At 42.3% G+C, this 71,855-nt stretch overlaps 2 protein-coding genes and 1 pseudogene across 2 annotated transcripts; all 3 read left to right on the plus strand.

The window, feature by feature from the left end:
• Positions 1 to 12,804: 12,804 nt before the first annotated feature.
• Positions 12,805 to 22,224, plus strand: LOC131906495 (C-type lectin domain family 4 member A-like). The gene is made up of 7 exons (XM_059257115.1): positions 12,805 to 12,869; positions 13,358 to 13,458; positions 16,946 to 17,062; positions 18,197 to 18,298; positions 19,719 to 19,870; positions 20,776 to 20,888; positions 22,083 to 22,224. The coding sequence occupies exons 1-7, from the start codon at positions 12,805 to 12,807 to the stop codon at positions 22,222 to 22,224; spliced, it is 792 nt and encodes a 263-aa protein (XP_059113098.1).
• A 7,655-nt stretch (positions 22,225 to 29,879) lies between these two features.
• LOC131906496 (C-type lectin domain family 4 member A-like) lies at positions 29,880 to 42,617 on the plus strand (annotated as a pseudogene).
• Positions 42,618 to 54,242: 11,625 nt separating this feature from the next.
• On the plus strand, positions 54,243 to 67,013 carry LOC131906497 (C-type lectin domain family 4 member A-like). The gene is made up of 7 exons (XM_059257116.1): positions 54,243 to 54,344; positions 57,180 to 57,231; positions 58,306 to 58,422; positions 61,766 to 61,864; positions 64,182 to 64,333; positions 65,238 to 65,350; positions 66,545 to 67,013. The coding sequence occupies exons 1-7, from the start codon at positions 54,243 to 54,245 to the stop codon at positions 66,690 to 66,692; spliced, it is 783 nt and encodes a 260-aa protein (XP_059113099.1). The 3' UTR covers positions 66,693 to 67,013.
• The last annotated feature ends 4,842 nt before the right edge of the window (positions 67,014 to 71,855 follow it).

The following is a 71,855-nucleotide window of genomic DNA, read 5'->3' on the forward strand; positions in this document are numbered from 1 at the left end:
TTTTAAATAGGGTCGCAGCCAATTGATATCCCCTAAAAGCTTTTTGAAAATCATTGAGACAACGAAGTGTATCTTTTCTAATCTGGATTTTTTGTGTATAGAGGAGGTCCAGGTGTAACTTGAACCCTAAAAACAGGAAGGGGTATTGGGTTTGTATCTTCTCTGGAGCTATATGAAATCCTCGGTCCTGAAGTGCGGTAATTATCTTTTGAGCTACATTTTGTGTTTTTTTTTTTCAGATTTCCCTGCTATTAACAAATCATCCGTATAATGTATAATATATACTTCGGGGTATTGGACCCTCACTGGATCGATAGACTGAGCTACATACTTTTGACATAGTGTAGGGGAATTAGCCATTCCTTGGGGCAATACTCTCCATTGAAATCGAGGGTTAGGCCCAACATGATTCACAACAGGTATAGAAAAGGCAAAGCATTTGCAATCCAGAGGATGCAGGGGGATAGAGAAAAAACAGTCTTTGATATCTATGACTATCTTAAAATATTTTTTGGGAATGGCCACAGAAGATGGCAACCCAGGCTGTAATGCTCCCATGGGGACCATGGTTTTGTTTACTTCCCTGAGATCCTGCAATAGCCTCCATTTTCCAGTCTTTTTCTTTATCACAAAAATAGGAGTGTTCCATGGAGATGTGGAAGGTTCAAGATGCCCTTGTTGTAATTGTTCCTGCACCAACTGAAGGGCAGCCGGTACCTTTTCCTGAGGCATGGACCACTGGTTTATCCAAACCGGATCGTCTGACTTCCAAGTTATTTTATTGGCTTGGTGTGCAGGAGGAACAGTGGTCCTTAGGAAAAAAGGTCTGTCCCCAATCCCCTTTTATCCAGCTTAGGGGTGGGCATGATGGGCTGAGTTCGTCCTTGTTCAAACTTCCCCAACCCTTTGCCAGGCAGAAAGCCTGTCTTTAGCATCATTTGGGTCACTTTATCATTGGGACTCATCATAATGACCCCCATCTGTGTCAAAATGTCTCTTCCCCACAGGTTGGTCGGCAACCCCTCAACTATAAAGGGCCTTACTGTTCCAGTATTTCCCTCGGGGTCTTTCCATTTTAAGAATTTAGAGCTTTGTAGCGTATTTTGGATTTGGCCTATTCCCTTTAAATGTGTGGCAGTGGGTTCCAGTGGCCATGAATCAGGCCAGTATTTTTTTGCTATAATGGTGGCATCAGCGCCCGTATCAAGGATACCCGAAAATTGTTTCCCCTCCAGGGAGAGGTTGAGTATAGGCTGGCCCTCCATTAATTGTTGTATCCAAAATATATCTGAAGATCCTGGTGTTGAGTGACCATGAGTTGGACCCTTATGGGAAAATTGTCCAACCATCGGGAGAGGAAGGACCTGTGTGATGCGGTGGCCTGCAGGGATGGTGATAGGACCCTGAGAGGCCATGGCTAGGCATTTTATTTCTCCTTGATAATCAGCATCTACTATGGAGGGAACAATGGAGAGCCCTTGTAGTGAGCTGGAGGCTTGGCCTATAATTAGGAAGAACATACCAGGCGGGGGAGGGCCAAGGACCCTGGTTTCTATAATCACCATGCCCTCTTCCGGGGTTACAACCCAGGTGGTGGAGGAACAGAGGTCCAATCCTGTGCTTCCTAGTGTGGCTCGGGATAGGCCTGAGGAAGCTGGGCCAAGGCTGTCTGGGACAGCGGGGTCCCATGTTCCCAATTGTTGTTGAAGGGGTTGTTGGGGGTTACACGGGGTTGTAATGGATGGGTCCCGAGACCGCAGACAATGGTTAGTCATTGATATCAGTTTTAGAGCGGCAGTCTTTGGCCCAATGTCACCCCCTTTTGCATCGAGGGCAGAGCCCTGAGGGTGGATTGTTTAGGTTATTATTATTATTAAAAGAGGATCCTTCACCTTGGGTGCCAGGGCACTCTCTAGCAAAATGTCCTGGGCGCCCACATTTGAAACAGTTTTTGACCCCATAATTTGGTCCTCTAACGGGCGCCTGAAGCACGGCACCTATAGCCATACTAATGGATTTAGAGATCTTGTGGTCAAAGGGATCTACATCATTACAGAGTTTGATCATGTCATTGAGATCCATGGCCTTGGTTTTGCCTCTTAAGGCTGCTCTGTAGGCTGCATTGGCATTTTCTATGGCCAATTGTTTAACCATAATATTTTCCAACCCATCCTCTCCCAGGATTCGTTTGGCCGCTTCTAGAAACCTGGCAATGAACTGGGCATAAGGTTCGCTGTTGCCTTGGACTATCTTACACAGGGAAGTAGTGGCAGCCCCTGTCGCGGGCACAGCCCGCCATGCGGCCATCGCTGCCTGGGCTGTTTGTACCAAAAGCCCTGCTGGGAGTTTTTGTTGCTTTTTCTCCATGGCATATTTGCCCTTCCCCATAATTTTATCCAAAGACCATGAGGCCATCTGGGGGCTTTTTTAAAAAAATTTATGACGGCTTGTGTTTCAGCTCTATCTATAAATTCAACCTTCCAGGTCAAAAATTGACTTCAAGTTAATACTGACTGTACCACTTTGTTCCATTCATGAGGCAATAAACTGCCCCCCTGAGCCAGCCCTTCAAGGATTGAAATTGTGAAGGGGGTGTTGATACCATATTTCTTCACTGCCAAATGGAAGTCTTTTAAATGCCTGATTTTTAGCTTTCTATATATGACCTGGCCATTAGTGTCACTCCCTGTTCCTCTGTTGGTTCTTCCTCTTCCCCTTTGGAGGCTGAGGTGCCTTGTTCTGCATCCTCAGCATCCTCATCATCATCCTGAGTGGTGTCAACTTGTCCCCCCCCCCCCACGTCCTGGGACTGAGTACCAGAGCAGGTCATTACTGGGAAGGAGAGGGAAACGGTGGGCAGGGTCTTTTTGATTTTTTCTACTTTTGGTTTGATTTGTGCCTTCGACTGGGAGTCTGGGTGACGGGGATTACCGGAGGTGGTGGGAAGGGTGGTGTTGGCCTCTCCTGTAAGGTCAGCCTGTAACTCCTGTATCTGTTGGGCAAGATCCCTCAATTCTCTTTTCATAGAAAGAACATCTTTTAAATTGGTGATCTGGTTTAGAAGAGATTCCTTGGCCTCTAAGAGACCCTGCATTCTTGGTATAGCACAGCCCATTTGTCCCAGCACTGTTTCTCTATGAGTAGGGGCCTTCAGGGTGTTGGGAATAGGAGGGACATAGGGAGGCAGGGGGGGCCAACGAAGGCGCCTCTCACCAAATAGGATCTGGGACTGAGCAAAAGGAGGGGAGTCATATCTGTCTTTTTCATAGCATGCTGCCTCCTCTTCCAAGCTTGCTTCAGAAGAGGGGTCAAGCCATTCTTCGCCTGACGCATTTTTGTAAATGACAGGGTAGATCTTTTTACAAGATTGAGTGGCAATGGGTGGTTTTATTGGGGGGGGTGTTAACTCATTAGGGATAGGCTCATCGATAAGAGAGGGGGCACTCGAGACCGGGGCAGCCGCAGGGTCGCCTGTGATCTCGATGTTCTTTTGAGCCTCCATTAGGGGAGAAGCAGACATCTTTGTTTTACTTTCATTTTTTAATGGAGTGGCCGCCGTGGCTCCAGACTCATTATCGGGTGTCAGGCAGGGGGAGTTTGAGAGAAAATCCTCTGCAAGGGCTAGTAAATGTGAAACACGCCCGTCTCCCTCTGCTTCCTTTAGAACATCTCTAATCACACCATAAAAACTAAAAAAGGCGTCGGGGACATTTTCCCCATCTCTGAGTAATTTGTTAATATCTTTTCCAACCTTGTTCCAAGTCAGACGGTGAATTCCTGGGCCGTTAATCACTAACCAGGGGCATTTCTCCTCCACAAATTGGAAGAATTTTATCAAATCCTTTTTCTTAACTCTTATTCCTCTCTCCCTAAGGTTACCTTTCATCTCTTTGAGAAAAAGAGCCTCTTTAGATAAATTTTTGCCCATGATTGATGGGACGACACACTTACCTCAAGACTCTCCCGAGTTGCATGAGTGATGCGGTCCGGGCGTCTCTACCCTGTATAATTAGGAGCTCCGTTGTCCTTCGTCATCTGGTGGGTCACCGTGCCTCGGGCCCTCACGTTGGGTGCCACTTGACCTGTCCCACAGGCCACGTTATTGGATGAGACCCGAGGAGGCACCCCCTGAAAGATCAATGGGGGCGAGAGAGAAAGGAGACCAGGTGCATAAAGAAAGACAAAGTCAGTCTGAGTCGCGTCAAGGTCTCGTTTATTGGAAGGGGAGGCAGGCTTATATATGCTGGGAGCTAGGAGAAGTAGATAGGGGTATGGAAAATTACTAGGAGGAAGTTAGGGTGGGGTAGGGTTCAGGGTAAGGTCTCTTTGTTCCAGGGCTTGAGCAACAGACAATCATGTTCCAGGAAGTTAATCTAAAAGTACATTCTGCAGTTTTTTTTGAGAAATGGTTGCTATTAAAACTGTTACAGAAGATTAGTTAAACAGCTTTTTCCCATGAGAATCAGCTAGGCTACTTGGCTCCCGACACTTTCCTGGACAGTTCCCACAATCCCAGGGCAGAGAAATTTCTTTATGAACCAGAGAGGAGCTGTTTGTGTTCTTGGATGCAAAGGGCCAGGAGCCAAGAGGATTCTGATCACCTGAACCCATCCCAGGAGCCCAGTCTCCTGTCACATGGAGCCCATGCCTCTCCACAGTTGCTATTTCCAGGATGTATGTGTAGGAGCTGCTACATCTGGCTAAAATATTTTTTTTTTGGTTTTTTGAGACAGGGTTTTTCTGTGTAGTTTTGTGCCTCGAACTCACAGAGATCCACCTGCCTCTGCCTCCCTCCAGATGCTGGGATTAAAGGCGTGCCCCACCACTGCCCGGTTTGGCTAAAATATTTTAAGCTTGGTTTTAACTGCAGATTGTGAGACCAAAATGAGCCATCTTAGAAATAAGACCAAAATGCCTTCACCCAAAAACTAAGACCTAAGATTTCTCCTTCTAGGAATAGGCCTGAAATAGTTACTGAAACAAGTCAGTCCAGATTCCAGAAACCAGGAAGTGTAAAAGTACAGAGTCACAAGGTAGTCATGAGGTAATGCCTGCCAGACTATGGAATGTCCTCTCCCTGGTTTCCAGGGTAACTGACCATAAAAATGCCCCTACCTGAGGGCAGCAAATGAGAAGTGGTGGCAGGCAACCACTCCCTTAGAAGTAAGATTAAGCCATGATTTCTAGAAAGCCCCTAGAAGCGAGCCAATCAGAATTGTACCCATACTAGCACCCCTAAATGATGTAACCTTGTGATTTTTCCCTTTAAAAGCTGAGCTTGCAGATAGGTGGGCACTTCCTCCAGCCTCCACTGTGTTGGATGTGTTGGACGAAGTCCCTGCCTAGGCTTGTATTGCTTTTGGATATCCCAGAATTAAACCTCGCTTTTGCATTCCGGCATGCTCATCTTTGGTGGTCTCTCTGGGGGTCGCGATCTGGGCACAACACAGATGATGTCCTGTTTTAGCCCTGAAACTTGCTAGAACAAACCCAGGAGAAAGGACAAAGCCTCCAAGGGAAGGCTAGCACAGTGGCACTGTTGAGTGTCTTAGCTCCTAGACCTACTTCTCTGGAAAAAAATCTGTGGGAGGTGCTGAGCCAGGCTTTCCTTTTCTGTTACTGGAGTTCTAAGAAATGTTTGCTCAGACTTACTGTTAATACTTGTGCACTGATGTCCAAATAGTTGTACCTCTGTGAGTTGGGGAGGCTTCTGCAATGTAGGGCCTTTCTGAGCAACTCATTTGCACATTTTGCAGAATAGCCAGTATTTCTAAGCATCCCTGTGAGTGTCTGGGGTCAGATACTGAAACTTGGCTTTCTGTTTCCTGCATAGCCTCAGTTGGACTTGATGCCTGAAAAGGCACCCAGCAGCAAAAGCTGCTCAGACCACAGACGAGACGTGCAGCATGCACAGTGAGATGGGAAAGTGCTGGGCATCGGGCTGCGTCCTTTGTACCTGAGGTCAACACAGTGGAGAGGAGGGGAGACCCTAGTCTGCATCAGCCACTGGGCCTCCATTTGCATCTCTGTAGGCACCTCAGGAAAGGCACTGTGTGAAGATGAGGTGTGAGGCCTCCACCATATCAGAGCCTCTGTCCTGAAGAGCAATGCTGGGTGGGAGCAGGGAGAGTGGTGAACTCGGTGGAGAAGGGTGTGGTCACCCTCCTCCCCAACAGAACTCAGATCTTCTGGTCTGTGTAGCGCATGGTTTCTCAACCTGTGGGTCATGATACCTGTGATTTTCGAATGACCCTATCACCAGGGTCACCTAAGACCATTGGAAAATGCAGCTAGTTACATTACGATACATAAAAGTAGCAAAATTACAGTTATGGCTGGGCAACGAAAATAATTTTACAGTTGTTGGTCACCACAAGATGAGGAACTGTATTAAAGTGTCACAGCATTAGGAAGGTTGAGAACAGCTGGTGTAGCCCACTCAGGGAGATGTTGAGCAGAAGGAGGCAGAGGCGCCTGCAAGCCTGAAGTGCTTCCCTCTGTCCAGGCCAGGCTCCTGCCGCCATGTGCGACTGCTCTCATTTGCACCTGTTGCGGCCTCAGGGACTGTGTACACTGCCCCTCACCCTGCTGGCTCTCTGCACCCAGCTCAGGGTTCGATGGATCGGGTAGCTGCATGGACTGAGCAGTCTGTACTGGCATCCCAACAGCTCTTCCTGTGCAGGAAGGTTCAGCCTCTTCCTCCAAGAACCTCTGACTGGTTAGGTCTGAGCATGGAGTCTGGATCCAGTGCTTTCCACCTGCTGTTGCCATGCTCACAGGAAAGCACCACTCAGAACCCAGAGTCTGCAACACCTGTGTGCTCTGGCCTCTCCACACTTAGCAGATGTGTCCCAAGGATCTTATGATGACTACAGGTTGCATGACCCAGCCACTGAGTACTTAACAGCAGACACCGCATTCTTCAACCCTTAACTTTCACCATTGTTGTGGTAACACCCACACTACCGATAACTGTTCACCATGTGCGAGCGAGGGGCTGTGGATTAAAAACTAAGAGACAAAAGACAGTGAGTCATTCGCCACGGCTGAATGCTGAATGCCGTTTATTGAAAGAGGGAGGAAACCTTAAATACAGGCTTACAGCACAATGGAGGATCCCCAGAGGGCAGAAGTTCGCTACCGAATGTTCTACATTCTTGCATCTAAGCTGTTTACACCAAATGCAGGATACACGAACAAAGAACCTCCGGTGATCATTAGGTTAGAAGGAAACCAGCAGGGAATCTGCATAGGGAGGACATCTGGTCAAGGTCAGCAAGCAAGGTGGCAGCCACTCACAGTGGGGGGCCAGGGCCCACAGGTACCCCCTTTTTACTAAAAAATGAGCTTCTGACTTAGGTTACATGGGACATCAGCAGGTCACCTTACCTGTCATGGAGACACCTGCCCGGGCCACACAGGCGCTCTGTCTTAGGTTGGTGAGTGCCCCCAAGCATTACCCGTCTTTGAATACTCATTATCATACAGACTCAACCACATGAGCTGTAGAGTAACTGCTGCCAAAGATCTCAAAGTGGCGCTGGGCTTGCAATCTGTGCAACATAGAAAAGACCAACAGAAGTCCTAACCCACCCATAGCCAAGAGGCTAAAGGCAATTGAGTCATTCCCTTCCTAAACGAGCCTTACTGCAAATTGGAGTCCTTGTAAGGTGGTATCCCATAGGCAAATGGAACTTGAGTTTTAATAATTTTTACAACTTTCAAAGCCAATTTAAATGTATAATAGTAGAATTAAATTTATCATGCCCAATAAAATGAAAGATTAACTAACTGTGGTAGCTACTTTTGCTGCCAGGGTCTCCATTGTGCTAGCTGTACTAACCAATTATGAAATAGCCATCCCAGAAATAGTAGCAGCTGTGGCCACCACTGCTATAACAGCAACAATGGCAACAGCAATGTCAGATTCTCTTCTGGAGCATGTGAGCATCATCTGTGTCTAACTGCCACGGTCCACTGGCATGGACACAGCTCCAGGAACACGAACCGCCAATGCCCATTTTTCTTGATCCCAGCATGACTTAGGCTGGCAGGTCTGCAAAAGAACAACTAAGAACCATAAAGAAAACAAAAACAACAAACAAGGAGCAGAACTAATGGTCTCATTAATGGCTACATTCAGGCTCACAAATTTTAAGGTATCTACAAAAAGACTAGATGAATTTCAGGAGGCCAATAAATGTTGCACAGAGCCACTCCTGAAAAGTAGGTACTACACCAGCTTGAAGAAGATTGTGAAAATGAAAAAGGCTTAGCTGGCATGTTATTGTTAACAAATGAAGGTCAGTGACCTTCAGAGTTATCCTTAATATCCAAGGTGTCTGGGTGACACATTCTCAACATTTTTGAAAAAAGTTACCATACATTACCTTCTGAAGTATCCAATACATTAATCCAATACATTAATGTTTGCCAAGGCTGGCTGTATTGGGCTCTCAATCCCCATTGGCATCAGAAGGGGAGTTTTTCACGAAGGCCCAATAGGTCTCTGCCATGTTGGGATTCAGCAGCAGCCACAGGGTGCACACAGCATTCAGGAACCCAAAGAGGAACCTTATTGTCCTGTGGAAAGACACAAACAGATCCCCGGGCCCACATCAACACCAGATCAGGTCCCCTCCAAGTGCCAGTAGAAAGATCCTTCCATTGCACCAGAGGATGACTTGCAACAGGAGCCCTCCAGTGCTTATCTGCAGTGGATACTCCAGCAGAATCCACTGATAAAAAATTTAAAATATATAAAACAAGGGAAAGAATAGAATGTGGAGAGGAGGGATCAGCCCCTAGCTCCCCCCTTTTTACTTTAGCAATATATGTTTTTAAGGTATGATGGCAGCGTTCTACTATAGCCTGTCCTTGAGGATTATAAGGAATACCAGTCTTATTAACAATAGAAAAGTCTTGGCAGAATTTTGAAAATCCCGTACTGCTGTAGGCGGGACCATTATCAGTCTTTATGCATTTTGGCACTCCCATATAGGCAAAAGCATGAAGACAATGATTCTTTACATCCTTAGCCTTTTCTCCTGAATGGGCAGAAGCAAAAATTAGGGAAGAATATGTATCAATGGACACATGGACATATTATAATTTTCCAAAGGAAGGCATGTGTGTGACGTCCATCTGCCACACATGATTAGGTAAAAGTCCTCAGGGATTAAATCCCAAATGAGGAACAGGTAAAAATTCAACACAAATAGGACATGATTTAACTATCTGGATGGCTTGTTCCCGGGTTATGCCTGTGTGATGATGAAAAGATCCAGCATTAAGATGATAACGTTGATGCAACTGAGTAGCCTTTTCAAAGGCAGAACAAATTAATGTGACAGCCATATGAGTAATGGCATCAGCCCTCTGATTACCTTCGCTTAGAGGTCCAGGCAATTGGGTATGAGCTCTAATATGGCCCACATAAAGGTTATGTGAGCGGGACCATATAAGTCCTTGCACTTGCAATAAATATTCATGAATGTGAGAAATAGATGGTATATAGGCTGCTGTCTCTAAAGGCATAATGGCATGTGCCACATATTGACTATCAGTATAAATATTTACACTCTCATTAGAAAACATCTGTAAAGCAAGCAACAGTGCCTGTACCTCTGCCATTTGGGCAGAAGTGCCCTGGACTTTCATTCTCTTCACTATGTTACCAGAAACCACCACATCAAAACCACATGAAGTACCATCAGTAAATACCACACGGGCCTGAGGAATAGGAGTCATCTGTACTATCTTGGGAAATATAACAGGATGCAATTTAAAAAATTGACACACATCATTGGAGGGGTAGTGAGTATCAAACTGACTCTGCATGGAGCATGTCAGTATGGTCCAATCATTATCATTAGCTTGCAACCATGCTATTTGATACTGGGTGTATGGGGTCACCACAATATCTGGCTCATTACCAAAAGTTTGAACACTGATCTTGATTCCCTTAAATATAATCTGAGCAACAGCCTGTGGATAAGGAGTGATGGTTTTTGCTGGAGAAGCTGGGGAATGTACCCATAGAATAGGACCTGTTTTCCAAAACACTCCAGTGGGTGAATGAGTAAAACCAAATATCAAATACAATAAGGGAGAAGAAAGATCTATATACTGCACGTGAGCCTGTTCCAGGGCCTCTTGCACTCGTTGTAGGGCTATACGTCCTTCAGCTGTTAATTTACGGGGAGAGAAAGGGTCAGGGTTGCCCTTTAGGACATCATACAAAGGGCGAAGCTGACCTGTTGGAATTTTTAAAGTGGACCAAAGCCATTGAATATCTCCCAGAAAGGTTTGGAAATCATTAAGCGTGTGTAGCTGATCCGTACGCAGAGTAATCTTTTGTGGACGTATGCCTGTGCGTAACAATTCATGACCTAAATAATGATAGGGAAAAGATACCTGTACCTTTTCTGGGGCTATCTGTAAATTAGCCAGGCTAAGAACCTCTTGAAATTTAGAAAAGGCATCAAAACCAAGTTTTTTATCTTTAGCAGCTATTAATATATCATCTATATAGTGAATTATATAAACATCTGGAAAAGCTTTTTGAACTGGAGCTATGGCCAAAGACCCATAAATTTGACATATAGTAGGGCTATTGGCCATTCCTTGAGGAATACCACCCACTGATATCTCTGATAAGGTTCTTTAAGATTTTCTGAAGGAACACTCAAAGCAAAGCGAGGACTGTCCTTGGGATGCAAAGGAATGGTGAAGAAACAATCCCTCAAGTCAACCACAATTAAATGCCAATGTTTAGGAATTGCCACAGAGGCAGGCAAGCCAGGCTGTGTTGCTCCCATGAGAAGCATGATTTTATTTACAGCTCTAAGATCCTGTAATAGCCTCCATTTTCCTGACTTCTTTTTGATAACAAATATAGGTGAGTTCCAAGGTGAAGTGGAAGGAATGATATGTCCAGCATCTAACTGTTCCTTAACTAATGCGTTCGCAGCCTCCAATTTTTCTTTAGTAAGGGGCCATTGTTCCACCCATCCAGGGTCATCACTTTTCCAAGTGATTTTTATTGGTTGTATAATCAAAGGCTGCTGCACAGTGACCCCTGTGGAAAAGACCTTAATCCTCTAGTATCCCCAGGACCTCTAGTGACACAGTTTTTGTCTGCCACAGGGAGTGGGTCTCTTTGCAACATTTTCCCTAAGCCTCTGCCCGGGCAGTAGCCCTGAGCCTTCAGCATCTGTTGTATAGGCTGTGTAGTAAGCACTGCTCCCATACCATCTAACACATCTCGTCCCCACAAGTTCACTGGAATGTCAGGTAGCACAAAGGGTTGAAAAGTTCCTGCATGACCTTCCTCATCCTTCCAATTTAAAAGTAGCCTGCTCTGTAATGGCATCTGAGCTGTGCCGATACCTTGTAGGTTAGAGGTGGAAATTTTAAGGGGCCAATTGGGATCTCAGGATTCTTGTGAAATTATTGATATATCCAGCACCAGAATCCAATAATCTTCCAATCTCAATCCCATATAATTTTGTTTTTAATTTGGGCTGCTTATTATTGAAAACTGTTTGTCAAAACACCTTTTCCCCTGTACTTTCAAAGCCTCTAGTTCTACATATAGGTGCCATTTTGCATTTAAAATATGAAAGCAATAATAATTGAGCAATTATATCACCAGCTTCTGTTTCCATGGTCCTCTTTACATATGCCAATTATAAAAGCATTAAATACAATCTCTATAGGATTTGAAAAGGTAACTTTAGGTAATACTCTGGAGTATTTTTATAAAATCTTAAAAAGAGGATCCTTTTTTATAAATTCCAAGTAACACATTAGCACAAATAGCCAATTATTAACAATGTGGACCAAACAATTTTCCTGTATTTTATTTACTGGAAAAATAATTTTGTAACCTCTTTATCAGTAAGAGATTATTTTTATGGGTTTATCTTAGCAACAACATTATTTAATAAGCTAACAACCCAATCCATTTCAGGTGTTACATTTCTATAGAATTAAACCAAGAATTTCTAGAAAGCAACTTAAAGAACAGAGCCAAATTTTCAGTAATGATCAACCAGGAGAAGAAAAAGGCATAGATGTCCATCAACTGACTAATGAATAATGAAAATGTATATTTACACAATGGAATATATCAGCAGTTAAGAAAGATGAAATGAATTTAGCAGGAAACATTTATTCTGAATGAGGTAATCCAGACCCAGAAAGACAAATGTTGCATGTTTTTTCTAAGTTGTGGATGTAGCTTTGAATCTTCAGATACGTATGTTTTTTTTTGGTTTGTTTTTTCTTTTTTTTTTGCCACATCCATAGAGGTTATGAAATTTCTAAGGGGCCAGGAGGAGGGGCTTTCAAAGGAGGAGCAATAGAATGTAGTGTTATAAAGGGGTTAAATAGGAATATGTCTGAGAGTGGGCAGGTAGAGCCTTTGAGCTCAAGCAGGGTGAGAAGGCATCCATGCTTGAGGCCCCTTCTTGTGGGAAGTCAGAACCCTGAATGAGTGAGTGAGAAGAGGGTCCTCAAGGCCAGCCTGGTGTGACACCTCAGCACTTGAAGGAGGTGAGTGTGGGCTCCAGTGCAGTGTTAGCTCCAAGTCAGGTTGTGGTCTAGGGCCTCAGCAGACTGAGGGGAACTTCCTCACAGAGGGTAAACCAGGCGTGGTTTTCAGGAACTATGCAAGGTACAGAGTGTGGGAGTGGAAAGCACAAGGTAGAAACTCGGTAACTTTCAAGATAAAGAGGAAATCCTTGTTGGGGTGTGTAAGAACTGGGCTGTCAGAGTCCAGACACGTTAAGGGGAATATCCATGCTTCAGATAGAGCTGGCTTGGGTTCCAGAGATTGAGCAGTGTGAAGACACTGTCCCCATGAGGTGGGACAGTCTAGGGTGTAAACTAGGTACCTTTGGTTTGAGGAACTCCTCTGTCCATCGGGGCGACTTGAGTGTGGTGTTAAAGGCTCAGGGAGGTCAGGAGGTAGCTCTACAGGGACCAGGAAGGAGTAGGAATCACAGCACAAGACAGAAATGGAGGCTTTATTGTAGAGGTCAGCTCAGACCGAGTGTCAGAATCTCAACTCTGTGAGAAGTTTGACTTCTCTAATGGCCTGGTTCCTCTTTTCCATTCCTTCCTGTTTTCTTCTCTCCCCGGTTGAGTTCTTGGTATTTCTATGATTGTATAATGATCCTGGGTGCATTCTCCACCTGTGACTCTCCTTTTGCAGGTCAGGGGACTGCACCTCATGGTGTATGCTCAGGGCAGCTGTCTGTACCGCCTCTCATCTCTAGCTGGTATTGGGATAGTTTGTTTCTTTTTCAGGACCTGTTACAAAGAAAGGATGACACACATCCTCTGAGGGCAGGGGAAGATTTCTTCTCAACACGTTTTCAGAAAACATTTATATTAACAAGAACCTCATGAATAAACTTGATTTCTCAGACATGGATGCAGACTCTCCTCCAGGTAAGAAACCATTTTCTGCTGCTCATAGTGAGTGATGATGTAAAGGACAAAGATGATCTTAGTCACTGGCCATGCTCTGGGTCACTGGAGTGTCAACCAAGTGTGTTGCCTGTAAACAGATGTGAAAGGTTGTGGGAGTATACAATGGAGAAGAGAAGGTGTTGTTTTTTACCATCTAGAGAAAATCCCACCATACATGTTATTATATCTTTTCTACATATAAACACACATAAATATGTGTAACAAATTGTTTCAAAGTTAAACCATGACATACTGATTTCCCCTCTATCTGGTGACATGTCATAGTCTGTTGGCATCCAGGTCTTGAGTAGCTTCTTTCACTCTCTCCCTCCTGTGATGGGGACAGAACCCAGGACCTCACACATGGTTGGGAAGTATTATAACTCCTTTAGAAGTGATGACTAAAAACGTGGTGACTGTAGTATAAAATGTGATTTTTTGACTATTGCATATTTGAAGTTGGAGGCAAGCTGGAAGACTTTGAAAGTATATAATAAAATACTATGCAATCATAATAAAAATGATAAAGAAGACACAATGTAGCAGGAATCTTAAAGAGTCTTATTAATAAAAACAAACCTGAGGCCAGTTATTGGGTGAATGCTGGAAGATCAGAGAAGCAGAACAAGCCACAGCTACCTCGTCTCACCAGTTCCTCAGCTGATTCTGTTTCCTCAGACTGGAAGCCTCTGAGTCCTCATCCAAAATGGATCTCAGCTGAACTGCTTCTCGAAAGCCTGAATGCTTAACCAGTCTCTAGTTCCTGGTCCTCATGCCTTACATTTTCTGCTTTCTGCCCTCACTTCCTGGGATTAAAGGTGTGAGTCACCATGCCTGGCTGTTTCCTGTATGGCTTTAAACTCACAGAGATCCAGGTGGATCTTTGCCTCTGGAATGCTAGGATTAAAGGCGTTTGCTACCACTGCCTAACCTATATTTAATATTGTAGCTGTTCTGTTCTCTGACCCCAGATAAGTTTATTAGGGTGCACAATATATTGGGGGACATAATACCACCACACTTCCCCTTTTATGTCTGAAATTAAAAAAGCTTATAACTAATACAAGAAAAACTATATCCAATAAGTATATACAATATTTATAGTCAAGAATTACATTAATGATGTCTAGTCCATTAACATTTGACAGATTCAGATGAAAAACTCCATTATATATATTAACAATGTCCAGTCCAGTAACAGTTGACAAATTCAGACAAAAAATTTTCATTACTTATCCTATTTAAAACAAGTAGTTCCTTTTAAAAAGTAGATTCAATAATCTCACTTTTTATCTTATTATATCCATATTCTCTATTTTTTCTTTTCATAATAGATTTAATAGTCTACCTTTTGTCACTTTTATATCTTCCCCTTTTTCTTTTTAGAGTAGATTCAATGATCTACCTCATATCTATATTCTCTTTTTTCTTTTTTTTTCAAACAAAAACTCTGAATCTAATCTCCTTGTTCAGCTTTTTTCCTGACCATTAACAATTAACAACTTGTAACCAACCATCATAAACAATGACAATATCCATAACTCATTAAACGATGAAAAAGCACCTATCTCACCTCTTGGGAATGTGGGTGTCTTGTTTTTAATATTACTGCCTGCTTTCTGAGGGTGAAGACATCTTTAGGTAATCCTGAAAAGAAAATTTTTGGGTTAATTGTCAAGTCCTGTGTCATTTGTCCAGTCACTGCATAATGAGAAAGTGCAGGGCTTGTTTCAAGTCCTTGTTCAAGTAGTCTGTCAGGCTGGATCATCTCAGCTAACCATCTCAAAATTGTCCTGAGTAGTTTGTAGTCCAAAGCCAATCTTTTGGTGGTATTAATCAGCTTAATGGCTTTACTGTAGTCCATGTGGAATCATCATTGTGGGGTCCTGTCATCCTTTTGAAGATTTGAAAGTTGCTGTTTGGTGTGGTCATGGTTCTCTGAAGTTTTTTTTTGTGCCTCCTTTGTGGTTTGGAGCAATCACAGTTTGATAAATGTCTGTCTCTTGGAACCATGAACATTCTTCCCTAGATGAGAATATTTTCACAGTAATTTCTCCCATTTGTCTTGCCAAACTTTTCCAAACTGACCTTTGCCGATGCTTTCTTGTAACATAATGGTCCTGGCAATTCTTCTCTGAACAAGCAGCAGTAAACCCTTTGTCCCAGGTAGCAGCATCACCACAGGGACCAATACAATGAGAAGCAGTCGGCAACTCAGAGCAGTAGCTGCTGCCTTCATAGTCCCCCTGCCACCATTTGTAGCTCAGCTGAAGCTTCTCCTTAGCAAGCCTCCTTGGCCGGCCTCAAACTCAGGATCATCCTGCCTCTCTCTCCTTCAGCAAATCCTACCAGCGTGTTCTACCGCAACTGGCTGAGGGTAGCTCAGGTCTGACCTGGGGCCCACAAGGCTACAGGCAAGTAGCTTTTTCACGAATTTGAACCACGAACCTTGGGTGCCAAATATAGCATGAATCTTAAAGAGTCTTATTAATAAAAACAAACCTGAGGCTAGTTATTGGGTGAATGTGGAAGATCAGAGAAGCAGAACAAGCCACAGCTACGTCACCTCGCCAGTTCCTCAGCTGATCCTGTTTCCTCAGACTGGAAGCCTCTGAGTCCTCATCCAAAATGGATCTCAGCTGAACTGCTTCTCAAAAGCCTGATTGCTTAACCAGTCTCTAGTTCCTAGTCCTCATGCTTTATATACCTTTCTGCTTTCTGCCCTCACTTCCTGGGATTAAAGGCGTGAGTCACCATGCCTGGCTGTTTCCTGTATGGCTTTAAACTCACAGAGATCCAGGTAGATCTCTGCCTCTGGAATGCTAGAATTAAAGGCGTGTGCTACCACTGCCTAACATCTATGCTTAATATTGTGGCTGTTCTGTTCTCTGACCCCAGACAAGTTTATTAGGGTGCACAATATTTTGGGGAACACAATATCACCACAACACAATGATATAGAGAAATGTTCATCCAGATGTGTTGGCACAAGCCTGCAATCACAAAACTCAGGAGTTAGAGACAGGGGCGTTGCTGTGAGTTTGAGGCCCTCTTGGACTACATAATGCATTCAAAGTCTGCCTGGGGTACATACCATGGCCCTGTCTCAAAAATAAAACAAAAAACATAAAGGAAAAAAAATGATATAATGTCAAAGAAAATGACGGTCACAAATCAGTGTTTATGATGTTCCAACTGTGGAAAATATACATTTATATGTAAAAGCTTTAAATTTGTTGGAAAGATACATATGAAAATACTGACAACAATCATTCTCAGTGTCAAGAATGAATGATTTTGTACATATTGTAATGTTTCTGTAATTAACCTGATATTTCCTATTTGCATTTTCCTATTATTTTTAATATCATGTTATTAGTGTTTATCATTAACAAAAAGAGAAGAATAGGAAAAAGAAGAGGAAATAGGAACAGAGCTCAAGACATGAATTTGGTTTGTCTTTCAGCTCCTCTAAGGAAGACCATGAGTCATGAAAGTTGTCACAAATTCTCCAAGTTGTTCCTCACCTCAATCATAATATTTTTACTGATGTTGAAACTCTTACTCTCCATTGCTCTGATCAGTAAGTATGCCCCTGGGAGAAGTTAACAAGAGAAAGAAAGGGATCCAGTAGATGGTGACCCAAAAACCTAAGACAGACTCTCTGGAGGGATGGATGACATTGGGAATTTCTCTCTGTTTCAGAATAACTCTTCTGTAAAAGTCATTCATTCTCACTAGAGAAGCATGTGTGTGTTCATTGGTGTCACAGAGTGAAATCCTGGGGCATCTCTTTTAGGATCCAGTAACGAGGACAAACCTGTATTTTCTCATCAGAATACTTGGATGCAAAGACATCTATATTTTGGAATGAGTAGAGTGATGAGAAGACATGGACAGAACTATTCCAGGGACAGTGCTCCAGTGGAGTTCCTTCTAATCATTTATTTTTTGTTCGAGATTGTGTGAGACCTGAAAGCTAACTAAAAAACATACACTTTATTTTTATGTAGATGTTTTATTTATTCATTCAATAATTAGTAATATCCATTTACTATATATTGACAGCATGTCAGAGAGTCCAGAAATAGCTACAGCCCCCAGTCTCAAGATGTTTAGAGAATAGTCAAGTGAACCAGTGCTTTAAAAAAATTGCATGGGAAATGCTCTGCAAGCGAGAATTACTTTCTCCTGCTGCTTGGGATCAAAAGCCTCCCACAGGAATCCCCCCTCCCCCCCGTTCTGTCCTGTCCTTCCAGCTCTTCCTGAAAATATCTGTGGTCATAAATCACTAGGAGCAGGGAAATACTGGCTGTGAGGGATTGGAAAAATATCTCTCTTTGTGGTAAGGTCTCATGTAGCCCAGGCTAGCTACGAACTAACTAACTAACTAACTAACTAACTAACCAACTAAGTTAACCAACCAACCAGCCAACTAAACTAAACTAACTAGCTAGCAAAACCAACCAACCAGCTATACTAAATTGTATAGTTAAGGTACTTGAAACTTCCATTCTTCCTCATTCTAATTCCCAAGTGCTAGGGACACAGGCTCCACATTCTGTGGTGATGGAGAATCTGTCCCAGGCAGGCTCTAACGACTCAGGTAATTGGACACATATAGGTTTTGTTTCTACAAAGAATGTAGGAAGGTAAAAGTAAAGAGTCAAATGTTAGCACTATCAGAAAAATGAATTGTTTTTATTCTGTTTTACAGCTTTGTTTAAACAACATTCTCCACTTCTTGATGAAAAAGCAATTACAAAAGAACTGAATTACACTGAGTTGGGGTGTGCAAAACAGCATTCACTCTTGAAAGGTAAAACTTAATGTGCCTAAAATCAGCATTTCCAACACGATTCTCAGGTAGCTCCATTAGCAATGGGTACTATATGGACAGGACTTCATATCACACACTCAGTACCAGCTACCTGTGGAGTTATTTTTTGAGGTCTCCCATCAGGCATAATTGGGATGTGTGCCCACTAGTGTCAATAAAGCAGAGTTTCAGGGAGGGAGAGGCAATATCGGACTGAGTAGAATTTTATTAGAAACAGAAAGGAGCTCCAGAAAGAATAAAGCAAATCTAATGGCGTGAATGTGGGCATCTCCAGGGAGTCATGCTTAATGGTGTGTGTTTAAGATTTTATTTTTAATTAATACACGTATATATGCACATGCCTGTGTGTGGTTTCATGTATGTGAGTGCATTGCCTGCAGAGGCAGAAGAGGGGGTCAGATCCCTGGAGCTGGAGTTAGATGTGGTTGTGAGTCACTGATTGTGGGTGCTGGGAACTGAACTCGAGTCCCCTGTGAGAGCAGTACACACTCTTAACCACTGAGCGTTTTTTGTATTCCCTCAAGTGTTTTCATAAGTGTGTGTATGTGTGTGTGTGTGTGTGTGTGTGTGTGTGTGTGTGTGTGTGTGTGCTTTCTATATGATTTTTGAGATTGTTTTGTCTATTTATCTTATGAAGAATCTTGGAATTTCTGTGAGCATTGCATTCATCTGTAGACATTTAGGATCTTTACATGAGACATTATTTTTGTTTCATTTCAATCTAACACCCCCTGCAACTCTTTAGGGTTCACTGATATCTTTGTTGCCTCAGGAAGCAATTACACCCTGGAATACTTAAAATATATTTTTCAGATATAAAATTTCCATTCAGCTCTTTACATCTTTTTTTTGTTGATGATTTACATATTTTAAAAACTTGTTTCCAGAATGTTTTTATTTTCTTCTTGTAACATCTATCATGGGAATTTTAAAGTTTTTAGATAAACCTATACTTTTGTTATCTTGCTTGTTGTAATATATTGACTACCACTTTTATCATCACAAATTAAAAATATCTGTCTGCTAACTCTGAAATTTTGCTGCCTTGGTTAATGGCATTTATTGTTTTCATGTATCAATATGTATATATTTATGCAATGTGAGCACTTTCTGGTTCTTGGTATGATGAGTTCTATTCTTTGGAGAACAGACTGTTTGGCATTATGTCCTCAGTGTCTGAGTGTCCTTACATTCTGTTTTCTTGACAGCACCCCAGTAGACCAAGGGGTCCTGATGTTAGTGTAGATAGGGGTAGACCGGGGTTGCTTGGCATCTCATGGGGAGGGTTCATGTCTTATCTGGAGAAGTGGAGAGTCCCAGCTTCCATGTGGTCTCTACATTAGGCAGCTTTTAAAATGACTCTATGACATTGCACTTACGTTTCCTTCTTCTCCCAAAGACAAAGTCTGGAGATGTTGCCCAAAGAATTGGAAGCCATTTAGTTCCCACTGCTACTTCATTTCCACTGACTCAGCATCTTGGAGAGAGAGTGAGGAGAAGTGCTCCAGCATGGGTGCTCATCTGATGGTGATCCACAGCCAGGAAGAGAAGGTGGATTCTGGGAGAGAGTGGGGCCTGGGCCTGGCCTGCTTTCTGCCTCTTTTTACTAAGAGGGAGTTTTGTTGACATGGGTATTGCTGAAGTGGCAGAAACCTTTCCATCAGGAAGCCGGAAAGGTTGCTTCAGCCTTGGCATTCTACACCTTGTCCCTGCTTCAGTGAAGCTGAACAACCCACAAGGAACCATGGCAACAGAAATGCAACCTCTGAGGGTGGAGGGAAGGATGAAATGTTTCTGCTGGAAAGAGCAGTTTGTGATTTCAGCACTCTAATGCTTCCTGTAGTACCAACTGCCTAACAGAGGAGGACGCAGAGCTGACTAGGGAAAGGGGATCAAATCAGGAGAGTCACAGCCAACCATCAGAAATGAAATATCTGAGGTTATGAATGGAGAATGATTTAATGTACTAAATTCTCACATGTACAACTTTCAAGAATGGTGTTGGGGAAGAAAAGAGGGGAGTGAGTCTGAGATGAGAATTCATTATGATCACGGACAGAGATTGTTTCTAATGTCATGGAAATCAGGCCTCTGAGTGATCATTTTGTGTCCTGGTCAGCTGGAGAAGATGGCACTCCTGGGGGTGGGGATGACTCTTCTATTCCTTGATCCTTTCTTTGTCTTCTCATCTGTGTGTGACCAGAAATAAGTCAGTCAAAATATCATAGTATACCTCTAAAATGTATAATTAATGTGTATTAATCTAAAATTTGAAAACTATTTAAGGGCCTATGGAGATGAACAGAGATTTGATTATTATGTATTTCCATAGGTGCATCATATTGAACACTATAATTTTTATACTTAAATAATTTTTAAAAGATCTTATAAAAATTCTATAACAGAAAAAGAAGCACTCCATCCAGGCTGAATGCTGTATCTTTCTTTCCTCTTAGGATTTCATCACCAAGATCCTGGATTCACAAGCTGCTTATTATATTGGGCTTTCAGATCCAGGTCACCGACAGTGGCGATGGGTTGATCAGACACCATACAATGAAAGTGCCACGTGAGTCCGGAGTTACCTAGAAGAGTCCTGGGTCCTGTAGCATGAGAAGACTTTAGGGTGTTCCAGCTGTTGGTTATGAAACTAAAACAGCTCACTCCTGGTGTGAGTGCTGCGGATGGAGTTATTTTATTCCCATTTCCTTATCAAGGCGTCCTGTGAGACACATGTTACTGATACTCCAGGAGAGATGAGGAAATTGAGTTTGAAGAGTATAGGGTGATAAGAACCCAGAGCACCCAACCAAGGTGCTACACCATGGTGGGTTTTATTATGTTTTCAGTTTCTCTATATCTTTAAAAATACGATATATTTTTATTTTTATTTGTGTGTATACATATGTGTCTGTGTGTGCCATGTGTATGTAGGTGCCCATGGAGCCTGTAAGAGGGTGTTGGATTTCCTGGATCTAGGGTCACAGGTGGTATGAGTGCGCCAATCTGTGTGCTGGAAACAGAACTCTCACCTTTTCTGGAAAAGCACAAGCACACTTAACATCTGAGTCATCTATCATTAATGAGAGTCATCTTTCATTAATATCTTTATAATAATAATTAATAACAAGACCATAACTGATTATTTCTCATAAATCAAAAGCCCCCATTCTAATATTGTTATGTGTTGTATTTATATAATTATTTAAAAACTCCAATGTCATAGTATGTTCCCATATTCTATCCTGATTTCTATTGTGAGATATAGGTAGTAATGTTATTCTCATTCTCAGTATTCAGAGAAGAAAAGTAGGAATCGAAGATATTAAATTTCTTGTCCCAGATGATAGAAATATGTAGATTATCTAGATATTTTAAATAATTCTTCAGTTTCTAAAATAAGAGTGTTGTAAAATAGAAAAAAACTTTATTAAAACACGAGAATAGGGTGAGACCTTTTCATTATGTAAGTAAGCACACGGAATGACAATCCCTGTGTACCAAGACCTAGGGATGAGGTAGAATAAAGTAGACTCTGGGATATGTTCTGGGAGAACAGTTAAGTAACAAGCTAAGAGAATATTGAGTGCACCGGTCCTGTTTCCAGGGACATGTCAGACATGGGTGGTGGAAAATGGTTGATTTGTACACACCTGAATTTGGTTTCCACAAATTCCCACCGCATCCTCATCTTGCTTAGTCTTGTTTTCTCTTTCCCAGCATCACTGTGGGAAACACCCTGATGCTCTTTCCTCCCTTCCAGGTTCTGGCACCCAGGTGAGCCCAACTATGACCACGAACAATGTGTTATAGTAAATCATCGATATTCTGGTTGGGGCTGGGCTGACATCCCTTGCAGTGTTAAACAGAAGTCAGTTTGTCAGATGAAGAAAATATACTTATGAATCAAGCATTCTTCATGGACATGGGATTGCATTTTTATCCAGCATTACACAGACACCTGGAAAGACCTTCTTGTGGAAGAGATGTCTATAGAATTTTAGGTAGGCAGCCAACAGTTATCCATATGATAATACTGGTCCTCATATATACTTATTTATTCATCCTTTACTCTTGAAATGATGAGAAGTCCCCATATACTAGAGACTATACAGGATCCTTTTGTGCATGTATAGAAGCACTCTAGCCTCTATGTCTATTCTTAGATTCCTAAACTCTCATTTGATGATAGAATTGTATGGTGTGGACCCTCTACCAATTTCTCTCTCTATGTTCTTCTGTCTTTGGATGTATTGATGTATAAAAGACAAATAAATTATGTATATTTACATTACACTGTCTTTATCTGAAATGAAAATGCGTTGAGCAATGGCTACCACAATCATGTTAACAACACCCTCTATTACCTAACATAGTTGTCTGTTTTTTTGTGTGTGTGGTGTTAGAACATTTAAGATCTTCTTAAGCAAATTCAGACCTGTGGTGGCATTACATTAAAATGGGGTAATAGTGTGAACCCATGGATTTCAGTATGTTTGGATACAAAAGTAAAAGAAAACTTAGAAACATGAACTAAATGTATGTGTGTGTGTGTTTTGCATGAACGTGTGCCAGTGGCCATGTCAGAGGAACAGCAGGTGGCGGTTAAGGTTCAGAGAGCTAGCCCACCAGGAAACAAAACCCTGATGGGTTAGTCTTGGATAAGATTGGCTCCAAGAGCTTAAGCCCAGAACATCTTTTGCTACTGCTGTGCATTTCCATCTTTGCTGCTGCCATTTTTCTCTGGTATCTGGCATGGCGTGAATGGGCATAAGGAGATCCCCATGCCCTTAATGCAGTATGATCATCTCTTGGTAATATCCGGATCTACTGGACATTTTTACCTGAGGATTATTATGAAGATGATTTCCTTCTGAGCTGTACTGTTTAACTGAGACAATGATGTTATACACTAATAGTGTTACTGTAAATAGAAGTTTGATGACTGAGAGTTTTTAATCAACATAATAAGGGATTGTGATAGAAGTAAGTTTAGTGGGAAAATTAACATAGGTAAAAGTAGGATAAAATGTTGCTCCTGCCTCTGATAAAGCAGAGTCTGCAGAGGATAAAAAATAAAACCAGGAAATGTCACACAACTATTTCTCTTGAAGAGGCATATAGACTGTGGCTTAGGTTAACGATTAAGTCCCAGCAGCCTAGGTAGCTTAAATTCTTTTCATCTTAGTGTTGGAAAATGTGTTCATAGGTTTCAGAGTGCATCACAGCTGAAACAAAGCTTTGAAAAGTAACTTAAGGTTAGACTGTGAAATTTTTGTGAATAGCTTTGAGGGGGGAAAACCCAGGAAACAATCTAAAGTTTTAGAAAGACACATAGTTGAGTAAGGACTCGATAAGGGGACAAGAATAAATTATTACTAGCTGATGTGCCTTTCTTGCAAGATTCATTGATGACCAAAGGTGATGATTAATTCCTTGTACCCATTTCTGCTCTCAATTTCCTGTTGATGAATGGGTATGCATCCTAAAGATTTAAAGTAGAGATGACTGATTGTTTTTCATATATAAAAGTTTAGATTTGTGATTATTCTAAGATTTCTTATAAGTTAACTTTTAGAGATAAATAATAAAATGATTGGTCCTTTCTTTGTAACCACAGTAAACAGCCTGCCGGCAAAAGAACTGGCTGAGAAAAATACACTGCTTGCTCACACTCTGTTAATCTATAACAAGTTGCTTAGAGGTGAATGCACATGGGTTCTTGGGATGATTTTGTTTTAATCAAGTAAGGGAGATGAAAAACATGTTTTTATCTGTATTCATTGTAATCATTCACTTGAAAAATAGAATGTAACCACATTGTAATTTTTATATTGCTTGAAAGATTTTGCTGGGGTACATAAGCTGTAAGGGAAAAAATCAAGTTAGTCAGAATGAAGACATCAAGAGAGACAGAAGGGACATTTATGGATAGAGGTAAGGAGAGAAATGAAGAACTGAGAGAGACGATAGAAAGATCCTCTGTGTGTGTGTGTGTGTGTGTGTGTGTGTGTGTGTGTGTGTGTGTGTTTTCCCTCTATAGCAGATAAAATATCCATGTCCGCTGGAGCCATAGGCTTCCCCTCAAGCACTTTGCTGCTGGAAGCTGGTCCTCAAGGCAGCAACCAGGTGATGTTTGCTTGTTATGTGTATGAACATGGGAGTAGCCAGAGGAGATTTCAAGAAGGGAAGTGTTTGGAAGAGTTGGAGGCTGAGCATGTGGGTGTGAGCTGGAAGACATTTGCAGGAGGAACTCAAATGATCCCATTATTAGCAACTAGTTTAAGTACCCCTCTGGTATATTGTGATCCATTAATTCTCCCAACTGTTCCCAACAGTGCTGTGAACCCACAAGGCTCAAGGCTGGTTCTGAGCAGTGCAGGGATCAAGGGAAGAGAGGCATGAGGAGAGAGACAGCCTCCTCTCACAGCTGCTAACCAGAGCTGTGTCAGGATGTGGTCAGTGTCCCAGTGAGTGGAGAGTGCCCATGAGTGAGTTATGAAGACAGTGGGAAGCAGAGAGCTCAGAGGATCAGCTTCAGAAGGACCAGGATGTGAGGTTTGCCTTCCCCCTGCTGGAGGCAGCTGAGTGGGAAGTGGGAGCCCACACAATGGTGAGGAGTCAATGGTCCTCTAGAATGTGGTGTCAGAAATTGGCTGTTCAGTCAAAATGGATGTTGTCATGCCTTGAGTGTTTGCTCACGTTGTCTGGTTCATCTGAAACCACGTTTGCATACAGAAGTACAGGAATTTATGTTGGTTGCAGAGTGTCTTAGGACAGAGTTCTCTCACAGCATGGTTCCTCTTCACCCCTCCTCCCTATGTCTTCCCAGCCCCTTTGAGTTCCCACTTTATAGTATTTGCATATCATGCTGAGTAGGGTTGAATGCTACAATTCTTTTTTTTTTTTTTTTTTTTGGTTTTTCGAGACAGGGTTTTTCTGTTATAGCCTTTCCTAGATCTTGCTCTACAGAACAGGCCAGCCTCGAACTCACAAAGATCCGCCTGCCTCTGCCTCCTGAGTGCTGGGATTAAAGGCATGCACCACCACCACCCGGCCGAATGCAAAAATTCTTTTCCTCTTGTTTTAAGATGTTGCATCTCTGTATGTGGCCCAAGTGATTCCATGGTTTCTCATTCTCATGTGGTATATCCCATCGGGAAATTCCTCTTCACTTATACAATTGTGTGATATGACAACTTATTACCATGGTACTGTAGTCCCAAATTTTAAGATAGGGAACTGAGAATACCAAGAAATTAAATAACTTGCCCAAGGTATAATAAATAGAAGGTGTGTATACTTTAGTTAGTTCCTCAGGCTGTAAATCATTCCATTAAGAAGGGCACATGGACACACGAGCTCACAGAGACTGTGACAGCTACATTAGACCTGCACAAGCTCAAGTCAGACCAAATCCCAGCATGGAGGAGGGGATGTGCGCACAGAGTCCCACCCCTAACAGAGATGCTCTTCCCAATTGGTAGCTTCTGGAAGAGGGAAAACCAGCTTTCCCTAGTGTCGTGTCACTAGGTATATCAACCACACTCTAGGGCAGGCCCCATGCTCAGGAGTAGTCAACAAACACAAATGGACTCCATGGTTTTTGTTCTTTTAATGAGAGAAAATAAACATGAAGTTGAGTGGGTAGGGAGTTTGGGGAAGATCCAGAAGAAGTTGAGGACGGGAAAGAATATGATCAAAATATGTTGTATTAAGGTCTCAAAGAGTAAATAAAAATGTTATTTAGAAAAGGATGGAACTATTGGCCCGTAGTACTGATGTGAAATATTTTCATCCAATAAGAGAGCTTTAGAAAGGGTTTAGGAATGATCAAATAGAGGTGAGCCTTTGGGATACTTGCCTGCATATTACATAATACAATAAGGTGCTGTGGGCTCAGTTTTCAAGGGAAAGCCAGAGATTCAAGTGGAGGAGAAGCTCCATGCCTAGTGAAGGAGGGCTAATTTAGGCACACATGACCTTGATTTCCACAAAGTTCACTCTCTGCTTTCAGACCCCTATTGCCTCTGTCTCTTTTCAAAGTATTGTGAGAATTACCATCATCTTTTTCTCTTTCAGACTCTGGCAATCAGAGGAACGCAGTGGCAAGAAGGGATTTTGTGTTGTGCTAAATTATCACCCAAACGTTAAAGGATGGGGCTTGAGTGACATCTCTTATGATGGTTGTTATAGTCAAGTTTGTGAGATGATGCAGCTGTCTTATGAATCAAATATTCTCTATGGACACATGACATGGTTGGAGTGAAATCCATAATCATGGAGATAGCTAGAGAGGTCCTCATTCGGTCCTCTTAGGATCAAACATAAGTGCTTGGCATTGTATCAGTAAGCCAATGTCTTAATAATCTCTCTCTCTCTCTCTCTCTCTCTCTCTCTCTCTCTCTCTCTCTCTCTCTCTCTCTCTCTCTCTTCTCCTTGTCTCTCTCTCTCTCCCTTTATCTCTCTCTCTCTCAGGAGTCAGGGTCTCCACTATGTAGCTCTGGCTGTTCTAGAACTCACTATGTAGACCAGGCTGGTCTCATACTCCACAAAGATCCTCCTGCCTTTCCTTCCCGAGTGCTGGGATTAAAGGCATTTGATACTGCACCCAGACTCTAGTAATTCCTCCATGTCTGCAGAATTTTAGTCAGCTGGGTCACAGATTCTTCCATTTATGAGAACATTGGCCCATATTTGCTCTTATTCATCCATTTTCTCATTCATAAAAGAAGAATTTTCTCCCCACCAGCCACTATACTAGAGACCCTTTTGTGCACACACAGAATGCACATGTGTCTCTCTGCTAAGGTCTGTCTGATGCTAAAGTTTTACTCACTGATTGGATGCTGTGGTTCTGCCCCCATCTGCCGTTTGTCTTTCCTCTTTGGCTCTGTTGATGTATAACTGACAAATAAACTTCTGTATGCCTAAGATACCGATGTGCTGATCTGATGTACGTATATACTAGGAAATGATTACAGGTTAGCCAACACATGCATTACTGAAGGCAGTGGCCATTTATTTGTGTTTGTGCAGAAAGAACACTTAAGGTCTTCCTGAACAAATTCCTGTCACGCTGTAATACTATTGACTGTTGTCACCACGGTGCACACTGGTCTCCAGAACTTCTCTTGGATCTGAAATTTTCAGTTCACCATCACCATCCTATTTCTCCCAACACCCAGATCGTTGAAATTGCTGTTGACTTTCTTCCTGTGAGATTTCCTTGTGAAGATTCCACACAGAAATGGGATCTTATCTACACATGGCTATCCCAATGTGACCCCAGAGTTCCTGCAACTGTGCCTTTCATTAGCTGCTCATTTCCTGACCACAATCAAACTCAAGTTCTTTCTATGCAAGTTTCAGTTCCATGTGTTTTCAGATTTATAAGTTCACTTCCCAGAGAAGAAGGTGCAAAATAATTCTGGGGGGCTTTTCTTTTTGTTCCCTAGACAGAGTTTCTCTGTATAGCCCTGGCTGTCCTAGAACTTGTTCTGTATAGCAGTCTGGACTTGAAATCAGAGATCTGTCTCCCAAGTGCTGGGATTAAAGGTGTGGGAAATCACAGCCTGACATCTGGGGGACTTTTACTCTTTTTAAAGTGAGCTTTCCCCATTATTGTTTCTATAACAGGGTCAGGACAGAGGAAGTAGAAAGGTCCCCCTTCACTAAGCTCCTCTGACTGCACAGTAGAGTGAACTTGAACTGTAACATCGCCCCAGTACTCAGTGCTGGACGGCTTCATGCTACTCTGTATATAATGTGCTCTTTAATTTTCCTCAGAGCACTTTTAAATACACAGATATGTCACAAAATTAAATAGGGTCTGTGTTTGCAGGGTGATAGTAAACTATATATTACCCAGGTGAGCCCAGGTCAATGAATGGACCTGTAAGAAAAACTGAATTGGCAGTGTCTTTTAGGTCCAGGGTTTGGGTAATTCATCAGCTCCTCAACTGAAACAAGTTTTTAATTGTATTACACACTTCCAACTAAGATTCTACAAAGCACATCCAATCACCTTCTATTTCTACAAAGTTGAACAATTTCTAATGTACCAAACACCCCTTAATATCATGATCGTCCTGTTCTGGTCTTGAGTGCTGGGATCAGGTGCTGCCCAAGTAATGGGAAACAAGTGTCACTTTTGGTTCAGAAGTGGAGCAGAGGTGTCAGGAGAGGAGAGACCTGTGGTTTGTAATTTAAACCACACTGGGGCAACAGGGAACTGTTTTAATCCAGCCCTACCCAGAAAATTCCCACAATTCCAGGGCAGGGAAGTTTCTCCATGGACTAGAGAGGAGCTGTTAGTGTTCTTGGAGGGAAGGGGTCAGGAGCCAGGAGGATTCTGATCACCTGAGCCCATCCCAGGAGCCCAGTCTTCTGTCATGTGGAGCCCATGCTTTCCAACAGCAGCTGTTTCCGTGGTGTGTGTGTGGGAGCTGCTACATCTGGCTGAAATATTTGGATCTTGGGTTTAACTGCAGATGATGTCCTGTTTTAGCCCTGACTCTTGCTAGAACAAACCCAGGGGAAAGGACAAGTCTCCAAGGCAGGCTAGGACAGCGGCCCGGTTGAGTGTCTTAGCTCCTAGACCTACTTCTCTGGAAAAACATCTGTGGGAAGGGCTGGGCCAGGCTTTCCTTTTCTGTTACTGGAGTCTAAGAAATGTTTGCTCAGACTTACTGTTATTACTTGTGCACTGGTATCGGAATGGTTGAACTGCTATGCATTGGGGAGTCCTGTGCAATCTCTTGACTTTTCTGTGCAGCTCATTTGCACATTTTGCAGAATAGCCAGTATTTCCAAGCATCCCTGTGAGTGTCTGGGGTCAGATACTGAAACTTGGCTTTCTGTCTCTTGCATAGTCTCAGCTGGACTTGATGCCTGAAAAGGCGCCCAGCAGCAAAAGCTGCTCAGACCACAGACGAGATGTGCAGCATGTACAGTGAGATGGGAAAGTGCTGGGCACCGGGCTGTTCCCTTTGTACCTGAGGTCCACACAGTGGAGAGGAGGGGAGACCCTAGTCTGCATCAGCCGCTGAGACTCCCATTTCCAGCTCAGTAGGCACCTCAGGAAGCGCACTGTGTGAAGATGAGGTGTGAGGCCGCCACCACACCAGAGCCTCTGTCCTGGATGAGCACTGCTGGGTGGGAACAGGGAGAGTGGTGAACCAGGTGGAGAAGGGCGTGGTCACCCTCCTCCCCAGCAGAACTCAGATCTTCTGGTCTCTGTAGCACATGGCTTCTCAACTTGTGTGTCACAATCCCTGGGAGGTTCGAAGGACCCTTTCACCGGGGTTTCCTAAGACCATTGGAAAATGCAGCTATTTACATTACGATTCATAACAGTGTCAAAATTACAGTTATGAATCAGCAATGAAAATAATTTTATAGCTGGTGGTCACCACAAAACGAGGAACTGTATTAAAGTGTCACATCGTTAGGAAGGTTGAGAAAGGCTCCTGTAGTGCCTGACTCAGGGAGATGTTGAGCACAGGAGGGCACTGCCGTCTGAAGCGCTTCCCTCTGTCCAGGCCAGGCTCCTGCGGCCATGTGCGACTGCTCTCACTTGCACCTGTTGCGGCCTCGGGGACTGTGTACACTGCCCCTCACCCTGCTGGCCCTCTGCACACAGCTCAGGGTTCGCTGGATCGGGTGGCCGCACGGACTGCGCAGTCTGTACTGGCATCCCAACAGCTCTTCCTGTGCAGGAAGGTGCAGCCTCTTCCTCCATGAACCTCTGACTGGCTTAGGTCTAGCATGGAGTCTGAATCTAATGCTTTCCACTCACAGGAAAGCACCGCTCAGAACCGGGAGTCTGCAGAGCCTGTGTGCTCTGGCCTCTCCACCACTTAGCTAATGTGTCCCGAGGATCTCACGATGACTGCAGGTTGCATGACCCAGCCAGTCTTAATAGTAGACACTACATTCTTCAACCCTTAACTTTCACCATTTTCCAGTTCTTCATAGAAATTCTCAATATTGATTTTTTTCTTATGGCACATTAAACATACTTATTTTAAACTGTAAATCTGAAGAAAAAACACCTCATGTATTTGAGCTCCATAAACTTACTATTTCTTTGCATTTTTTTTTTTTTTGGTTTTGGTTCTTTTGAGACAAGGTTTCCTAGTATATTTTTGGGCCTATCCTGGAACTCGCTCAGTACACCAGGCTGGCCTTGAACTCTGGGAGATCCACCTGGCTCAGCCTCCCGAGTGCTGGGATTAAATGTGCCACCACTGTCCGGCTTGAACACATTTTTATGTATCTGTTGGTCATCTGTATCATCCTTTGAGAACTCTGTTCAGTTCATGAGTCCTGTTGAGAAAGATTCTCCCCCACCCCTGTACTGTAAGCTGTCTCTTCATCCCGATAAATGTTTCTTTTGCTGTTTACACCACATTTTTGAGGATGTTATTAGCAATCCTTTAGCTAGATAATGTAAAGTGATTGGAAGTAGTTTGCATAATTCTCTGTGGAGGGATTAAACTTCGATGGTCTTGACACATTTTCCTGTGGGACCTACAGTGTTGGTAGTCTGTCTTTCTACCTATTTATAGGTTTGTGCAAGTGACTGCCATTGACCAATGTTATATGAGTGACTTTTTAATGACCTCTATATTATTCATTTGTGTGTGTGTATATGTGTGTGTGTATGTGTGTGTGTGTGTAGATGGACATGGAAGTTAGGACAACCTGTAGGAGATGGTTCTCTCTTATGTTTAGGGATTGAAGTTGTATGATCAGGCTTGGTAGCAAACACCTATACCTGCTGAGCCATATTCCTAGCCCTGACCACAATATTAAAATAGTGGAGTACATTGCATGCTCAACTATGCTGTGGTCTTGGCTCGAGAATGAGGAAATGCATGAAAGCATCTAAGCAGAATTAGTTATCCTTAAACGGACCCTAAGCACAAGCAAAATGTGATCAAGAAATAAGTGTTTGACATTGTAAGCCAGTTAGGTACTGGGATGGTTGATGATAGTATAGTTCATGTACAATGTGATTTTTTTCCTAAGGAGATAGAGGTAAATTTAGAACTGAATTTTTTATAAGAAATTTGAATGATAGAGATTCTGGAATAAGTGGTTACAGTTGAGAGGATGTCTGTGCATGAATCACTGGTTCTCTGAACCACATATGGAGAACTAGTAATTCTCTCGTTCATCTTTTATCCTTTAAAAATACTATTTTCCCTTTCCTTATTAAATGATGCAATTTTGAGTAAAGTATTATACAGGAAAAGGCGGGGTAGGCATCCATGGTAGGGTGGGGTGTGGGGAAGCAATGATCTGTCTGTGCAGAGGGCTGGCTTGAGAGCAGAATTGGAGCCTGAGCAGTGAGAGGAAATGTGTCTTGAATGGGGAGAGAGTCCACGCGCAGCAGCCTGATGTGAGACTTCAGAGCCTGAGAGGTGACAAGGTCTGTGTCTGAGAGTGGGCAGGTGCAGAGCCTCTGAGCTGAAGCAGGGGGAGAAGACATCCATGCTTGAGGCCCCTTCTTATGGGATTAGAACCCTAAATGAGTGAGTGAGCAGAGGGTCCTCAAGGCCAGCCTGGTGTGACAGCTCAGCACTTGGAAGTCGTGAGGTTGGGTCCCAGTGTACAGTGTTAGCTCCAAGTCAGGTTGGGGTTCGGGGATTCAGCAGCCTGAGGGGAAGTTCCTCACAGAGGGTAAACCAGGTGTGGAATCAGGAATCAGACAAGGTACATGTGGGAGTGGAAAACACAAGGTGGGAACTCAGTGACTTTCAAGAGAACGAGGAAATCCTTGCTGGGTTGTGTAAGAACTGGGCTGTCAGAGTTCAGGCAGGTTTAGAGGAGTATCCAGGCCTCAGATAGAGCTGGTGTGGGTTCTACAGACTGAGCAGGGTGAAGTCCTTGTCTCCATGAGGTGGGACAGTCTAGGGTGTAAACTAGGTACCTTTGGTTTGAGGAACTCCTCTGTCCATCGGGGCGACTTGAGTGTGGTGTTAAAGGCTCAGGGAGGTCAGGAGGTAGCTCTACAGGGACCAGGAAGGAGTAGGAATCACAGCACAAGACAGAAATGGAGGCTTTATTGTAGAGGTCAGCTCAGACCGAGTGTCAGAATCTCAACTCTGTGAGAAGTTTGACTTCTCTAATGGCCTGGTTCCTCTTTTCCATTCCTTCCTGTTTTCTTCTCTCCCCCATTGAGTTCTTGGTATTTCTATGATTGTATAATGATACTGGGTGCATTCTCCACCTGTGACTCTCCTTTTGCAGGTCACGGGACTGCACCTCATGGTGTACGCTCAGGGCAGCTGTCTGTACTGCCTCTCATCTCTAGCTGGTATTGAGATAATTTCTTTCTTGTTCAGGACCTGTTACAAAGAAAGGATGACACACATCCTCTGAGGGCAGGGGAAGAGTTCTTCTCAACACACTTTCTAAAAAATTTATTTTAACAAGAACCTCATAAATTGTCTTGATTCCTCAGACATGGATGCCGACTCTCCTCCAGGTAAGAAAGCATTTTTTGCTGCTCCTAGTGGGTGATGATGTAAAGGACAAAGATAATGTTAGCCCCTGGCCATGCCTCTGGGTCACTGGAGTGTCAACCAAGTGTGTTGCCTGTAGACAGATGTGAAAGGTTGTGGGATTGTACAATGGAGAAGGAAGGTGTTGTCTTTTACCATTTAGAGAAAATTCCACCATACATGTTATTGTATCTTTTCTACATAAAAACACACATAAATATGTGTAACAAATTGTTTCAAAGTTAAACCATGTCATACTGATTTCCCCCTCTCTATCTGTTGACATGTCATAGTCTGTTTGCATCCAGGTGTTGAGTATCTTCTTCACTCTCTCCCTCCTGTGATGGGGACAGAACCCAGGACCTCACACATGGTTGGGAAGTATTGTAACTCTTTTAGAAGTGGTGACTGAAAACATTGGTGACTTTATCATAAAATGTGACTTATTGACTACTGCATATTTGAAGTTGGAAGCAAGCTGGAAGTCTTTAAAAGTATATAATAAAATACTATGTAATCATAATAAAACTGATAAAGAAGACATAATATGGAATAATGTTCATCCAGATGTGCTGGCACAAGACTGTAGTCACAAAACTCAGGAGTTAGAGGAAGTGGGGTTGCTGTGAGTTTGAGGCCAGCTTGGACTACATAATGCATTCAAAGTCTGCCTGGGGTACATACCAAGACCCTGTCTCAAAAATAAAACAAAAAAAACATAAACTAAAAAAACATGGTATAATGTAAAAGAAAATGATGGTCACAAATCAGTGTTTATGATGTTCCAGTTGTGGAAAATATATATTTATATTTAAAAGCTTTAAACTTGTTGGAAAGATACATACCAAAATACTGAAAACAGTCACTCTCCTTGTCAGGAATGAGTGATTTTGTACAAATTTTAATGTTTCTATAATTAACCTGATATTTTCTGTTTGCATTTTCCTATTATTTCGAACATCATGTTACAAGTGTTTATCATGCACAAAAAGAGTGGAATAGGAGAAAGAAGAGGAAATAGGAACAGAGCTGAAGACATGAATTTGGTTTGTCTTTCAGCTCCTCAAAAGAAGACCATGAGTCATGAAAGTTGTCACAAATTCTCCAAGTTGCTTCTCACCTCATTCATAATACTTTTACTGCTATTGAAAATCTTATTCTCAGTTGCTCTGATCAGTAAGTATGCCCCTGGGAGAATTAAACACAGAGAAGGAAAGGGACTCATTAGACAGATGGTGAACCAGAAACCTAAGACAGACACTCTTTGGAGAGATGGATGACACTGGGAATTTCTCTCTGTTTCAGAATAACTCTTCTGTAAAAGTCATTCAACCTCACTGGAGAAGCATGCATTTGTTTGTTGGTGTCACAGAGTGAAATCCTGGGGGCATCTGTGTTAGGATCCAGTAACTAGAACAAGCCTGTATTACCTCATCAGCAGCATTTGGACGCATAAACATCTATATTTTGGAATGAGTAGAAGGATTAGAAGACATGGACAAAGCTATTCCAAGGACTGTGCTCCAATGGATTTCCTTCCAATCATTTAATTTTTGTTCCAGATTGTGTGAGACCTGAAAGCTAATTTAGAAAGTACTGGAATTCTTTATAGGCTGGCCTTCATATTTTTCAAAAACTAAAAAGCATAAACTATATTTTTATGTAGATGTTTTATTCATTCATGCAATAATTAGAAATATCCATTTACTATGTATTGGGCAGCATGTAGAGAGTCCAGAAATAGCTACAGTCTCCAGTGTCAGGAAATTTAGAGAAGAGTCAAGTGAACCAGTGCTTTAAAAAATTGCATGTGAAATGCTCTGCAGGTGAGAAGTAAGGAGTAAGCACAGGAGGCTAAGAAAAGCTTGGAGGAGATGACACCTAGACCTGTGTGTGCCAGCAATGTCCTAGACATGTGGGGGCATGGGAAATTTGGGCAAATATAAGTACACATTACTGTCATGTATAGTGCTACATGGAGTGTGGGGGCCATCACACTCTACGTTTCCCCAGAGTACTCTTGAGTAGAAGCAGCAGAAAATATTAGATAGAAGGATAGAGGGGAGAGAAAAAGATAGACAATACAGGATATCCTCGAGTGGGCCTGGATCCTAATCTGTCGGGCCCTGACTGTCACTGCCCTAGGGTTTTAAAGGAATGCCAATGGGTGGAGCAAAAGACCTCCACCAGCACAGCCAAGTGGAGACCATCTCAGCCACCTGGTACTCAGTTCAGTGATCTAATCATCCTCTTTATGCAGACCTGCTGGGTAAAGCTGCTAGGAAACCTACATGGGCTCCAACAATGGAGAACTAAGCATGAAACTGCAGGGGCAGTCAAAACTGGACTCAAATCACAAAATAGTGCATACCACTTTACACAGGCATCCACCTTTAATGTTATTTTATTTAGTAGCTGTTGCTCAACCACTAACCAACTTACAACTTAGTAGGTTAATTGAACTATTCATTAAATTCTTTCTTGTTGGCTTGGCCGAGACTGGTCTCTCTTGGGAGATTCCCATGGTCCTAGGTGAGCTTATTCATTCTCATGGAGTCATACATCAGTAACAGACAACCCAGCTTCCCATGGCCACTTCAGACTTTCAGGATGGATGGTGGCAGTAAGCCAAGCCCAACATGGAGCGCACACACATTTGCCTTTGTGTATTTTAGTGGCCAAAGAGCTCTTAAAGGCAACTCAGATGAGGTGATGTAGACATAGTCTCTTGAGTAGGGAACTTCAAAGGTATAGTCTAAATGAATATGCATATAGGGAAGGATAAGAAGTGTGTCCAGTTTTGCAATGTGCCCTAGTCATGGAGATCCCCTGAAGAATGTGAAGCAGAACATGGTAAAAATAAAAATGACTTAGAGAAGTGTGCTCTTACAGAGATGTTAAAACCAAGGGAAGGAGAAATTAGGACATTATTCAGAAATGGTTTGAGCAGCACTAGGGATTTGATCCAAAGATCATGTGAGTGATGCACAGGAGAGGAGATAATTTGGACCAAAAGGATGTGATGTTTTGGTCAATTATTGATAGCTAAGAATTAGGGGACACAGGAGTGAGATATGACTTTAATATTCTGATTTCATAAAGTCAGCAGTCATGAAGTTATTTGAAGAGGAAGAAGATGAGCAGCAGGTTTGAGTTGGAATATGATGATTTAAGTTTTGTTTATGTTCACCTAAATCTCAGATGCACAGTTTAGTGATGCATATTAACATGTTTTAGAAAAGAAGTGTACATTTTAGAAGACCTTTGCTTATAGGCAGCAGATAACAAAAACTGACTAAAAAACAAAACAACCACTTCTACTCCCCACCCCAAAACCCAGGACAATGAATATCACTAAGGAAGAGGAATTTGGAGGAGAAAGAGAAATACAGAAGGAACTGGATGCAAAGTTCCGTTTCAAGAGATGTGGGTGTAGAAGGAAACAGGTAGCAAAGAGCACAGGAAACAGCAGCAAGCAGGGCCAGGCAAAACAGGAGGGAGCCACTGTCTCCCAACAGTTAAGGAGGAAGAGAAGCTGGCAGGGTAATGTGAGAAGTCCCACAGGAAGATGACTGATCAGTGGACAGGAGGAGCCATTGACATCTAGTTCAGGAATGTTTGGTAAATGAGCAGAAGGGAAAGCCAGAATCTAGTGACACCAGGAACAAGTGGGAGATGAGGAAGAGAAGAAAGAAAATTCAATTTCTAGAGGAAAGGTGAGTTAGTTTTAAGTTAGGAACTCCATGAAAGTGTGAGGACACTGAGAAGTCAGAGCTGGGGTGGAGGGAGATACAGGAAAGAAGAGGATGAAAACAAAGTCTTTTTGATCAGTGTCAGGCTTTTATAACTTCCATGCTCAGGTCACCTGGAACTGCTCTGAATTAGCTCATTTCTCCCTCACCTTTCCTGGGGGGTGCTCACATACTTAATAGAACTTACCACCTAAGATGTAGTCTTCAGTGTGTCCTCCATGAAATGTTGAAGAGTCCCCAGGGTCATGGTTCTGTCCTTTCTTTCCAGCTCTTCCTGAAGATATCTGTGGTCATAAATCCCTAGGAGCAGGGTAATACTGGGCTGTGAGGGATTGGAAAAATATCTCTGTTTGTGGTAAGGTCTCATGTAGCCCAGGCTAGCTATGAACTAACTAACTAACTAATTATCTAACTAACTAACTAACTAACTAACTAACTAACTAACTAACTAATCAACTAACAAAAGACTAAGTTACCATCTAAGTTAACCAACCAGCCAACTAAACTAAACTAATTAGCTAGCTAAACTAACCAACCAACTATACTAACTTGTATAGTTAAGGATGACCTGAAACTTCCATTCTTCCTCATTCTAACACCCAAGTGTTAGGGCCACAGCCTCCACAATCTGTGGTGATGGAGAATCTGTCCCAGGCAGACTTTAATGACTCAGGTAACTGGACATTTAAAGGTTTTGTTTCTACAAAGAATGTAAGAAGGTAAAAGTAAAGAGTCAAATGTTAGCACTATCAGAAAAATGAATTGTTTTATTCTGTTTTACAGCTTTGTTTAAACAACATTCTCCACTTCTTGATGAAAAAGCAATTACAAAAATCTGAATTACACTGACTTGGAGTGTACAAAACAGCATTCACTCTCGAAAGGTAAAACTTAATGTGCCTAAAATCAGTATTTCCAACACGATTCTCAGGTAGCTCCATCAGCAATGAGCTCTATGGAGACATGACTTCATACCACACACTCAGTACCAGCTGCCTGTGGAGTTATTTTTAGAGGTCTCCAATCAGGCATAATTGGGATGTGTGCCCCCAGTGTCAATAAACAGAGTTTCAGGGAGGGAGAGGCAGTACTGGGCTGAGCAGAATTTTATTAGAAACAGAAAGGAGCTCCAGAAAGAATAAAGCAAATCTAATGGCGTGAATGTGAGTGTCTCCAGGAAGTCATGCTCAATGGTGTGTGTTTAAGATTTCATTTTTAATTAATATACGTATATATGCACGTGCCTGTGTATGGGTTGGTGTACGTGAGTGCATTGTTTGCAGAGGCAGAAGAAGGTGTCAGATCCCTGGAGCTGGAGTTAGATGTGGTTGTGAGTCATACGTTGTGCCTGCTGGGAACTGAACTGAGTCCTCTGTGAGAGCAGTACTCACTCTTAACTCCACTGAGCCATTTCTGTAGTCCCTTGAGTGTTTTCATAAGTGTGTGTGTGTGTGTGTGTGTATCTGTGTGTGTGTGTGTGTGTGTATGAGTGTGTGTAATGATCTTGTTGTGTGTGTGTGAGAGAGAGAGACAGAGATAGAGAGACAGAGAGAGACAGAGAGATGATCTTGTTGCATTCTCAGAGTGTCCACAAAGTATAATTTACTCAAGATTTGAATAGAGAATTTGTTTTTCTCGTAAACTAAGCTGGAAGGTGGACTGATGAACGTGTATTACTTAGATTTCAGAAAGAGAGGGAAGTGCTTAAAGCTATCCATCACTTTGGTCCCGAGTAAGCAGTTTCTCGACTGTCTTTGACATCTGTAACTGAGGTGTGTTTGGAATACACCGTCTGGCCCTAAACAATCAATTTGTGTACTGTTTTTGTCAACAGACCTTTTGGGAAACACATGTTTTCCTAGACCACTTGAGCTTGTCTGGGGTTCCTGCCTTTCTCAGCAGATCTCTCTCTCTTCCCTCACTGGATCCCTTGCTGTAAAGCAGCCTGCAGTTCCATTTAGGGAGTCTTTGCCTATGCCTACATCTTGATCTGTTGTCTTTATTTTTTCCTGTAACAATTTCAGGGTCGCAGGCCTCACAGTAAGGTGTTTAATCCATTTAGAATCTGTTTTGAAGTCAATTTTCACACAGAATGCCTATGGATCTAGCTTCACTCTTCTGCACATCGGTACCTAGTTTTCCCTGCACAGTTTGTTGAAGAGCTTATCTTCCTCCCATATGTATTTCTAGTGAAAAGTCCGGTGGCTGTAGCTTTGGGGTTCATGTTTGTGGTTCTCTTTTGTGTTCATTGATCAATGTGTGTACTTTTGTTGTGGTACCATGCTCTATAGTGTAGCCTGAAGTCAGGTCTGGAGATACCTCCAACATCATTCTTTTTCCTTCAGGATTGCTCTGGCTATCCAGGGTTTTTTGCACTTCTATATGATTTTTGAGATTGTTTTGTTCATTTAACTGAAAAAGAATCTTGGAATTTCTGTGGGAACTTCATTCATCTGTAGACATTTAGGGTTTTAATGTGAAACTTTATTTTTCTGTTTCATTTCAGTTTTTACGCCCTTGAGGGTTCACTGATATCTCTGTTGCCTTCAGGATGCAATTAACACACTGGAATACTTCAAATATATTTTTCAGATAAAAATTTCCATTTAGTTCTTTATATCTTTCTTTGTTGATGATTTACATATTTTTAAAAGTTGTTTCCAGAATGTTTTTGTTTTCTTCTTGTAACATCTATCACAGGCATTTTAAAGTTTTTGGATAAACCTATATTTTTGTTATCTTGCTTGTTGTAATATATTGACTACCACTTTTATCATCACTAATTAAAAATATCTGTCTGCTAACTCTGAAATTTTGCTGCCTTGGTTAATGGTATCTATTGTTTTCACGTATATATATATATATATATATATATATATATATATATATATATATTATGTAATATGAGAACTTTCTGGTTCTTGGTATGATGAGTTCTATTCTTTGGAGACCCAGACTGTTTGGCATTATGTCCTCAGTGTCTGAGTGTTCTTACACTCTGTTTTCCTGACAGCACCCCAAAGGACAATGGGCCCTTGAAGCTGGTGTCCACAGAGGTAGACTTGTGTTGCTTGGAATCTGAGGGACTCCTTGTTGTATCTGTAGAAGTGTGGAGCCCCAGCTTCCATGTGGTCTCCATATCATGCAGAATTTAAAATGATTCTATGACATTGCACTTACATTTCCTTCTTCCCCCCTAAGACAAAGTGTGGAGCTGTTGCCCAAAGAATTGGAAGCCATTTAGTTCACAATGCTACTTCACTTCGAATGACTCGGCCCCTTGGGGAGAGAGTGAGGAGAAGTGCTCCAGCATGGGTGCTCATCTGATGGTGATCCACAGCCAGGAAGAGCAGGTGCATTCTGGGAGAGAGTGGGACCTGGTCCTGCCCTGCTGTCTGCCTCTTTTTACTAAGAGGGAGTTTTGTTGACATGGGTGTTGCTGAAGTGGCAGAAGGCTTTCCATCAGGTAGCCAGAAAGGATGCTTCAGCCTTGGCATTCTACACCTTGTCCCTGCTTCAGGGAAGCTAAACAACCCACAAGGAACCATGGCAACAGAAATGCAACATCTGAGGGTGGAGGGAAGAATGAAATGTTTCTGCTTGAAAGAGCAGTTTGTGATTTCAGCACTCTAATGCTTCCTGTAGTACCCACTGCCTAACAGAGGAGGGCGCAGAGATGACTAGGGAAAGAGGATCAAATCAGGAGAGTCACAGCCAACCATCAGAAATGAAATATCTGAGCTTATGAATGGAGAATGCTTAAATCTGATAAATTCTCTCATGTACAACTTTTAAGAATGGTGTTGGGGAAGAAAAGATGGAGTGAATCTGAGATGAGAATTCATTATGATCATGAACAGAGGTTGTTTCCAATGTCATGGAAATCAGGCCTCTGATTGATGGCTTTGTGTCCTGGTCAGCCGGAGAGGATGGCACTTCTGGGTGTGCGGGTGGCTCTTGTATTCCTTGATCCTTTTTTTGTCTTCTCATCTCTGTGTGACCAGAAATAAGTCAGTCAAAATATCACAGTGTAGCTCTAAAATGTATAGTTAGTGAGTATTAGTCCATAATTTGAAAACTGTTGAGGGGCCTAGAGAGATGAATAGGATTTGATTATTATATATTTCCATAGGTGCATCATATTTGACCTCTAATTTTGTGTAGTTAGAATAACTTTGAAAAGATCTTATAAAAATTGTATAACAGAAAAAGAAGCACTCCATCCAGGCTGAATGCTGTATCTTTCTCTCCTCTTAGGATTTCATCACCAAGATCCTGGATCCTAAAGCTGCTTATTATATTGGCCTTTCAGATCCGGGTCACCGACAGTGGCGATGGGTTGATCAGACACCATACAATGAAAGTGCCACGTGAGTCCATAGTTACCTAGAGGAGTCCTGGGTCCTGTAGCATGAGAAGACTTTAGGGTGTTCCAGCTGTTGGTTATGAAACTAAAACAGCTTACTCTTGGTGTGACTGCTGGGGATGGAGTTACTTTATCCCCATTTCCTCACCAAGGAGTCCTGTGAGACACATGTCACTGATACTCCAGGAGAAATGAGGAAATTGAGTTTGAAGAGTGTAGCATGATAAGTACCCAGGACACCCAACCAAGGTGCTACACCATGGTGGGTTTCATTATGCTTTCAGTCTCTTATCTATATTTAACAATAGGATTTAATTTATTTTTATTTGTGTGTATATCAGTATTTCTCTTGAGTGTGTGCTATGTGTATGTGGGTGCCCATGGAGCCCAGGAGAGGGTGTTGGATTCACTGGAGGTGAGGTCACTGGTGGTGTGACTGTGCCAATCTGTGTGCTGGAACAGAACTCGCACACTTTCTGCAAAAGCACAAGCACTTTTAATTTCTGAGTCCTCTCCCCAGCTCTCATTTATAGCGTTATAATAAAAATTAATGTCAAGATCATAAATGATTATTTCTCTTAAATCAAAAGCCTGCATTCTGATATTGTTACGTGTTGTATTTATATAATTATTTAAAAACTCTAATATCTTAGTATGTTCCCATATTCTATCCTGATTTTTGTTGTGAGATATAGGTAGTAATGTTATTCTCGTTCTCAGTCTTCAGAGAAGAAAAGTAGGAATCGAGGAGGTTAAATTACTTGTCCTAAATATTAGAAATAAGTAGATTATGTAGATATTTTAAACATCTTTTCAGTCTCTAAAATAAGACTCTTGTAAAATGAAAAAAAAAAAACCCTGTATTAAAACACAAGAATAAGGAGAGACCTTTTCATCATGTAATGAAGCACATGGAATGACAGTCCCCGGGTACCAAGACCTAGGGATGAAGTAGAATAAAGTAGCCTCTGGGATGTGTTCTGGGAGAACAGTTAGGTAACAAGCTAAGAGAATATTGAGTGTGGTGGACCCTGTTTTCCAGGGACTAGTCAGACATGGGTGGTGGAGACAGTTGATTTGTACACACCTGAATCTGCTTTCCACAAATTCCCACCACATCTTCAGGCTTGCTTACTCTTGTTTTCTCTTTCCCAGCATCACTGTGGGAAACACCCTGATGCTCTTTCCTCCCTTCCAGGTTCTGGCACCCGGGTGAGCCCAACAACGACAAGAACAACGAAGAATGTGTTGTAATACGTCATCTATCTTCCAAATGGGACTGGAATGACATCCCTTGCAATTGTATGAGGAAGTCAGTTTGTCAGATGAAGAAAATATATTTATGAATCAAGCTTTTTCCATGGACATGGATTGCATTTTTTCCAGCATTACACAGACACTTGAAAAGATCTTCTTGTGGAAGAGATGACCATAGAAATTTAGGTAGGCATCAACAGTTATCCATATGATAATACTGGTCCCCATATACTTATTTATTCATCCTTAGCTCTTTATATAATGAGAATTTCCCATGTGCCCGAGACTCTACAGGATCCCTTTGTGCATATGTGGAAGCACTCCTGCTTCTCTGTCCATTCTTAGATTCTTAAAGTCTTATTTGATAACACAATTGTATGGTGTGGACCCTCCACCAATTTCTCTCTTCTTATTCCTCTGTCTTTAGATTAATGATGTATAATTGAAAAATAAATTATGTATATGTATATTGCACTGTCTTGACTTGATATGGAAATGTATTATGCAATGTCTACCACAATCAGGTGAACAACAGCCTCTATTACCTAACATAGTTGTCTGTTTTGTGTGTGTGTCCTTAGACCATTTAGATCTTCTTAAGCAAATTCAGGCAGACAGGGTGACATTGTTACCTATTGTCCCTTTGATCCTCAGTGCTTACTCACATTTTATCTGGCATTTGTGCCCTTCCATCAGCATTTTCTCATGTCCCTGAATACCTGCACTACCAGGACCTGTTCAGGAACTTGGTCCCCACGGCTAGTGTGTCAGGTGCTGTGGGTGCTGTGAGGCTGATGTGGGCCTCTAATGGTGGCTGATCCTGGCTGGGTGGACTTTATCCACATCAAGTTTAAGAAGACGATGAACAACATTCTACTGCCACACCCATGATTTTTTGTGTCTCAGGTTGGTGCAGGCCACGTTAGGGACTGCCTCTGCCCTGTAGATGGACGTTAAGGAGACCCACATGTCCCTTGGGAGCCTGTATGCTGCTTAACACTTGGGAAGGCTTTTCAACTTCTTGTCAGAAATATTTTGAAACAGAAGTTGGCTGGATGGTATCATCAATTGTTGACATTTAGATAATTTGATATGTGTATGTATGTGCACATATATGCACATGTTACTTGATAGGGTACTTGAGAGTTAGTTTGATACATAACACTTCAGTCAATATTTCAGTATATATCATCTGAAATTGTCATTGTACAAAAAAAACTATACCACTATCACTCTTAGAAAATTTAACAACTCTTTTCTCAGATGATGTGTGATCTTGCCTGTATTTCCTCAGCCATCCCCAAAATGTTTCTTATGGCTGTTCTGGTAAGCCACAGCCGAAAACATTTAATTTACTAATTAAATTATTCTACAAGTTCAGGCCATGACTCCAAAGACTGTCCTTATTTCAGACTTGAGCTTCAAGTTCAGGAGTTCCCAAAGATGCCATTACTTCAAGTCAACTGTCTGCAGAGTCCCAGGATCCCATGATACCTGCAGATTTATGAGTTGCTAGGATGACACACTGAACTAATGATTCTGCTCTATTAGTATTATAGTTTTGTTATGTAGAAGAACACAAAGCAGAACTAAAGGGAGGGACATCCCAGGCGAGGTCAGGGAGGGTCCCAAATAGGGAACTTCCATTGACCCCATTTATGCATCTTTTTCCACAATGTTAATGAGAGACAGTATACAGAATAGGCCAACCAGGAGGCACTCATCTGGGCTCTGATGTTCAGAGACTAATCAGGGTTCCTTATATAGGTGTGATTGTTTGGTTTACAAGAGATTGAACTCAGCCTTTAGCATCACTTCCCTGCCAGGGCGAGCATCTCATGGCTCAAAGCCAACACACTTTAATAGCACAGTCAGTGTTTCTGAAATGGTGAGATCCCAATATGAATTGTCTTGTTAGCATGAACTGTGAAAGAACTGAGCAGCATAAAGCTTCATGGCCTACCATCATAAAACAGCCTTCCCAATAGCTCCAGGAATTCCAAAGAATTAGAGAGGTAACCTCCTATGAACTGGGTAAAAGTCTAGATAAAGTCTTTCTTCGATAGGTGTAAAAGATATGAATACAGATGTTTGTGAACAGGAAAATGTGCACCATCACCATCCCAGACATAACCACACTGCTTCCTGACAGACCCCATGGTGTACATGACAGACACCCAACACTAAACCTGTATGACACTAGTTTACTTCACTATCAGAGAAAATAAAGCTCAAGTTGAATATTTTATTTATTTATTTTTATGTATGAGTTCTCTATCTGCATGTGTGGCTTTATGCCAGTAGAGGGCATCAGATCCCTCTAGAGATGGCTGTGAGCCACTATATAGTTGCTGGGAATTGATCTGGGGACCTTTGGAAGAGCAGTCAGTGTTCTTAACCACTGAGCCATCTCTCCAGCAAGTTTTAGTATTTCATGCTTGTGTTGCAATGGTACCTCTTTTCTGCTGATGGGACTAATGTTTCATTTTAAAACCCAATAACATACATCTCCTGAGTAAACAGTAAAGGGATTAGGTATAGATGCTATGCTGGTTCCCAGTGCTTTCATACTCCTCTGTAAAAGGACTGTTTCAAAGCCTTTGACTCATCTTTCTTTTTATAGAGTATGCTTTCAACCCCAATTGTCTGGTTTGTCCAGGTCACTTTCACTGACCCATAGGATGAGAAATAATCTGATTATCTAAACACAGGAGGCTACTACACATTCAACTTACAAGAAGCTGTGATTCTCTGACCTAGCTCCAAATTGATAAATGTGGAAAGAAGCTGAACAGCGTTTCAGTGACTCATAAGCAAATCCTTAGGACATAGGCAAATGAGAAATATTTGTCATTGGAAGCCACTTGAATATTGTGTGTAGATTATTCTAGTATATGTGGGATATGATAACTTAGAAATATATTTTGCTGAGAATGGAAAATCTCTGAGCATCTATAACTTGAATGAAGTGGTGTGTAGGCATATTTATTACCATGGAAATACTCGATAAGTTCAATAATTACACAGGACTTTAACTCTGTCATATCTGGTTTCTTTTCTTTCAGCACCTCAGTTACTTAGTAACTTACTGAATAAAGAATGGTGTAGGGAGGGCAAGACAGGTGTCTGTGGAAGGGTCAGGTGTGGGGCAGCAATAGTCTGGCCCAGGGTTGGGTGACTGTGCTGAGGGCTGGCCTGACAGCAGAAATGGAGCCCAAGCATTGAGGGGAATGTCAGCATGCTGGTGAGAAAGTGTCTGGATTCAGGAGAGAGTCTCCAAGCAGCGGTCTGGTGTGAGACGTCAGAGGCTGAGAGGTGAGGAGGGCAGCTATGCTGTGGAATGGTCACTTGTAGGGAGTCTGTGCTCCAGCATGGTGAGGAGAGTATGAACTCATTAGGTCACTTCCTGTGGGGAGTCAGAATTGCAAATAGGAAAGGAGAGGGTCTGATGGAGGAATTGGGTGTTCAAAAGGGTAAGGAGCACACCTGTGCAGAGTGAGGAGGGCATCCGTGCGGTATTTGAGGACACCTATGCAGGTGAGGAGTGATGTGGTATAACTGTTTTGTGCACTGTGAAGATATGTCACTATGATTGGTTCAATAAGCACACTGACTGGCCAGTATCTTAACAGGATATGTTAGATGGTAAATCTGACCTGACAATGATGGAATGAGGAAGGGTGGAGTCAAGAAGTCTTCAGGAGAATGAGTTGGACACAAAATGAGATAGAGGTAAAAAGCCATGGGCCTCAGGGCAGCACATAAATTAATAGAAATGGGTTAAGTTGTAAGAGCTAGTTAGTAACAAGCCTGAGCTATTGGCTGAGGATTTATAATTTGTATTAAGTTCCTGAGTCAGTTATTGAAAAAATAGCTGCCAGTTATTTGGGGACCAGCATTTGGGTCAAGAAAACTTTGACTACAGAGTAGAACACCTGTTTAGAGTGAAGAGGTACCAATGCATAAGTAGAAGGGCACCTGTGTATAGTGAGGAGTGCACGTGTGTATAGTGAGGAGTGCACCTGTGTATAGTGATGAGTGGACCTGTATAGAGTGAGGAGTTCACCTGTGTATAGTGAGGAGTGGACCTGTGTATAGTGAGGAGTTCACCTGTGTATAGTGAGGAGCGCACCTGTGTATAGTGAGGAGTGCACCTGTGTAGAGTGAGGAGTGCACCCATGCAGGGTGAGGAGGGCATCAAGCTTAGTGTTGGCTCCACACTGGGTTGGATTCAGAGACACAGAGTGTTGAAAGGATCTTCTTTGCAGAGGGTAGACCAGACATGGGTAAAGCATATTCCTATGGTGGACCTCAGTGTGGAACCTTAGTGTCTAGTAGGGTAAGGAGAGCATCCTTGCCTGGTTGTGGATGTCTTGGGATTGGGTGCAGTGGTCAAATAGGCCGAGGAGAGTGTCTGTGCAGAAGGCAGAGCTGGTATGGGTTTCAGAGACTGGCAAGGTAAGGATGCTGTCTACCTGGAGGGATAGCTCTGTGTGGCCACTCAGTACCTTCCAGGGGGATGAGGGCTTCTGCCCATGGAGGTGACCTAGGTGGAGTGTAAAGCCTCAGGGTGTAAGTGGAGACTCCTCAGGAATTGGCACCAGGAGTCAGCACAAAAGACTGGTAAAGGAGCCTTTCCTCAGCCTTAGTGTGAGAACTTCATCAAGTTGTCTGTTATGAGAGGGAACATCCAGCTAAAGGGAGGAAGGTATCAGTTCAGGGCACACAGACTAGACCTGAGGGCTGGAGCCCATGCTGGAGAGACAGGCAGCTTAGTGGAGGATGTGGGAGGGTGATGAGCAGCATCCAAGATATTGTCACTTGAGAGCTTTCCATAGAGATAATGAACACAGATTTTTCACTCATAGAAGTAGGCTAGAAATGCTGAAATTTGGGAAAGAAATAAGACCTGTGGTGGCATTAAATTAAAATGGGATAATAGTGTGAACCCTTGGTTTTCAGTATGTTTGGATACAAAAGCATGAGAAAACCTAGAAACATGAACTAAGTGTGTGTGTGTGTGTGTGTGTGTGTGTGTGTGTGTGTGCGTGTGTGTGTTCTGCATGAATGTGTGCCCGTGGCTGTGTCAGAGGAACAGCAGGTGGCAGTTAAGGTTCAGAGAGTTGGCCTACCAGGAAACAAAACCCTGATGGGTGAATCTCGGATAGGTATGGCTCCAAGGTCTTAGGCCCAGAATGTCTCTTGCTACTGCCGTACATTTCCATTTTTGCTGCTGCCATTTTTGTCTGGTATCTGGCATGGTGTGAATGGGCATGGGGAGATCCCCACTGCCCTAAAAGCAGTATGATAATCTCTTGGTAATATCCCTTTCTACTGGACATTTTTACCTGAGGATTATTGTGGAGATATCCTCCTAAGCTTTACTGTTTAACTGAAGTAATGATTTTATACAATAGTAGTGTTACTGTAAATAAAAGTTTGATGATTGAGAGTTTTTAATCAACATAATAAGGGATTATGATAGAAGTTAGTTTAGTGGGAAAATTAACATAGGTAAAAGTAGGATAAAATGTTGCTCCTGCCTCTGATAAAGCAGAGCCTGCAGAGGATAAAAAATAAAACCAGGAAATGTCACACAACTATTTCTCTTGAAGAGCCATATAGACTGTGGCCTAGATTAACGATTAAGTCCCAGCAGCCTAGGTAGCTTAAATTCTTTTCATCTTAGTGTTGGAAAATGTGTTCATAGGTTTCAGAGTGCATCACAGCTGAAACAAAGCTTTGAAAAGTAACTTAAGGTTAGACTGTGAAATTTTTGTGAATAGCTTTGAGGGGGGAAAACCCAGGAAACAATCAAAAGTTTTAGAAAGGCACATAGTTGAGTGAGGACTCGATAAGGTTATGGAACAAGAATAAATTATTACTAGCTGATGTGCCTTTCTTGCAAGATTCGTTGTTGATCAAAGGTGATGATTAATTCCTTGTACCCATTTCTGCTCTCAATTTCCTGTTGATGAATGGGTATGCATCCTAAAGATTTAAAGTAGAGATGACTGATTTTTTTCATATATAAAAGTTTAGATTTGTGATTATTCTAAGATTTCTTATAAGTTAACTTTTAGAGATAAATAATAAAATGATTGGTCCTTTCTTTGTAACCACAGTAAACAGCCTGCCGGCAAAAGAACTGGCTGAGAAAAATACCCTGCTTGCTCACACTCTGTTAATCTATAACAAGTTGCTTAGAGGTGAATGCACGTGGGTTCTTGGGATGATTTTGTTTTAATCAAGTAAGGGAGATGAAAACCATGTTTTTATCTGTATTCATTGTAATCATTCACTGGAAAAATAGAATGTAACCACATTGTAATTTTTATATGCTTGAAAGATTTTGCTGGGGTACATAAGCTGTAAGGGAAAAAAATCAAGTTAGTCAGAATGAAGACATCAAGAGAGATAGAAGGGACATTTATGGATAGAGGTAAGGAGAGAAATGAAGAACTGAGAGAGATGATAGAAAGATCCTAAGTGTGTGTGTGTGTGTGTGTGTGTGTGTGTGTGTGTGTGTGTGTGTGTTTTCCCTCTATAGCAGATAAAATATCCATGTCCGCTGGAGCCATAGGCTTCCCCTCAAGCACTTTGCTGCTGGAAGCTGGTCCTCAAGGCAGCAACCAGGTGATGTTTGCTTGTTATGTGTATGAACATGGGAGTAGCCTGAGGAGATTTCAAGAAGGGAAGTGTTTGGAAGAGTTGGAGGCTGAGCATGTGGGTGTGAGCTGGAAGACATTTGCAGGAGGAACTCAAATGATCCCATTATTAGCAACTAGTTTAAAGTTTCCCCTCTGGTATATTGTGATCCATTAATTCTCCCAACTGTTCCCAACAGTGCTGTGAACCACAAGGCTCAAGGCTCCAGCTGAGCAGTGCAGGGATCAAGGGAGGAGAGGCATGAGGAGAGAGACAGCCTCCTCTCACAGCTGCTAACCAGAGCTGTGTCAGGATGTGGTCAGTGTCCCAGTGAGTGGAGAGTGCCCATGAGTGAGTTATGAAGACAGTGGGAAGCAGAGAGCTCAGAGGATCAGCTTCAGAAGGACCAGGATGTGAGGTTTGCCTTCCCCCTGCTGGAGGCAGCTGAGTGGGAAGTGGGAGCCCACACAATGGTGAGGAGTCAATGGTCCTCTAGAATGTGGTGTCAGAAATTGGCTGTTCAGTCAAAATGGATGTTGTCATGCCTTGAGTGTTTGCTCACGTTGTCTGGTTCATCTGAAACCATGTTAGCATACAGAAGTACATGAATTTGTTTGTTGCAGAGTGTCTTAGGACAGAGTTCTCTCACAACATGGTTCCTCTTCACCCCTCCTTCCTATGTCTTCCCATCCCCTCTGAGTTCCCACTTTAAAGTACTTGCATATCATGCTGAGTAGGGTTGAATGCTACAATTCTTTTTTTTTTTTTTTTTTTTTTTTTGGTTTTTCGAGACAGGGTTATTCTGTTATAGCCTTTCCTAGATCTTGCTCTACAGAACAGGCCGGCCTCGAACTCACAAAGATCCGCCTGCCTCAGCCTCCCGAGTGCTGGGATTAAAGGCATACGCCACCACCACCCGGCCGAATGCAAAAATTCTTTTCCTCTTGTTTTAAGATGTTGCATCTCTGTATGTGGCCCAAGTGATTCCATGGTTTCTCATTCTCATGTGGTATATACCATCGGGAAATTCCTCTTCTCTTATACAATTGTGTGATATGACAACTTATTACCATGGTACTGTAGTCCCAAATTTTAAGATAGGGAACTGAGAATACCAAGAAATTAAATAACTTGCCCAAGGTATAATAAATAGAAGGTGTGTATACTTTAGTTACTCAGGCTGTAAATCATTCCATTAAGAAGGGCAGATGGACACACGAGCTCAGAGACTGTGACAGCTACATTAGTCCTGCACAAGCTCAAGTCAGACCAAATCCCAGCATGGAGGAGGGGACGTGCGCACAGAGTCCCACCCCTAACAGAGATGCTCTTCCCAATTGGTAGCTTCTGGAAGAGGGAAAACCAGCTTTCCCTAGTGGAGTGTCACTAGGTATATCAACCACACTCCAGGGCAGGCCCCATGCTCAGGAGCAGTCGACAAACACAAATGGACTCCATGTTTTTGTCCTTTTAATGAGAGAAAATAAACATGAAGTTGGGTGGGTAGGGAGTTTGGGGAAGATCCAGAAGGAGGTGAGGACGGGAAAGAATGTGATCAAAATATGTTGTATTAAGGTCTCAAAGAGTAAATAAAAATGTTATTTAGAAAAGGATGGAACTATCGGCCCGTAGTACTGACGGGAAATATTTTCATCCAATAAGAGAGCTTTAGAAAGGGTGTAGGAATGATCAAATAGAGGTGAGCCTTTGGGATACTTGCCTGCATGTTACATAATACAATAAGGTGCTGTGGGCTCAGTTTTCAAGGGAAAGCCAGAGATTCAAGTGGAGGAGAAGCTGCATGCCTAGTGAAGGAGGGGTAATTTAGACACACATGACCTTGATTTCCACAAAGTTCACTCTCTGCTTTCAGACCCCTATTGCCTCTGTCTCTTTTCAAAGTATTGTGAGAATTACCCTCATCCTTTTCTCTTTCAGACTCTGGCAATCAGAGGAACCCAGTGGCAAGAAGGGATTTTGTGTTGTGCTAAATTATCACCCAAACGTTAAAGGATGGGGCTTGAGTGACGTCTCTTATGATGGTTGTTATAGTCAAGTTTGTGAGATGATGCAGCTGTCTTATGAATCAAACATTCTCTATGGACACATGACATGGTTGGAATGAAATCCATAATCATGGAGATAGCTAGAGAGGTCCTCATTCGGTCCTCTTAGGATCAAACGTAAGTGCTTGGCATTGTATCAGTAAGCCAGTGTCTTAATAATCTCTCTCTCTCTCTCTCTCTCTCTCTCTCTCTCTCTCTCTCTCTCTCTCTCTCTCACTTTATCTCTCTCTCTCTCTCTCAGGAGTCAGGGTCTCCACTATGTAGCTCTGGCTGTTCTAGAACTCACTATGTAGACCAGGCTGGTCTCATACTCACAAAGATCCTCCTGCCTTTCCTTTCTGAGTGCTGGGATTAAAGGCACTTGATACTGCACCCAGACTCTAGTAATTTCTTCATGTCTGCAGAATTTTAGTCAGCTGGGTCACAGAATCTTCCACTTATGAGAGCATTGGCTCACATTTGCTCTTATTTATTCATTTTCTCATTCATAAAAGAAGCATTTTCTCCCTGCCAGCCACTATACTAGAGACCCTTTTGTGCACACACAGAATGCACATGTGTCTCTCTGCTAAGGTCTGTCTGATGCTAAGGTTTTACTCACTGATTGGATGTTGTGATTCTGCCCCCATCTGCCGTTTGTCTTTCCTCTTTGGCTCTGTTGATGTATAACTGACAAATAAACTTCTGTATGCCTAAGATACCGATGTGCTGATCTGATGTACGTATATACTAGGAAATGATTACAGGTTAGCCAACACATGCATTACTGAAGGCAGTGGCCATTTATTTGTGTTTGTGCAGAAAGAACACTTAAGGTCTTCCTGAACAAATTCCTGTCACGCTGTAATACTATTGACTGTTGTCACCACGGTGCACACTGGTCTAGAACTTCTCTTGGATCTGAAATTTTCAGTTCACCATCTCCATCCTATTTCTCCCAACACCCAGATCCTTGAAATTGCTGTTGACTTTCTTCCTGTGAGAGTTCCTTGTGAAGATTCCACACAAAAGTGGGATCTTATCTACACATGGCCATCCCAATGTGAACCCAGAGTTCCTGCAACTGTGCTTTTCATTAGCTGCTTATTTCCTGACCACAATCAAACTCAAGTTCTTTCTATGCAAGTTTCAGTTCCATGTGTTTTCAGATTTACAATTTCACTTCCCAGAGAAGAAGGTGCAAAATAATTATGGGGGACTATTCTTTTTGTTCCCTAGACAGAGTTTCTCTGTATAGCCCTGGCTGTCCTAGAACTTGTTCTGTATAGCAGTCTGGACTTGAAATCAGAGATCTGTCTCCCAAGTGCTGGGATTAAAGGTGTGGGCCATCACTTCCTGACATCTAGGGGACTTTTACTTTGTTTAAAGTGAACTTTCACCATTATTGTTTCTACAACAGGGTCAGGACAAAGGAAGCAGAAAGGTCCCCCTTCACTAAGCTCCTCTGACTGCACAGTAGAGTGAACTTGAACTGTAACATCGCCCTAGTACTCAGTGCTGGACGGCTTCATGCTACTCTGTATATAATGTGCTCTTTAATTTTCCTCAGAGCACTTTTAAATACACAGACATGTCACAAAATTAAATAGGGTCTGTGTTTGCAGGGTGATAGTAAACTGAAAACTACAAAGGTGAGCCCAGGTCAATGAATGCACATGTAAGAAACACTGAATTGGCAGTGTCTTTTAGGTCCAGGGTTTGGGTAATTCATCAGCTCCTCAACTGAAACAAGTTTTTAATTGTATTACACACTTCCAACTAAGATTCTACAAAGCACATCCAATCACCTTCTATTTCTACAAAGTTGAACAATTTCTAATGTACCAAACACCCCTTAATATCATGATCGTCCTGTTCTGGTCTTGAGTGCTGGGATCAGGTGCTGCCCAAGTAATGGGAAACAAGTGTCACTTTTGGTTCCGAAGTGGAGCAGAGGTGTCAGGAAAGGAGAGACCTGTGGTTTGTAATTTAAACCACACTGGGGCAACAGGGAACCCTTTTAATCCAGCCCTACCCAGAAAATTCCCACAATTCCAGGGCAGGGAAGTTTCTCCATGGACCAGAGAGGAGCTGTTAGTGTTCTTGGAGGGAAGGGGTCAGGAGCCAGGAGGATTCTGATCACCTGAGCCCATCCCAGGAGCCCAGTCTCCTGTCACATGGAGCCCACGCTTTCCAACTGCAGCTGTTTCCGTGGTGTGTGTGTGGGAGCTGCTACATCTGGCTGAAATATTCGGAGCTTGGGTTTAACTGCAGATGATGTCCTGTTTTAGCTCTGACACTTGCTAGAACAAACCCAGGGGAAAGGACAAGCCTCCAAGGGAAGGCTAGGACAGCGGCCCTGTTGAGTGTCTTAGCTCCTAGACCTACTTCTCTGGAAAAAATCTGTGGGAGGGGCTGGGCCAGGCTTTCCTTTTCTGTTACTGGAGTTCTAAGAAATGTTTGCTCAGACTTACTGTTATTACTTGTGCCCTGGTATTTGAATAGTTGAACTGCTATGCATTGGGGAGACCTGTGCAATCTCTTGACTTTTCTGTGCAGCTCATTTGTACATTTTGCAGAATAGCCAGTATTTCCAAGCATCCCTGTGAGTGTCTGGGGTCAGATACTGAAACTTGGCTTTCTGTCTCTTGCATAGCCTCAGCTGGACTTGATATCTGAAAAGGTGCCCAGCAGCAAAAGCTGCTCAGACCACAGACGACATGTGCAGCATGCACAGTGAGATGGGAAAGTGCTGGGCACCGGGCTGCTTCCTTTGTCCCTAAGGTCCACACAGTGGGGAGGAGGGGAGACCCTAGTCTGCATCAGCCGCTGAGACTCCCATTTCCAGCTCCGTAGGCACCTCAGGAAGCGCACTGTGTGAAGATGAGGTGTGAGGCCGCCACCACACCAGAGCCTCTGTCCTGGATGAGCACTGCTGGGTGGGAACAGGGAGAGTGGTGAACCAGGTGGAGAAGGGCGTGGTCACCCTCCTCCCCAGCAGAACTCAGATCTTCTGGTCTCTGTAGCACATGGCTTCTCAACTTGTGTGTCACAATCCCTGGGAGGTTCGAAGGACCCTTTCACCAGGGTTTCCTAAGTCCATTGGAAAACGCAGCTATTTACATTACGATTCATAACAGTGTCAAAATTACAGTTATGAATCAGCAATGAAAATAATTTTATAGCTGGTGGTCACCACAAAACGAGGAACTGTATTAAAGTGTCACATCGTTAGGAAGGTTGAGAAAGGCTCCTGTAGTGCCTGACTCAGGGAGATGTTGAGCACAGGAGGGCACTGCCGCGCGAAGCCCTTCCCTCTGTCCAGGCCAGGCTCCTGCGGCCATGTGCGACTGCTCTACTTGTACCTGTTGCGGCCTCAGGGACTGTGTACATGCCCCTCATCCTGCTGGCCCTCTGCACACAGCTCAGGGTTCGCTGGATCAGGTGGCCGCACGGACTGCGCAGTCTGTACTGGCATCCCAACAGCTCTCCCTTTGTAGGAAAGTGCAGCCTCTTCCTCCAAGAACCTCTGACTGGTTAGGTCTGAACATGGAGTCTGGATCTAATGCTTTCCACTCACAGGAAAGCACCGTTCAGAACCGGGAATCTGCAAAGCCTGTGTGCTCTGGCCTCTGCACACTCAGAAGATGCGTCCCAAGGATCTCATAATGACTGCAGGTTGCCTGACCCAGCCACTGAGTACTTCAGAGCTGACACTGCATTCTTCAACCCTTAACTTTCACCATTTGCTTTTAAAGATTTTCCAGTTCTTCATAGAAATTCTCAATATTGATTTTTTTTTTCTTATGGCACATTAAACATACTTATTTTAAACTGTAAATCTGAAGAAAAAACACCTCATGTATTTGAGCTCCATAAACTTACTATTTCTTTGCATTTTTTTTGGGGGGGGGGCTTGGTTCTTTTGAGACAAGGTTTCCCTGTGTATTTTTGGGCCTATCCTTGAACTCGCTCAGTATACCAGGCTGGCCTTGAACTCTCGGAGATCCACCTGGCTCAGCCTCCCGAGTGCTGGGATTAAAGGCATGTGCCACCATTGTCCGGCTTGAACACATTTTTACGTATTTATTGGTCATCTGTATCATCCTTTGAGAACTCTGTTCAGTTCATGAGTCCTGTTGGGAACCCCCTCCCCCTCCCCACACATACTGTAAGCTGTCTCTTCATCCTGATAAATGTTTCTTTTGCTATTTACACCACATATTTGAGGATGTTGTTAGCAATCCTTTAGCTAGATAATGTAAAGTGATTGGAAGTAGTTTGCATAATTCTCTGTGGAGGGATTAAACTTGGATGGTCTTGACACATTTTTCTGTGGGACCTACAGTGTAGGTAGTCTGTCTTTCTACCTATTTATAGGTTTGTGCAAGTGACTGCCATTGACCAATGTTATATGAGTGACTTTTTAATGACCTCTATATTATTCATTTGTGTGTGTGTATGTGTGTGTGTGTGTGTGTGTGTGTGTGTGTGTGTGTGTATGTGTGTGTGTGTAGATGGACATGGAAGTTAGGACAACCTGTAGGAGATGGTTCTCTCTTATGTTTAGGGATTGAAGTTGTATGATCAGGCTTGGTAGCAAACACCTATACCTGCTGAGCCATATTCCTAGCCCTGACCACAATAGTGGAGTACATTGCATGCTCAGCTATGCTGTGGTCTTGGCTCCAGAATGAGGAAATGCACGAAAGCATCTAAGCAGAATTAGTTATCCTTAAACAGACCCTAAGCACAAGTAAAATGTGATCAAGAAATAAGTGTTTGATGTTGTAAGCCAGTTAGGTACTGGGATGGTTGATGATACAGTATAGTTCATGTACAATGTGATTTTTTTTCCTAGGGAGATAGAGGTAACTTTAGAACTCAATTTTTTATAAGGAATTGGAATGATAGAGACTCTGGAATAAGTGGTTACAGTTGAGAGGATGTCTGTGCATGAATCACTGGTTCTCTGAACCACATATGGAGAACTGGTAATTCTCTTGTTCATCTTTTATCCTTTAAAAATACTATTTTCCCTTTCCTTATGAAATGATGCAATTTTGAGTAAAGTATTATACAGGACAAGGCAGGGTAGGCGTCCATGGTAGGGTGGGGTGTGGGGAAGCAATGATCTGTCTGTGCAGAGGGCTGGCTTGACAGCAGAATTGGAGCCTGAGCAGTGAGGAGAAATGTGTCTTGAATGGGGAGTGAGTTCACAAGCAGCAGCCTGATGTGAGACTTCAGAGCCTGAGAAGTGACAAGGTCAGCTGTGTCTGACAGTGGGCAGGTGCAGAGCCTCTGAGCTGAAGCAGGGGGAGAAGACATCCATGCTTGAGGCCCCTTCTTGTGGGAAGTCAGAACCCTAAATGAGTGAGTGAGCAGAGGGTCCTCAAGGCCAGCCTGGTGTGACAGCTCAGCACTTGAAGGAGGTGAGTGTGGGCCCCAGTGCAGTGTTAGCTGCAAGTCAGGTTGGGGTCCGGGGACTCAGCAGGCTGAAGGGAAGTTCCCCACAGAGGGTAAACCCAGGCATGGAATCAGGAACCAGGCAAGGTAAAGAGTTTGGAAGTAGAAAACACAATGTGGGAACTCAGTGACTTTCAAGAGAACGAGGAAATCCTTGCTGGGGTGTGTAAGAACTGGGCTGTCAGAGTTCAGGCAGGTTTAGGGGAGTATCCAGGCCTCAGATAGAGCTGGTGTGGGTTCTACAGACTGAGCAGGGTGAAGTCCTTGTCTCCATGAGGTGGGACAGTCTAGGGTGTAAACTAGGTACCTTTGGTTTGAGGAACTCCTCTGTCCATCGGGGCGACTTGAGTGTGGTGTTAAAGGCTCAGGGAGGTCAGGAGGTAGCTCTACAGGGACCAGGAAGGAGTAGGAATCACAGCACAAGACAGAAACGGAGGCTTTATTGTAGAGGTCAGCTCAGACCGAGTGTCAGAATCTCAACTCTGTGAGAAGTTTGACTTCTCTAATGGCCTGGTTCCTCTTTTCCATTCCTTCCTGTTTTCTTCTCTCCCCCATTGAGTTCTTGGTATGTCTATGATTGTATAATGATACTGGGTGCATTCTCCACCTGTGACTCTCCTTTTGCAGGTCACGGGACTGCACCTCATGGTGTACGCTCAGGGCAGCTGTCTGTACTGCCTCTCATCTCTAGCTGGTATTGAGATAATTTCTTTCTTGTTCAGGACCTGTTACAAAGAAAGGATGACACACATCCTCTGAGGGCAGGGGAAGAGTTCTTCTCAACACACTTTCTAAAAAATTTATTTTAACAAGAACCTCATAAATTGTCTTGATTCCTCAGACATGGATGCCGACTCTCCTCCAGGTAAGAAAGCATTTTCTGCTGCTCCTAGTTGGTGATGATGTAAAGGACAAAGATAATGTTAGCCGCTGGCCATACCTCTGGGTCACTGGAGTCTCAACCAAGTGTGTTGCCTGTAGACAGATGTGAAAGGTTGTGGGATTGTACAATGGAGAAGGAAGGTGTTGTCTTCTACCATCTAGAGAAAATCCTACCATACATGTTATTGTATCTTTTCTACATATAAACACACATAAATATGTGTAACAAATTGTTTCAAAGTTAAACCATGTCATACTGATTTCCCCCTCTATCTGGTGACATGTCATAGTCTGTTGGCATCCATGTGTTGAGTATCTTCTTCACTCTCTCCCTTCCGTGATGGGGACAGAACCCAGGACCTCACACATGGTTGGGAAGTATTGTAACTCTTTTAGAAGTGGTGACTGAAAACATTGGTGACTTTATCATAAAATGTGACTTATTGACTACTGCATATTTGAAGTTGGAAGCAAGCTGGAAGTCTTTAAAAGTATATAATAAAATACTATGCAGTCATAATAAAGCTGATAAAGAAGACATGATATGGAATAGTGTTCATCCTGATGTGCTGGCACAAGACTGTAGTCACAAAACTCAGGAGTTAGAGGCAGTGGGGTTACTGTGAGTTTGAGGCCAGCTTGGACTACATAATGCATTCAAAGTCTGCCTGGGGTACATACCAAGACCTTGTCTCAAAATAAAACCAAAAAACTCATAAACTAAAAAAATTGTAATATAATGTCAAAGAAAATGATGGTCACAAATCAGTGTTTATGATGTTCCAATTGTGGAAAATATATATTTATATTTAAAAGCTTTAAACTTGTTGGAAAGATACATACCAAAGTACTGAAAACAGTCACTCTTTGTGTCAGGAATGAGTGATTTTGTACAAATTGTAATGTTTCTATAGTTAACCTGATATTTTCTGTTCGCATTTTCCTATTATTTCGAACATCATGTTACTAGTGTTTATCATGCACAAAAAGAGTGGAATAGGAGAAAGAAGAGGAAATAGGAACAGAGCTGAAGACATGAATTTGGTTTGTCTTTCAGCTCCTCAAAAGAAGATCATGAGACATGAAAGTTTTCACAGATTCTCCAAGTTGCTCCTCACCTCATTCATAATACTTTTACTGCTATTGAAAATGTTATTCTCAATTGCTCTGATCAGTAAGTATGTCCCTGGGAGAATTAAACACAGAGAAGGAAAGGGACTTGTTAGACACATGGTGATCCAGAAACCTGAGACAGACACTCTTTGGAGAGATGGATGACATTGGGAATTTCCCTCTGTTTCAAAATAACTCTTCTGTAAAAGTCATTCATTCTCACTAGAGAAGCAGGTGTGTTTGTTTGTTGGTGTCACAGAGTGAAATCCTGGGGCATCTCTGTTAGGATCCAGTAAGTAGAACAGGCCTGTATTACCTCATCAGCAGCATTTGGACACATAGACATCTATATTTTGGAATGAGTAGAGGGATTAGAAGACATGGACAGAGCTATTCCAGGGACAGTGCTCCAGTAGAGTTCCTTCTAATCACTTATTTTTTGTTCCAGATTCTGTGAGACCTGAAAGCTAATTTAGAAAATATTGAAATTCTTTATAGACTAGCCTTCAAATTTATCAAAAACTAAAAAGCATAAACTATATTTTCATGTAGATGTTTTATTCATTCATGCAATAATTAGCAATATCCATTTACTATATATTGGGCAGCTTGTCAGAGAGTCCAGAAATAACTACAGACCCCAGTGTCAGGAAATTTAGAGAATAGTCAAGTGAACCAGTGCTTTAAAAAAATTGCATGTGAAATGCTCTGCAGGTGAGAAGTAAGAAGTAAGCACATGGGGCTAAGAAAAAGCTTGGAGGAGATGACACCTAGACCGGTGTGTGCCAGCAATGTCCTAGACATGTGGGGGCATGGGAAATTTGGGCAAATATAAGTACACATTACTGTCATGTATAGTGCTACATGGAGTGTGAGGGCCATCACACCCTATGATTCCCCAGAGTACTCTTGAGTAGAAGCAGCAGAAATATCAGATAGAAGGATAGAGGAGAGAGAAAAAGACAGACAATACAAGATATCCTTGTGTGGGCCTGGATCCTAATCCATTGGGCCCTGACTGTCTCTGCCCTAGGGTTTTTAAAGGAATGCCAATGGGTGGAGCAAAAGACCTCCCCAGCACAGCCAAGTGCAGACCATCTCAGACACCTGGTACTCAGGCCTGTGATCCAATCATCCTCTTTATGCAGACCTGCTGGGTAAAGCTGCTAGGAAACCTACATGGGCTCCAACAATGGAGAACTAAGCATGAAACTGTAGGGGCAGACAAAACTGGACTCAGATCACAAAACAGTGCATACCATATTACACAGGCATCCACCTTTAATGTTATTTTATTTAGTAGCTGTTGCTCAACCACTAACCAACATAAAAGTGAGTATGTTAACTATTGATTTAATTCTTTCTTGGTGGCTTGGCCGAGACTGGTCTCTCTTGGGAGATTCCCATGGTCCTAGGTGAGCTTACTCATTCTCATGGAGTCATACATACATCAGTAACAGACAACCCAGCTTCTCATGGCCACTTTAGACTTTCAGGATGGATGGTGGCAGTAAGCCAAGCCCAACATGGAGCACACACACATTTGCCTTTGTGTGTTTTAGTGGCCAAAGAGCTCTTAAAGGCAACTCAGATGAGGTGATGTAGACATAGTCTCTTGAGTAGGGAACTGCAAAGGCATAGTCTAAATGAATATTCATATAGGGAAGGATAAGAAGTGTGTCCAGTTTTGCAATGTGCCCCAGTCATGGAGATCCCCTGAAGAATGTGAAGCAGGACATGATAAAATTAAAACTGACTTAGAGAAGTGTGCTCTTACAGAGGTGTGAAAACGAAGAAAAGCAGAAATTAGGACACTAATTCAGAATCCGTTTGAGCAGCACTAGGGGTTTGATCCAAAGATCACGTGAGTGATACACAGGAGAGGAGATAAGTTGGAACAAATCATGTGACGTTTTGGTCAATTATTGATAGCTGAGAATTAGGGGACACAGGAGTGAGATAATGACTTTAATATTCTGATTTCATAAAGTCAGCAGTCATGAAGTTATTTGAAGAGGAAGAAGGTGAGTAGCAGATTTGAGTTGGAATATGATGATTTAAGTTTTGTTTGTGTTTACCTAAATCTCAGATGCACAGTTTAGTGATGCATATTAACATGTTTTAGGAAAGAGGTGTACATTTTAGAAGACCTTTGCTTATAGGCAGCAGATAACAAAAATAGACTAAAAACCAAAACAACTACTTCTACCCCCAGCCCCAACAACCCAGGACAATGAATATCACTAAGGAAGAGGAATTTGGAGGAGAAAGAGAGATACAGAAGGAACTGGATGCAATGTTCCATTTTAAGAGAGGTGGGTGTAGAAGGAAACAGGTAGGAAAGAGCACAGGAAACAGCAGCAAACAGGACCAGGCAAAACAGGAGGGAGCCACTGTCTCCCAACAGTTAAGGAGGAAGAGAAGCAGGCAGGATAATGTGAGAAGTCCCACAGGAAGATGACTGATCAGTGGACAGGAGGAGCCATTGACATCTAGTTCAGGAATGTTTGGTAAGTGAGCAGAAGGGAAAGCCGCAATCTAGTGACTCCAGGAACAAGTGGGAGATGAGGAAGAGAAGAAAGAAAATTCAATTTCTAGAGGAAAGGTGAGTTAGATTTAGGTTAGGAACTCCGTGAAAGTGTGGGGACCCCGAGAAGTCAGAGCTGGGGTGGAGGGAGATACAGGAAAGAAGAGGACGAAAACAAAGCCCTTTTGATCAGTGTCGGGCTTTTATAACTTCCGTGCTCAGGTAACCTGGAACTGCTCTAGATAAGCTCATTTCTCCCTCACCTTTCCTGGGGGGTGCTCACATACTTAATAGAACTTATCACCTAAGATGTAGTCTTCAGTGTGTCCTCCATGAAATGTGGAGGAGTGCCCAGGGTCATGGTTCGGTCCTGTTCTTCCAGCTCTTCCTGAAGATATCTGTGGTCATAAATCCCTAGGAGCAGGGTAATACTGGGCTATGAGGGATTGGAAAAATATCTCTGTTTGTGGTAAGGTCCCATGTAGCCCAGGCTAGCTATGAACTAACTAACTAACTAACTAACTAATTATCTAACTAACTAACTAATCAACTAACAAAAACTAAGTTACCAACTAACTTAACCAACCAGCCAACTAAACTAAACTAACTAGCTAGCTAAACCAACCAACCAACTATACTAACTTGTATAGTTAAGGATGACCTGAAACTTCCATTCTTCCTCACTCTAATACCCAAGTGTTAGGACCACAGGCTCCACACTCTGTGGTGATGGGGAATCTGTCCCAGGCAGACTCTAACGACTCAGGTAACTACATTTATAGGCTTTGTTTCTACAAAGAATGTAAGAAGTTAAAAGTAAAAAAAAAAAAGTCTTAGCACTACCAGGAAAATGAATTGTTTTTATTCTGTTTTACAGCTTTGTTTAAAAAACATTTTCCACTTGATGAAAAAGCAATTACAAGAGATCTGAATTACACTGACTTGGAATGTACAAAACAGCATTCACTCTCGAAAGGTAAAACTTAATGTGCCTAAAATCAGCATTTCCAACACGATTCTCAGGTAGCTCCATCATCAATGTGCGCTATGGAGACATGACTTCATACTCCACACTCAGTACCAGCTGCCTGTGGAGTCATTTTTGGAAGTCTTCAATCAGGCATAATTGGGATGTTTGCCCCCTAGTGTCAATAAAGTAGAGTTTCAGGGAGGGAGAAGCAATACTGGGCTGAGCAGAATTTTATTAGAAACAGAAAGGAGCTCCAGAAAGAATAAAGCAAATCTGCTGGCGTGAATGTGAGTGTCTCCAGGGAGTCATGCTTAATGGTGTGTGTTTAAGATTTCATTTTTAATTAATATACGTATATATGCACATGCCTGTGTGTGGTTTCGTGTACGTGAGTGCATTGTTTGCAGAGGCAGAAGAGGGTGTCAGATCCCTGGAGCTGGAGTTAGATGTGGTTGTTAGTCACAGGTGGTGGCTGCTGGGAACTGAACTCGAGTCCTCTGTGAGAGCAGTACATACTCTTATCCACTGAGCCATTTCTGTAGTTCCTTGAGTGTTTTCATAAGTGTGTGTATATCTGTGTGTGTGTGTGTGTGTGTGTGTGTGTGTGTGTGTGTGTGAGAGAGAGAGAGAGAGAGAGAGAGAGAGAGAGAGAGAGAGAGAGAGAGAGAGAGAGAGAGAGAGATGATCTCGTTCCATTCTCAGTTAGTGTGTCCACAAAGTACAATTTACTCAAGATTTGAATAGAGAATTTGTCTTTCTCGTAAACTAAGCTGGAAGGTGGACTGATAAACGTGTATTACTTAGATTTCGGAAAGAGAGGGAAGTGCTTAAGGCTATCCATCACTTTGGTCCCGAGTAAGCAGTGTCTTGACTGTCTTTGACATCTGTTACTGAGGTGTGTTTGGAATACACCGTCTGACCCTAAATAGGCAATTTGTTTACTGTCTTTGTCAACAGACCTTTTGGGAAACACATGTCTCCCTAGACCATTTGAGCTTGTCTGGGGTTCCTGCTTTTCTCAGCAGATCTCTCTCTCTTCATTCACTGGATCCTTTGCTGTAAAGAATCCTGCAGTCCCATTCAGGGAGTCTTTGCCTATGCCCACATCTTGATCTCTTGTTTTATTTTTTTCTGTAACAATTTCAGGGTCGCAGGCCTCACAGTAAGGTGTTTAATCCATTTAGAGTCTGTTTTGAAGTCAATTTTTACACAGAATGCCTACGGATCTAGCTTCATTCTTCTGCACATCGGTACCTAGTTTTCCCTGCACAGTTTGTTGAAGAGCTTATCTTCCTCCGATAAGTATTTCTAGTGAAAAGTCCGGTGGCTGTAGCTGTGTGGGTTCATGTTTGTGGTTCTCTTTTGTGTTCCTTGATCAATGTGTGTACTTTTGTTGTGGTACCATGCTGTATAGTGTAGCTTGAAGTCAGGTCTGGAGATACCTCCAACATCATTCTTTTTCCTTCAGGATTGCTCTGGCTATCCAGGGTTTTTTGCACTTCTATATGATTTTTGAGATTGTTTTGTTCATTTATCTGATGAAGAATCTTGGAATTTCTATGGGAACTTCATTCATCTGTAGACATTTAGGGTTTTAATGTGAAACTTTATTTTTCTGTTTCATTTCAGTTTTTACGCCCTTGAGGGTTCACTGATATCTCTGTTGCCTTCAGGATGCAATTAACACACTGGAATACTTCAAATATATTTTTCAGATAAAAATTTCCATTTAGTTCTTTATATCTTTCTTTGTTGATGATTTACATATTTTTAAAAGTTGTTTCCAGAATGTTTTTGTTTTCTTCTTGTAACATCTATCACAGGCATTTTAAAGTTTTTGGATAAACCTATATTTTTGTTATCTTGCTTGTTGTAATATATTGACTACCACTTTTATCATCACTAATTAAAAATATCTGTCTGCTAACTCTGAAATTTTGCTGCCTTGGTTAATGGTATCTATTGTTTTCACGTATATATATATATATATATATATATATATATATATATATATATTTATGTAATATGAGAACTTTCTGGTTCTTGGTATGATGAGTTCTATTCTTTGGAGACCCAGACTGTTTGGCATTATGTCCTCAGTGTCTGAGTGTTCTTACACTCTGTTTTCCTGACAGCACCCCAAAGGACAATGGGCCCTTGAAGCTGGTGTCCACAGAGGTAGACTTGTGTTGCTTGGAATCTGAGGGACTCCTTGTTGTATCTGTAGAAGTGTGGAGCCCCAGCTTCCATGTGGTCTCCATATCATGCAGAATTTAAAATGATTCTATGACATTGCACTTACATTTCCTTCTTCCCCCCTAAGACAAAGTGTGGAGCTGTTGCCCAAAGAATTGGAAGCCATTTAGTTCACAATGCTACTTCACTTCGAATGACTCGGCCCCTTGGGGAGAGAGTGAGGAGAAGTGCTCCAGCATGGGTGCTCATCTGATGGTGATCCACAGCCAGGAAGAGCAGGTGCATTCTGGGAGAGAGTGGGACCTGGTCCTGCCCTGCTGTCTGCCTCTTTTTACTAAGAGGGAGTTTTGTTGACATGGGTGTTGCTGAAGTGGCAGAAGGCTTTCCATCAGGTAGCCAGAAAGGATGCTTCAGCCTTGGCATTCTACACCTTGTCCCTGCTTCAGGGAAGCTAAACAACCCACAAGGAACCATGGCAACAGAAATGCAACATCTGAGGGTGGAGGGAAGAATGAAATGTTTCTGCTTGAAAGAGCAGTTTGTGATTTCAGCACTCTAATGCTTCCTGTAGTACCCACTGCCTAACAGAGGAGGGCGCAGAGATGACTAGGGAAAGAGGATCAAATCAGGAGAGTCACAGCCAACCATCAGAAATGAAATATCTGAGCTTATGAATGGAGAATGCTTAAATCTGATAAATTCTCTCATGTACAACTTTTAAGAATGGTGTTGGGGAAGAAAAGATGGAGTGAATCTGAGATGAGAATTCATTATGATCATGAACAGAGGTTGTTTCCAATGTCATGGAAATCAGGCCTCTGATTGATGGCTTTGTGTCCTGGTCAGCCGGAGAGGATGGCACTTCTGGGTGTGCGGGTGGCTCTTGTATTCCTTGATCCTTTTTTTGTCTTCTCATCTCTGTGTGACCAGAAATAAGTCAGTCAAAATATCACAGTGTAGCTCTAAAATGTATAGTTAGTGAGTATTAGTCCATAATTTGAAAACTGTTGAGGGGCCTAGAGAGATGAATAGGATTTGATTATTATATATTTCCATAGGTGCATCATATTTGACCTCTAATTTTGTGTAGTTAGAATAACTTTGAAAAGATCTTATAAAAATTGTATAACAGAAAAAGAAGCACTCCATCCAGGCTGAATGCTGTATCTTTCTCTCCTCTTAGGATTTCATCACCAAGATCCTGGATCCTAAAGCTGCTTATTATATTGGCCTTTCAGATCCGGGTCACCGACAGTGGCGATGGGTTGATCAGACACCATACAATGAAAGTGCCACGTGAGTCCATAGTTACCTAGAGGAGTCCTGGGTCCTGTAGCATGAGAAGACTTTAGGGTGTTCCAGCTGTTGGTTATGAAACTAAAACAGCTTACTCTTGGTGTGACTGCTGGGGATGGAGTTACTTTATCCCCATTTCCTCACCAAGGAGTCCTGTGAGACACATGTCACTGATACTCCAGGAGAAATGAGGAAATTGAGTTTGAAGAGTGTAGCATGATAAGTACCCAGGACACCCAACCAAGGTGCTACACCATGGTGGGTTTCATTATGCTTTCAGTCTCTTATCTATATTTAACAATAGGATTTAATTTATTTTTATTTGTGTGTATATCAGTATTTCTCTTGAGTGTGTGCTATGTGTATGTGGGTGCCCATGGAGCCCAGGAGAGGGTGTTGGATTCACTGGAGGTGAGGTCACTGGTGGTGTGACTGTGCCAATCTGTGTGCTGGAACAGAACTCGCACACTTTCTGCAAAAGCACAAGCACTTTTAATTTCTGAGTCCTCTCCCCAGCTCTCATTTATAGCGTTATAATAAAAATTAATGTCAAGATCATAAATGATTATTTCTCTTAAATCAAAAGCCTGCATTCTGATATTGTTACGTGTTGTATTTATATAATTATTTAAAAACTCTAATATCTTAGTATGTTCCCATATTCTATCCTGATTTTTGTTGTGAGATATAGGTAGTAATGTTATTCTCGTTCTCAGTCTTCAGAGAAGAAAAGTAGGAATCGAGGAGGTTAAATTACTTGTCCTAAATATTAGAAATAAGTAGATTATGTAGATATTTTAAACATCTTTTCAGTCTCTAAAATAAGACTCTTGTAAAATGAAAAAAAAAAAACCCTGTATTAAAACACAAGAATAAGGAGAGACCTTTTCATCATGTAATGAAGCACATGGAATGACAGTCCCCGGGTACCAAGACCTAGGGATGAAGTAGAATAAAGTAGCCTCTGGGATGTGTTCTGGGAGAACAGTTAGGTAACAAGCTAAGAGAATATTGAGTGTGGTGGACCCTGTTTTCCAGGGACTAGTCAGACATGGGTGGTGGAGACAGTTGATTTGTACACACCTGAATCTGCTTTCCACAAATTCCCACCACATCTTCAGGCTTGCTTACTCTTGTTTTCTCTTTCCCAGCATCACTGTGGGAAACACCCTGATGCTCTTTCCTCCCTTCCAGGTTCTGGCACCCGGGTGAGCCCAACAACGACAAGAACAACGAAGAATGTGTTGTAATACGTCATCTATCTTCCAAATGGGACTGGAATGACATCCCTTGCAATTGTATGAGGAAGTCAGTTTGTCAGATGAAGAAAATATATTTATGAATCAAGCTTTTTCCATGGACATGGATTGCATTTTTTCCAGCATTACACAGACACTTGAAAAGATCTTCTTGTGGAAGAGATGACCATAGAAATTTAGGTAGGCATCAACAGTTATCCATATGATAATACTGGTCCCCATATACTTATTTATTCATCCTTAGCTCTTTATATAATGAGAATTTCCCATGTGCCCGAGACTCTACAGGATCCCTTTGTGCATATGTGGAAGCACTCCTGCTTCTCTGTCCATTCTTAGATTCTTAAAGTCTTATTTGATAACACAATTGTATGGTGTGGACCCTCCACCAATTTCTCTCTTCTTATTCCTCTGTCTTTAGATTAATGATGTATAGTTGAAAAATAAATTATGTATATGTATATTACACTGTCTTGACTTGATATGGAAATGTATTATGCAATGTCTACCACAATCAGGTGAACAACAGCCTCTATTACCTAACATAGTTGTCTGTTTTGTGTGTGTGTCGTTAGACCATTTAGATCTTCTTTAGCAAATTCAGGCAGACAGGGTGACATTGTTACCTATTGTCCCTTTGATCCTCAGTGCTTACTCACATTTTATCTGGCATTTGTGCCCTTCTATCAGCATTTTCTCATGTCCCCAAACCTGCACTACCAGGAATCATTCAGGATCTTGGTCCCCATGGCTTGTGTGTCAGGTGCTATGGGTGCCGTGAGGCTGATGTGGGCCTCTAATGGTGGCTGATCCTGGACTGGGTGACCTTCCTCAAGAGCAAGTTTAAGAAGATGATAGCCAACTTTCTATTGGCACTACCAGTTATTCTTGGTGTCCCACCTTGTGCCTGCCACATTAGGGACAGCCTCTGCCCTGTGGATGAACATTGAGGAGAGCCATATGTCCCATGAAAGCCTGCATGCTGCTTAACACTTTGGAGGCCCTTTCAAATTTTGAAACAGAAGTTGACTGGATGGTATCATCAATTGTTGACATTTTGATAATTATAATTATATATATATATATATATATATATATATATATATATATATGTTTGTATATGCATATATGCCCATGTTACTTGATAGGGTACTTGAGAGTTAGTTTGATACATAACACTTCCGGCAATATTTTAGTATATATCATCTGAAATTGTCAGTGTACAAGAAAACAATACCACTATCACTCTTAGAAAATTTAACAACTCTTTTCTGATATGGTATGTGATATTGCTTGTATTTCCTCAGCCATCCCCAAAATGTTTCTTATGGCTGTTCTGGTTATCCATAGCTGCAAACATTAGATTTACTAATTAAATTGTTCTACAACTTCAGGCCATGCCTCCACAAGACTGTCCTCATTTCAGACTCTAGCTTCAAGTTCAGGAGTTCCCAAGGATGCCATTACTTCAAGTCATCTGTCTGCAGAGTCCCAGGATCCCATGATACCTGCAGATTTATGAGCTGCTAGGATCACACACTGAACTAATGATTCTGTTCTACTAGGATTGTAGTTTTTTTTTTTTTATGTAGACAGGTACAAAGCAGAACTAAAGTGAGGGACATTATCAGGTGAGGTCAGAGGGTCCCATAAAGGAAACTTCCATTGACCCCATGGATGCATCTCCTTCCCAGAATGTTAATGAGTGGCAGTATACAGAACAGGCCAACCAGGGGGCACTCATCTGAGCTCTGATGTTCAGAGATTGACCAGGGTTCATTATATAGGTGTTAGTGTTTGGTTGATAAGAGAGTGAACTCAGTCTTCAGCATCACTTCCCTGCCAGCACGAGCATCTCATGCCTCAAAGGCTTCACACTTTGATCACATGGTCAGTGTTTCTGAAATGGTGAGCTCCCACCATGAATCATCTTGTTAGCATGAACTATGAAAGAACTGAGCAGCATAAGGCTTCATGGCCTACCATGATAAAACAGACTTCCCAAGAGCTCCAGGGATCCCAAAGAACTAGAGAGGTCACCTCCCATGACCGGGTTATAAGTCCAGAGAAATTCATTCTTTTACATGTAGGTGTAAAATGATATGACTGTAGATATAGGTCAACAGGAGAATATGCACCATCTCCATCCTAGGCATCCCTCACTGCTTCCTGACAGACCCCATGTTGTACATGACAGACACCCAACACTAAACCCATATGACACTAATTTAGTTCAATATCAGAGATAAGTAAAGCACAAGTTTGAGTGTTTTATTTATATATGTGAAGTGCTCTATCTGCATGTATGACTTCCTGCCACAACAGGGGAATGCACACATAACATGGAAATGCATGTTAAATGGGGAGAATCATAGCTGTTAATGCACAAGAGGTTTACCACTAGAAACATCCAGCTCATTCAAATGGCAGTAATTCCATAACACCTTGCATGAGGGTTTTCTCTAACAGAACCCTTATGTAAGACAAATTGCTAAATGGTCTTATTAATAAAAAACCCAGAGCCTTTCATTGGGGTGAAAAACTGAAAGATCAGAGCAATAGGACAAGCCACAGCCAACCTCACCTCACTGACACCTCAGCTTCCAAAGAGACTTACTTCCTTTATATCCACGCTTACATGGCTTTCTGTTCTGCATCTCACTTCCTCTCTCTGCCCAGCTACATCACTTCCTGTCTGTCTGTACAGACCTCCAGACCTCTATAGTTAGTGCTGGGATTAAAGGCGTGCGTTACCATGCCTAGTTCTGTTCTCCAGTGTGGCCTTGAACTCACAGAGATCCAGATGGATCTTTCCCTCCCGAATGCTAGAATTAAAGGCATGTGCTACCATTGCCTGACTTCTTTTTTTTTCATGTTTTTAATTTTAAGACATTTTCTATTCATTTTACAAACCAACCACAGATCCCCCTATCCTCCCTCCTCCTGCCCCTCAGCTTTCCCCACCATCCCACCCCCGATTCCCACTTCCTCCAAGACAAAGTTTCCCATGGGGAGTCAGCAGAGCCTGGTACATTCAGTAGAAGCAGGTTCAAGCCACTCCCCCGTACACAAAGGCTGTGCAAGATATCCCACCATAGGCACTGGGCTCCAAAAAGCCTGCTCATGCACCAGGGATAGATCCTGATTCCACTGCCCAAGAGTCTCCTAAACAGTTCAAGCTAAACAACTGTCTCGCCTATCTAGAGGGCCTAGTTCAGACCCATGGAGGCTTCACAGCTATTGGTCCACAGTTCATGAGTTTTCACTACTTTGACTGGCTGCCTCTGCACGTTTTCCCGTCATGATCTCAATGTTCCTTGCTCATAGAATCCCTCCTTTCTCTCATCTATTGGACTCCTGGAACTCTGCCTGGGACCCAGCTGTGGATCTCTGCATCTGCTTCCGTCAGTCACTAGATAGAGGTTCTGTGATGACAGTTAGGGTATTCACTAATCTGATTACCAGAGTAGGCCAGTTCAGGCATCCTCTCAACTATTTCCAGTAGTCTAAGGTGGGGTCATCCTTGTGGATTCCTGGGAATTTCCCTAGTACCCTGTTTCTCCCTATTCCCATGATGTCTTCATTTATCATGGTATCTCTTTCCTTGCTCTCCCACTCTGTTCCTGTTCCAGCTGGAACCTCCCATTCCCTTATGTTCTCATCCCCTATCCCTTGCCCTCCATTACCCTCCCCCCATCTCAGTTTGCTCATGTAGATCTCATCTATTTCTTCTTCGCTGGGCAATCCATGCAGCCCTCTTAGGGTCCTCCTTGTTAGCTAGCTTCTCTGGAGCTGTGGGTTGCAGTCTGGTTCTCCTTTGCTTTATATCTAGTATCCACTTATGAGTGAGTACCTATCATGTTTGTCCTTCTGAGTCTGGGTTACCTCATTCAGGATGATATTTTCTAGTTTCATCCATTTGCCTGCAAATTTCATGATATCGTTGTTTTTTTTTAATGCTAAGTAGTACTCCATTGTATACATGTGCCACATTTTCTTTATCCATTCTTCAGCTGAGGGGCATCTAGGTTGTTTCCAGGTTCTGGCTATTATGAATAATGCTGCTGTGAACACAGGTAAACATGTGTCCTTGTGGTTTTTATGCCTTTACCAAGGTTTTAAATTTTATTTCTATCTATCTATCTATCTATCTATCTATCTATCTATCTATCTATTTATTTATTTATTTATTTATTTTTATTACTGTAGCTCTATAGTAGAGCTTGAAGTCAGGAATTGTGATGCCTCCAGAGGTTGCTTTATTGTACAGGATTCTTTTAGCTATCCTGGGTCTTTTGTTTTTCCATATGAAGTTGAGTATTGTTCTTTCCAGGTCTGTGAAGAATTGTGTTGGGATTTTGATGGGAATTGTATTGAATCTGTAGATTGCTTTTGGTAAGATTGCCATTTTTACTATGTTGATCCTACCTATCCGTGAGCATGGGAGATCTTTCCATTTTCTGACATCTTCAATTTCTTTCTTGAGAGACTTAAAGTTCTTACCATACAGGTTTTTCACTTGCTTAGTTAGAATTACCCCAAGGTATTTTATATTATTTGTGGCTATTGTAAAGGGTGATGTTTCTCTGATTTCCTTCTCAGCATTTTTATCATTTGTATATAGGAGGGCTACTGAATTTTTTGAGTCAATCTTGTATCCTGCTACATGACTGAAGGAGTTTATCAGTTGTAGGAGTTCCCTGGTAGAATTTTTGGGGTCACTAATGTATACTTTCGTATCGTTTGCAAATAGTGAAAGTTTGACTTCTTCCTTTCCAATTTGTATCCCCTTGATCTCCTTTTGTTGTCTTATTGCTCTAGCTAGAACTTCAAGTACTATATTGAATAAATATGGGGAGAGTGGACAGCCTTGTCTTGTTCCTGATTTTGGTGGAATCGCTTTGAGTTTCTCTCCATTTAATCTGATGTTGGCTGTCTGCTTGCTATAACTTGCCTTTATTATGTTTAGGTATGTTCCCTGTATTCCTGATTTCTCCAAGACCTTTATCATGAAGAAGTGTTAGATTTTGTCAAAGGCCTTTTCAGCATCTAATGAGGTGATCATGTGTTTTTTTTTCTTTCAGTTTGTTTATATGGTGTATTACATTGACAGACTTTCATATGTTGAACCAACCTTGTATCTCTGGGATGAAGCCTACTTGGTCATGGTGGATAATTTTTTTGATGTGTTCTTGGAGTCTGCTTGCCAATATTTTATTAAGTATTTTTGCATCAATGTTCATGAG

The sequence above is a fragment of the Peromyscus eremicus genome, chromosome 3 (genome assembly GCF_949786415.1).
Source record: "Peromyscus eremicus chromosome 3, PerEre_H2_v1, whole genome shotgun sequence".
Lineage (NCBI taxonomy): Eukaryota > Metazoa > Chordata > Mammalia > Rodentia > Cricetidae > Peromyscus > Peromyscus eremicus.

What these genes read in the sequence shown, in the direction of transcription:
- LOC131906495 (XM_059257115.1), top strand. Translation starts at nt 12,805, where the DNA reads ATGCTTCAGATAGAGCTGGCTTGGGTTCCAGAGATTGAGCAGTGTGAA. An exon ending in ACAGCATTCACTCTTGAAAG is followed by an intron (nt 18,299 to 19,718) that starts GTAAAACTTAAT and finishes CTTCTCCCAAAG; the next exon opens with ACAAAGTCTGGAGATGTTGC. An exon ending in TCCACAGCCAGGAAGAGAAG is followed by an intron (nt 19,871 to 20,775) that starts GTGGATTCTGGG and finishes CTTTCCTCTTAG; the next exon opens with GATTTCATCACCAAGATCCT.
- LOC131906497 (XM_059257116.1), top strand. Translation starts at nt 54,243, where the DNA reads ATGTGCGACTGCTCTACTTGTACCTGTTGCGGCCTCAGGGACTGTGTA. An exon ending in CTCAGGGTTCGCTGGATCAG is followed by an intron (nt 54,345 to 57,179) that starts GTGGCCGCACGG and finishes TATTTTAACAAG; the next exon opens with AACCTCATAAATTGTCTTGA. An exon ending in TCCACAGCCAGGAAGAGCAG is followed by an intron (nt 64,334 to 65,237) that starts GTGCATTCTGGG and finishes CTCTCCTCTTAG; the next exon opens with GATTTCATCACCAAGATCCT.